This window comes from Haliotis rubra, unplaced genomic scaffold (genome assembly GCF_003918875.1).
Source record: "Haliotis rubra isolate DU_JTF1 unplaced genomic scaffold, ASM391887v1 Scf1837, whole genome shotgun sequence".
NCBI classification, from domain to species: Eukaryota; Metazoa; Mollusca; class Gastropoda; order Lepetellida; family Haliotidae; genus Haliotis; species Haliotis rubra.
In genome coordinates, this window is record NW_025765822.1 from 37989 (window position 1) to 104501 (window position 66513).

The window sequence follows — 66513 nt, forward strand, 5'->3', positions numbered from 1 at the left end:
TGTCACACAAGGGTAAAATTGGTGCCTAGTAACCTATGGTGGTCACACAAGGGTAGAATTGAAGCCCAGTAACCTATGGTGGTCACACAAGGGTAGAATTGGTGTCTAGTAACCTATGGTGGTTATACAAGAGTTGAATTGGGTGTCTAGTAGCCTACGGTGGTCACATAATGTTCGAATTGGTGCCTAAAGTAAGGCCAGAAATGATTGGAAAATGCTTTTTGGCTTCAATATCAATATGATGAATTTGACATAAGATTAAAGCACATATATGATACATGTACGACTCTACCTAGTTGGATATTAAAGCTCAGATGAAAAAATGCACTTGAGGGGTGACTTCACAGGAGGAAAGTTTGACGTTTTAACAACATTCGTAAATATTGTAAGAACAAACTGTAGATTTGAAATACAGCCTATATTTATTCATATAGCCTCAATTAATTAAATTACATAAATGATTGTATTAATTACGTAAAAAGTCTTAATTCAAATCGCATAGATAATCTTGTTGACCCATAGAAGTTTCACTTCGTGTATGAGCACTGAACTGGCAATATGCGACTTGATATCTCTGCAGAACAATTAATTTCAAATTTATACCAGTATAACATACGGGAGAAACAAGAAGACAAAGTCATCAATATCCCCCGCAATGGCAAAATGCTCTTCATGATTATGTCTACGAGTTATGATTATGTCAAATATTTAGGTGTGTATATAGAAAAGTGGAAGGAGAGTATTGAAAGGTTTTTAAAGTTCTGCTCCAGAAAATAGCACTATCACCAATTTCAAAGTGAAAATATTTTATTCAGAATTCCAAAACTACCAAAAGGCACCAGTACACCACCAGATATATGTATGTGCCAAGTTTTGTGAAGAAACATTGAACAGTTTTTGAGTTCTGCTCCGGAAAAGAGCACTACCACCAATTTCAGTCTAAGTCGAAACTGTTGCCATGGAAACGCCAAAAATATTTTATTCAGAATTCCAAAACTACTAAAAGGCACCAGTACACCACGAGATCTATCTATGTGCCAAGTTTGTTGAAGAAGTAGTGAACGGTTTTAGAGTTCTGCTCCGGAAAAGACAAAAGTGCACGGACGGACGCATGCACGTACCCACGGACGGAGTCCATTTTAATACCCCCCCGTAAAACGCGTTGCGGGGGATAATAAATGTCTCAAAAACAACACTTATTGTAGCTCTGGTAGAAATGGGGTTCAGGTACACCAAAAGGGGAGATGACAGAGCTGTGTTTAGAGAAAAGTACTCAATCCTGTCCATGCGATCAGCTTATCTCAAAACAGTTGAAGAAAACAGCAATCTTGGGTTTCAAATCATATACCTTAATACAAATCACTCAACCGATCGGATGTGGCTTCCCTCAGATTGTAAGGCAATAGTGTTACCATCAGGCAAAGGTAAGCGCCTGATCATCTTGCATGATGGTACCCGTAGCAAGGGAATGATTGGGGGTTGTGACTTTGTTTTTGAGGCCAAGAAATCTGATGGTGATTACCATAGCGAAATGAATGGGCAGGTATATTTGGATTGGTTCGAACATCAGCTTTTACCGCAGCTGGGCGAACCAAGCGTTATCATATTCGATAACGCCAGTTACCATAACCTGCGTGTCCATGGTACCATCACACCCACCATGAGTAATCTCAATGCTCAGTTGCAGGATTTTCTCACTTCCTGTAACGTGCCTTACAGCAATCAGAAACAAAGCCCCAGTTCATGGAAAACGTCCGGCAGCACAAAAAGCCAATCCAGTACATCACTGAGCTGATCTGGGGTAACTGTAAGAATGTATTTGCTCGCAATAATACCACATTCAAGCTTTCAGACGTTAAAGAGCTTGTGTATGCTTCTTTTGCGTGAATTACCCCATAAGTGTGACAAAAGGCTGAAGACCGTGCTCTCAAAATCGAGGACGAATACCGCCTGCGGGACGGCGTTAACGTCAGCCGAGTTGCACCTGTTGTAATTCCGCTAGAGTCCTCGACCAGCAGTGATACTGACACTTGATATTTTGAGACGTTCCCTGACTGCCCGAGCGTTACATAACGCTGTTATCCTGTCTGCCTGCCAGGTGGGTCACATTATAGTTTGTTTCTTTGAAGAGTTTCTCCCATTGATTTTTTCTAAGTTTTTTTTTTTATATTTTACGAGTAATCATTATGATTAGGGAATGGTACATCGTGATTACTCATATGCCATATTAGGTCCAGGTAGTATGAATGATTATATGTGAGTTTTGAAGCTGAAATATCAACCATTATCACATAATTGCCAAAAGAAAAAGCATTTTCCAAGCATTTCTGGTCTTACTTTAGTAACCTGTGGTAGTAACTCAAGGCAAGTTGATGAATTTCAGATTCAGGTGTGGAGCAACAAGCACCCTGAGTGGTTTTGTTCATATTATCTTCGACTGGTTGTTTATGGTTTGAGGCAGGTACACACACGTTCAGAATATTGTTGGACTATTAAGTGAGGTGTTCAACATACTGGGCAGAAATGCATGGAAATGTCAGCCTTAGAGGCACCTAGATACACTAAAGAATCAAGTTATCTTGCGATCACTATACCTAACCTGTGAACATCCGGCTTAGAAATTGTCTCTCACAACCAATGTTTGTCAGAAGACGCAAGGGGACTGAGTGGTCTGACTTGCTGACTTGGTTGATGCATGTTGCCCAATAGCATAGACTGAGGTGCATAATGTCAGTCACTGGCATGTCTGGTACAGACTTTATTATTTACAGAACACCATCATATGGCTAGAATGATGCCCTTGTTGTGTAGATATTTTGTGTATTGAACCATGAACTATCCCTTTATTGTAAAACATGTACTGGAAAAAGAAATAAAGTTACAAAAAAATTGATTTTCAGATAGTTTCGGCATGATCACTGAAAATGAGGAAGTAGCACATACATATAATGTTCTGAACAAAATACAATGTCCTCATAAATGTGAAACACTCGCACACATACACTGAATCTTCATATGCTAATGGTTCTCTTCCTTTTACTTCCTTGTCTAATCGACCTCATATCTAGACTGTTTCAGCTTACAGAATAAACTCCATACTTACATGGAAATCCAAGGCGATGATTAGTTATGTAAAAGACCATAGAAAGAGTAACAATCCCATGTCAAGCAATCTCCTCTCAAACAGAAAATAGAAAGCTTCTCTCTCAGATCAAGTGTTTACGTTATGATCTATAAATAGCCGTGGGCAAGTCCTGACCTGAATGTTGAACAATGCGTACACATCCTCATAGCTTGCCGCCTGCATTCCAATTTTAGACATCAGCAAAATTGTAAAAGGTTAACTTTTGACTGGAAGATGCATAGAAATCTCATTTGTATCAGATATTTTATTAAATTTGAGGGGTGTGTAGAACTGGATGTTTGACATAACACACTCCGTCATATCCGAAACTGATTTTTTGTTCTGTTTTATCGTATATGCTTATATTACGAATGTTCTAAATAACAGCAGAAAATCGTAGCGAGCAGCCTTTGGAACTTGGCTTATTGGGAGTATTTTGTCAACGTTCATACTTTCAACACTGCAGTGTCGCCTATTGCACATCCAGTGTTTGATAGGCATGTTCACAGAAAACCAGCGTTGTGTGTGTTGAGTGCTTACAAAACCTGTGTCTCACATTTCGCAGCTTAATGAACCACACCATCCTATTTATTACTTTATCAACTCCTACTTGGTTCAAACTCTCATAATGAAGTCACAAGAAGTCACTAGTTAAAAGATTAAAAACTGAAGAGGTAGAGCTGATATGTCAGAGATGCTTATATTGAACTGTTAAAATCAATATCAGTTGCTTTATCTGTACAGTATCGGGTTATATTCAAAACGGGAAACATTGGGTTTGAATGTCAGTCATCTCACCTTGATGGTATGGATCGTTGTGATAATATCAATCACTGGATTATCCGATCTGACTTCATTATATACTGATTATATACTGGTTATTAAACATCTAGGGCATTCCTGTGTGTTAAACAACAAGTGATGGGCGCTACACTTTTCCGAAGAGTTTAGCAGTATTCCAGACCTAACACAGAGAGGGACACATCACCTGAGATGGGCTTCACACATTTTCTCCATGTATGTTGTTTTACAAGTGAACGGTTTAACCACATAATCACGTGTTAATCAGTTCATTCGGTTGTATGGTTCGGGTGCTGGCATATGACGTTTTTGCAATGATGAAAAGAACAATAAAATTTGGTAGGACAGCTTTTTGAATCAAAAGTGTCCCTTTGGAAATCCATGGTAGAATGGGTCTCAGGCACACATTGCTAGCTCTCAAGGCGAATACATTCTGCAACAGTCGATTGTGCCTCCTGTCGTTGGAGGACAGGAGTCTGGTGCTTTGGGGAACTGGGAACAAGGTAACTTTCGGCCCAACACTCAACCTCGACCCTTATTGCAAGCACGGGTAGTAGAACTGGAAAGGTTCAATTATGCCGCTGGTTATGTCGTTCCTTATCATGGAATACAAGACTTTCGAATTTTTTTCTTAAATATAATAAACTGAGATATTTTACAATGACATTTGTAATTCAAAATCAAAACAATCGTAAGGAAACAAGATTGAGAATATTTTTTAAACGAACACTGCATTTTGTGTAAGACAGCCTGCATCCGTTGCAGTGGAACTTAAAGTAGAGAGTTAACGTTTAGAATCTCATCGGCAATATTCCAGCCATATCGTAACTAAAACAAGTCATCTATTGATCATCAATAAAGTTATCTAACCACAATCTGACGACAAAATACAGTAAAATAACTAGATTATCACACAGAGAGAAATAGCACTAGCATGGAACTGTAAAATAAACCTCTGTTATGGACAATGCAATATAAAAACTGACTGAAAATACCAGCAATTGAAGCTACACCACCATACTAGGGGCTAGATTTACATAATTCTTTCAAGTGTTGGTGATATTTTGCACAAATTAGCCATAAATTAATAGAACACATATTTTACGATTAAAATCACGGACGGAACTCACGGAGAATAGAAGCAGTTAAGTGCGCAAATTGCAGAGGGACTCAAAAACCTACTTTCGAACTTTTTGACTAAACTATATCAAACACAAACAACAATTCTTAGTCCGCAAGTCCTGTTTCCCAAGTTACTACAGTCTCGAAGCTGTACCAAACAGTTCTCTAGTCCCGTGAAGATCAGGGCCCCTTTCCTCAAAGCGATCGTAGCGCTAAGATGATCGTAACTCCCATACTTTGACTTATGACAGTCGTAGCATTTCGATTGCTTTGAGGAATGGGGCCCTGGGTCGTAAATGGCCTTCAGCATAGCTTGATGTTAAGAGGTGATGGGGAAGTTAGACCCGTTGATTCCTGCATCTTTTCGTACCCTCATTGCGATGCATTAACAGGAGTGTCTGGCCCGGACTCGATTATTAACAGACCACCGTCATTTAGCAACCAGCGTTGAACAACAAACAAACTTTTCACTTTTGGGTGAAAGATCAGCAGATGCTGGATGCAACCGAAGGACACCATAATATAATATGCAGACCCTTATAATTGTGTTGATGCTGTGTACGAATTGTTATGGTTCATGTAAGCAAACTAGCCATGATAAAGTTTCATAATGTTAGCACCTTTTGTGTTTAGATGTGCTTGAACTTGGTGAATATAGTGAAACTGCTTTCTCTCTGATGATGAGGTACATGTATGTGGTATGCATCTGGAAGCTCTTGTATTATTCTTTAATTGGAAGGAAGTAGCTCTGGTATCAAAGCATGTCAGATACAGATAATGTCTGAGATAGGATCTGTCTGAGGTTTTACCTATCTGAGAAGGACATGTTATAGAGAATAACATTCAAACAATTACTGATTGAAATTAGTAGATGCAGACATAATTTAGTATAGGTATTGCAACTCAAATCAAATATCGGAAGTATATAAAGGATACCATAATGGAACATGTCACATCACTTTTCGCTGTGTCTTACGAGGGAGGATCACTTGCTGGTAGAACAGCCAGGTGTGCGAGTTGTAGGTGTGAAACTGAAATTTCACTGCAAGCGCTTGTTGATTACCTGGCTGTTCTACGAGCAAGTGGTCCTCCTCGTAAGACATAGCGAAAAGTGACAACAAAATGATGATCGTTTGTTAAACAACTTTTTTATTCGGGTGAGACAAATCAAGAAAGCTGGTCTGTCGATTTCACTTGACTCTGCAAAATTTGGTTTTGTTGCAATTATTAGATTTTGTGTTACTGAGCAATTCATCGGTCTAAAATGAAGTCAAACGGAGTATAGACATGATCAATTTGGACCGAGAAATGCGTCTGATTTTATGACCGCTTCACTATACAAACACTGCCCCAGTACTTCCTCTTGACCACCAACATGGCTGATGTCTGAACTGAAGTAAACTTTATTTACACTAATAATACAACAGACGTGATGGAAATAGTAATAATAAAACATTTATATAAACTCGAAAAATACAAGTAAATAACTGTTTCCTCCTCGCACCCTGCTGTCATTTTAAATTTTATATTTAAGAATATACAAACTCAATTGCAATGTATAGACCCAACGATAAACAAACAACATTTCACTTCCCTATTTATACAAAATTAACAGTTAAATGTTAGTAAAACATTTGCCTCCAGGAAAACGGTATGTCTGTTCCCATTTAGAATTGTTTACACAACATGAGATATCCAGTCAGTTTGAAGCACTTTCTAAAGAAGAACTGGCAGCACAACTTCGACACTTTAATGCAGAACTGATTAACTTATTAACAAGAGGCATCGGAGAGTGAGTATCGTTTTATGCCAGTTTTAGCAATATCAGGGCGGGGGACACCTGAAAATCGGCTTCACACAATGTACACATATGGGGAATCGAACCCGGGTCCTCGGCCTGACGGGCGAACACTTAAACCACTAGGTTACCCCATGTCCCTCAAGAGGCATCACATATAACCTCATATCTACTGTGGTGAAGACACTGACTACAAGCTGTGCCAAGCAAAAGTCTCAGTGTCAGGTTTGTTTAACATGGCAATCTGCAGTATTCCAGCTCTATGGCAACTGGGGCGGTGGGGTAGCCTAGTGGTTAAAGCGTTGGCTCGTCACGCCGAAGGCCCGGGTTCGATTCCCCACATGGGCACAATGTGTTGAGCCCATTTCTGGTGTCCCCCGCCGTGATATTGCTGGAATATTGCTAAAAAGCGGCGTAAAACTAAACTCAGTCAGTCAGTCTATGGCAACTGAAACAAAAATAAACATCTCAGGTTGATCTGTAAATATACGTTTTAGAACGGTACCTTAAAATGAAACTCCAGGCAAATCTTGTTATGGATAACGTTCAAAGTTTGACAAAAAAATGATTTGTGGTCCATTCTTTTAATGATTAAGAAGATGCCTTTAAGGCCGAAAATCTCAATGAATAAAGAAATGCCTAGTGGGCATGCCACATGCAAAACACAATATGCCCCTGAAGATAATATTTAATAATCTCAAAGGAAACTCAGATTGCGCAGTTGATAAGCACTAAACTATGGAGAAAAAGAATTCATGACATTGAAATATAAAACTAAGACATTTACAAGCACAAGCAAGGATACAAACGTATAGAAAATTGGACATTATCAAAGTGCTGACTAGGAACGATAATTGAAATTGCACATATATTGTATATGTATATAATATATATATGTATATATATATATATATGTGTGTGTGTGTATATGTATATATATATATATTACAACATGTGTCACATCTATAGCAAACCGCATTAAAGCATAATATGTCTCTTCATGAGAGGATTTTATTGTGAACTTTTGCACATATTTATTTATCGGATGATCATCCGGTGATGCATGTCAAGCAAGGCGTGCCAAAGGTTGTTGCACAGAATCTGAAATTTGAGGTTGATATTGTTGATGGCGATGTGCTGCCTTCTGTGATGGGCCAGATGTTTATACATTTGTGTCTAAACAAATGATGCTTCGGTGACAAATGGATGGTGTATTTATCAAGGTAATACAGATGACAGGAAGACATCTGCTTGGCATCTTATCTTTTTTTCACAATTTGCCTCTTTCATTCGTTCTCATCCTTTAGCTTTCTGTTTGGCGATGCCTTCTTCTTCGTTAGTGACAATGTTTGTTCAGAACTCTTAGGCATCTTATTTTCTGCACCCATTGCCTGTTTCAATCCTTCTTGGCCTTTAAGTTTTCTGTTTGGATTCATCCTCTGATGGCGATGTTTATTCAGAACTATTTGGCATCGTATTTTCTGCACCATTTGCCTGTTTCATTCCTTCTTGGCATTTAGTTTTCTGTTTGGATTCATCCTCTGATGAAGATGTTTGTTCAGAACTCTGTGACATCTGATTTTCTGCATAGGCAAATGGTCAAAAGCTGAAATTTTTCCATGGTGTAAACATGCGAAATGTGAAATGTTTGCTCTATATCGGGGCTCATGATAAACATATCTTCAGACAAGTCATCTGGCGTGAGTAGCATCAGACAGCCATCAGATGGGAGTTTCCAGATGCAGGCATGTTGAAGTCACCCCCAAGCATGAGTGGAAGATTCTTCTCATCTACGTTCAATTGCAGAAGAAACTTTACCAACGTGTCAAGAGCCTTTTCCTCCTTAGAAAACATATTATGAGGGTCATTCCAACTGGCACAGAGGAACCCAAAATCACGAATCCCTTTGCGAATTATTCTATAGACGCAAAGTCTTGTCTGATCAAAGTAGTCTGAGTCCATGCCACTTCTTCTCATCATACTGTTATACGTGTCTCTCACCGATGTTTTGTTGTCAATTCTCCAGTACGTGATTTCCCTTGTATCAAATATGAAACCTGCTTCATCGTGGCCTTCATGCCGAAATGGTCTGGAATGTCAAGGCCTTTCCATGTTGTCGACTGAAAACCCTTCCAGCCAAATTTTTGTACGAAAACCACCAGAGGGCTTTCTGTCTTTAAGACGTGTGCAATGTGATGCATTCATTTCCCTGCCATCCCTGCTGTCGACTCCCCTTTTGGTGATTTTCCCATAGCATCCATATCAAGAATCACGTACTTAGCAGGGCCCTGAGGAGCTGTCGCCATGGCTTGACTGTGGGCAGGCTGATAGGATCACTTGACAATCACTGAAACAGAAATTGTGTCAACATTACAGAATAGTTTTTCAAGCCAATACGCCTCTCGGAGCACCTTTAGAATACAGCACAACAACTTCTCGTGAGGACGATCTCTGCGGTAGGTCACGTGTCATTAAGACAAGTTTGTGAGAACCCGTTTGACGCGAACCCGCGACCTTCGGATTGTTAGCTCGACAGCTAACCGACTGAGCTACGTCCACACTGTTGCACAATGTGCAAATTTATCGAGTCATTCCTGTGATGTGACGGAAATGAACGGAAAGAGTCGAATAGGTCACGGACAATTACGAATGCTACGGGTAGACTTGGTGTCTCGTGATTTTATTCTACGGACAATTGCCGAATGGATCCGATGCCATTTGGCACACTCGTCCCATTCCGTAATCTACAAATTAACGTGTGGCGTGGAATGAGCCGATATGCCTCAAACTGAAAAGGGTTGTTGACGTCAGACGTCAGACGTAGATTTCACGGTGCATGCATGAATGACGCGATTTTATATAAATCGGTGATTTTGTGACAGAAAAGTGATGTAGGGAACACTGTAAGGATAATGTGGATCGCACTAAGGAACGAGGGAGACATGAGCATGTGTAGTGACGGCACGAGGGTGAGTTAGCCTTCGAATCATTAATTTACAAATTTCTGTTGCGTGTGAAAGAGGCTTGAGTGCAAATTCCAGGCCAATTTCCATTAGCCCAAAATTTCTACATTAACCCATTTCATAATGTACTTTCGACGTTTTTGGTTTCCCGTTTTTGTGTGAAAACAAAGTATTAAAATGCAAAAAGGAAAAACAAATGGTACTCACGTATTACACCGGACATGTACCTGCTATATTGGATTAGGACCCTAACCCTAACCCCTAAACCCTAAACCCTCAGCCCTAACCCTAACCCCTTGAATTAATCCTAATAAATAGAATGCATTGACCGAACCACCGGACAACCCTTGAATTAATCCTAATAAATACCCTAATAGGCCATTGACCGAACCGGCACAAACCTTGAATTAATCCTAATAAATAGACATTGACCGAACCGGCACAAACACGACTGACGTGTCTAGTGTAATGCATTATTACCGCTTCGAAAAATAAAATACTAATGAAACACATTTCTATGTAATGGTGCAAATTACTAAATGACAAAAATGTAGGAGCACCTTTAGAATACAGCACCACAACTTCTCGTGAGGACGATCTCTGCCGTAGGTCACGTGTCATTAAGACAAGCAACCAGTTTGTGAGAACCCGTCGGACGCGAACCCGCGACCTTCGGATTGTTAGCTCGACAGCTAACCGACTGAGCTACGTCCACACTGTTGCACACTGTGCAAATTTATCGAGTCATTCCTGTGACGTCACGGAAATGAACGGAAAGAGTCGAATAGGTCACGGACAATTACGAATGCTACGGGTAGACTTGGTGTCATGTGATTTTATTCTACGGACAGTTGCCGAATGGATCCGATGCCATTTGGCACACTCGTCCCATTCCGTAATCTACAAATTAACGTGTGGCGTGGAATGAGCCGATATGCCTCAAACGGAAAAGGGTTGTTGACGTCAGGCGTCAGACGTAGATTTCACGGTGTATGCATGAATGACGCGCTTTTATATAAATCGGTGATTTTGTGACAGAAAAGTGATGTAGGGAACACTGTAAGGATAATGTGGATCGCACTAAGGAACGAGGGAGACATGAGCATGTGTAGTGACGGCACGAGGGTGAGTTAGCCTTCGAATCATTACTTTACAAAATTTATGTTGCGTGTGAAAGAGGCTTGAGTGCAAATTCCAGGCCAATTTCCATTAGCCCAAAATTTCTACATTAACCCATTTCATAATGTACTTTCGACGTTTTTGGTTTCCCGTTTTTGTGTGAAAAAAAAGTATTAAAATGCAAAAAGAAAAACAACAAATGGTACTCACGTATTACACCGGACATGTACCTGCTATATTGGATTAGGTCCCTAACCCTAACCCTAAACCCTCAGCCCTAAGCCCTAACCCTAACCCTACCCCTTGAAATAATCCTAATAAATAGAATGCATTGACCGAACCACCGGACATGTACCTACTATATTGCATTAGGTCCCCAACCCCAACCCTAAACCCTAAACCCTAAACCCTAAGCCCTAGCCCTAGCCCTAACCTAGCCCTAGCCCTAGCCCTAGCCCTAGCCCTAACCCTAATCCCTTGAATTAATCCTAATAAATAGAATGCATTGACAGAACCGGCACAAACACGACTGACGTGTCTAGTGTAATGCATTATTACCGCTTCGAAATAAAAAATACTAATAAAACACTTTTCTATGTAATGGTGCAACTTACTGAATGACAAAAATATATATGTAAATTTAAAAAATTACAAAATACAAAATACACAACACTTAACACCCCAGCAGCCCGTAATACAAATAAATATGAGCGTATTAGTGAAAAAAGAAAAATATTTCAAACTGGTGCTTGCAAAATATTGCGCATCCGCCGGTATACAACTACTGGAAACTCTCAACATCGTTGGCCTTATGCAATGACATAGCTCGTAGAGATGAAACACCAGTGAGCGGAGCTCATACGCACTCGCTGAGCCAGACAACCGTGTTGCCATGCAGGCGTCATAGGGCATTGTTTAGAGATCGTGCTTTCGAACAAAATCACATTACATTACGTAAAAGGGTATTATGACGTATTTTTAAAGTTTGTGGTGCTGTATTCTAAAGGTAGGCCAAAATGTATATGTAAATTAAAACAATTACAAAATACACAAAACATAACACCTCAGCAGCCCGTAATACAAATAAATATGAGCGTATTAGTGAAAAAAGAAAAAATTTCAAACTGGTGCTTGCAAATATTGCGCATCCGCTGGTATACAACTACTGGAAACTCTCAACATCGTTGGGCTTATGCAATGACATAGCTCGTAGAGATGAAACACCAGTGAGCGGAGTTTATACGCATTCGCTGAGCCAGACAACCGTGTTGCCATGCAGGCGTCATAAGGCATTGTTTCGAGAACGTGCTTTCGAACAAAATCACATTACATTACGTAAAAGGGTATTATGACGTATTTTTAAAGTTTGTGGTGCTGTATTCTAAACGTAGGCCCGCCTCTGTACACTTAAAAATATTCCGGTACGTAAGTCCCTTTTCAGTCAAAGTATTTTTCTTTCTCCGAATTTTAAAAGTATCATAGCTGTTCTTTTAATGTATGGCTATTTTACTAAACAATCGCCAACACCTGAAGGTATGATGTAAATCCAGCTAGGGTGCATGCAGGTAGCAAACGTAATGTAAGTCCCTAGTATGGTGATCTACCTTCAATTGCTGGTGATCCATAGCCCGTTATTATATTGTATTGTTTTCTATAATAATATCGTTTTATGATTACATGCTAGTTTACTTTCTTTGTGATATTCTAGTATTTATTGTTCATCGTCAACAGGTTTTTAATTTCTAAATTTTTTTATGTTTACTATAATAATTGATTGTTCTCGTCACGGTATGACTGAAATATTGCCGATGTGGCGATAAATATTAAATCACTCACTCACTCAAAATATTCCAGCTATATGACGTGAGTCTGTGAATTTCATTGTCAGGAGTTAAACCACAAAAGAACAACAAATTATACACGGCTACAATTGATGCCTAGTAACAAATGGTTGTCACACAAGGGTAAAATTGGAGCCTAAAAACCTAAGGTGATCACAGAAGGGTAGGATTGGTACCTAGAAACTAATGGTGGCATGACTTGGTGCCTAGTATCCTATGGTGTTCACACAAGGTTAGAATTGGTGCCTAGTAACATGTGGTGGTCACACAAGATTAGAATTCCTGCCTTGTAGCCTATGGTGGTCACACAAGGTTAGATTTGGTGCCTAGTAACCTATGGTGGTCACACAATATCAGGATTGGTGCCTGGTAATATATGCTTGTCACACAATGTTAGAATCGGTACCTAGTAGCCTAGTCACTCAAGGAAAGTTGATGGATCTCAGATTTAGGTGTGGAGCAAGAAGCACCCCAAGTTGTTTTGTTCATAATATCTTTCACTGGTTGTTTATGGTTTGAGGCAGTTACACACTTTCAGAATATTGTTGGAATATTAAGTGAGGTGTTTAACATACTGGGCAGAAATGCATGGAATTGTCAGAACATTAAGTTTTTATGTGTGAATCCCATTTCTGGTGTCCCTTGCTGTGATATTGCTCGATATTGCTTGAAGCGGCATAAGATCATACTCACTCACTGTTTGCCTCTTGTTAATCAGTAAATCAGTTCTGCGTAAAAGTGTCCAAGTTCTGCCGCCAGTTCTTCTTTAGGAAGTGCTTCAAACTTACTGGATATCTCATGTTGTGGAAAGAACATACCGATTACCAAGAGGCAAATATTTTAGTAACATTTTGTTGTTAATTTGGTATAATTAAGGATGCATTTTGATAGATAATTTAAGTATTTCACGGTCTGGGTGAAACGACAGGAGAAACATGACCACAGTCGGAGGAAAAAGTCCGTGCTTTCATGACGGACATGTTTTGCATGGGCAGCAAGGAGGTTAACAATATTGTGATCGTGAGAGCTCATAGACTGAACCCTGGGTTTACGCGGCTCACCGGTTATAGTGATTTTTTTTAAACCGGCGATAAAAGTGCAGTCTTTGTAAAAGCAAAAAAGAGAGCACATTCCAAAATCATCAAATCACTAAGCGAGTGAGAGAGTAAAGGCGTCAACTTGCGCCCTGGTTCCAACAGGTTAGTAAAGATGCGTCAAATCGGCTTGTTGATGGTGCCATATTTATGTATGACAGAGACAACCGAGACAATGTTCAGATAGCTGGAAAGCCCTCTGATTTCCCCAGATCGCCAGTGAGTACATCTCGGACACGCACAAATCATATGTTAACAAACGCACGTGGTTCGTTGTTGACACCGGAGGCAGGATCAGGGCATAACACGGAGGCCACGGCTACGACGACGTAAAGAGTTCCGCCCGTACCCTCTCTCTCTCTCCTTTTTCAGTAAAACATGCCGTTCCGAGGATTTATTCCCCGGTGTGATATTCCAAAAAGGGGCGCTGATATAAAATGTTGGGGGGTTGAAGCGTTTAATGGGGGTTTAGAAGTTTGGGGTATTATTGAAAAAGCGTTTGTGCGGGTGGGGTGGGGTGAATTGAAAAATAAAACGCCGATGTCCGTCTGCTTTGTCTCTGTTTTTCCTCCTCCGGCTTGGCTGCTCACTTATCGTCTCATCACCTTCAGCTGTGGCGATGTTTTCTTCTTCCTTGGTGACAATGTTTGTTCAGAACATATATGAGTCATTTTCAAAAACGAATGAGTGGAGGCAGATGACATTGTGATTAAGAGTTGAACAACGGTTGAACTGGACGCAAAGCATATGATGGTTGAGTGTTGAAGAAGTAGGTCTGAACAAACGGAAATGGAGGCAGAGGATATGATGGTTGAGTGGGGAGGAATTGGATCTGAACAAACGGTGGAAATGGAGGCAGAGGTTGAGGGTTAGTGTCATTAACAGTTTTTAAATATATTTTCAAGTGCGAATGATCAAATGCTGAATTGAACTTTTGGAATGCTAAATATTTGCGCTACATCGAAGTTCATGATGAATATATCTTTAGACAAGTCATCTGGCGTAAGTAGCACCAGGGAGTCATCTCTCTACATCAGATACTCCCATGTTGAAGTCACCCCCAAGCAAGAGCGGAACATCCCCCTCTTCCACTTTCAATTTCAGAAGAAACTTGACCAACGTGTCAAGGGCCTTTTTCTTTTTCTCCATAGACACCTTATGAGGACCATGCCAACTGGCACAGAGGATCACAAAATTAGGAGCCCCTTTGCTCTTTATTTGACGGACGCAAAGTCTTGGCAGCTCAAAGTAGTCTGAGCCCATGTCACTTCTCCTCACCATGTTGTCATACATGTTTCGCACTGATGTTTTGTTGTCAATCTTTGAGTATGTGATTTCCCTTGTATCAAATATGAAACCTGCTTCATTGTGGCCTTCATACTGAAAATGGTCGGGAACATCAATGTCTTTAAATGCGCTCGAATGAATACCCGTCCAGACAAATTCTTGTAGGCAAACCACCAGAGGGCTTTCTAACTGTAACACATCTGCAATGTGACGCTTTCTTTTCCCTCTCATCCCTGCTGTGGTGTCTCCATTAGCATTCATATCTAGAATCACATACTCAACAGGGGCTGTCGCCATGGCTTGAATGTACGCAGACTGATAGGATCACTGGACAGTCACTGAAACAGAAATTGTGTCAACATTACAGAATAGTTTTTCAAGTCAAAACACCTCCCTGAAAAAGATAACTTTCAAGACCATTCATTCTATTTGCCACTATACAAGCATGAACTGTATGTCAGGTACCCATCCTTTGGGTGAGGATCTGATCTGAAGAGGTCAAGTGTCCTACAATTATGGTGATTCACGGCAGTTTCAATAAAACATAGTTTTAGACAACTAGATTGTTCTGTTATTTCAATACTTTCATTTGCTGTGTGACTCCACACTTCAAAATATTCCAGCTATATGATGTCAGTCTGTAAATTACATCGTCAGGTGTTAAACAACTAAAGAGCAACAAATCATACACACACAAATCATTAGCACTGGAGCCTAGTAACCTATGTTGGTCACACAAGGTTAGAATTGTTGCCTTGTAAACATATGGTGGTCACACAAGGTTAGAATTGCTGCCTAGTAGCCTATGGTGGTCACATATGGTTAGAATTACTGCCTAGTAACCCACGGTGGTCACACAAGGCACATTGATGGATCTGAGCTCCACAGACAGGTATGAAGCAGCATGCACCCTATGTGTTTTTCCTCATAATATCACTGGTTGTTTTGGGTTTATCATTTACTCACTTTCAGAATATTGTTGGAATATTAAGTGAGGTGTCGAACATACTGGGCAGAAATACATTGAAATGTCAGAGTTAGAGGCACCTAGATATTCTATAAAAAAAAAGGATCGTGTTATGTTGGGACCACTATACATAACATTTGCACATCGATCAGACTTAGAAACTGTTCTCCCACAACCAATGTTGTCAAAAGATGCAAGGGGACTGAATGGTCTGACTTGCTGACTTGGTCGATGCATGTTGCCCAGTAGCATAGATTGAGGTGCAGAATGTCAGTCACTGGAGTGTCTGGTCCAGACTCGATTATTTACATAATACCACCATATATTATAGCTAGGATGTTGCAGTATTAAACAACAAACAATCCTTGTTACATCTTAGAATCACAATGGTCTTTGAGAGCACATACCAGAGGTCCTCTGTTTTTGTCAAAGTGATGGAGCTCTGACTGTTGATGCTTCAGTCTTTCCATTACATATTTTGTTTATGTCACAGTCTCTTAGTCAGGCATTCTCCAGTATCATTGAATCTGAATCTGTATGTGATTGTCCCCACAAAGCCTATACCCTAAATTATTTCAGATTTTCAACATGTCCACCACATAAGCAACTTTTGAAACCTTTTTGTCGTCATTCGTCAGCCATTTTTGTCTAAATGAAATTAGTGAGTGAGTTAGTTTGGTTTAATGCTGCTTTGAACAGAATACACTAGTATCAACATGAATCTAGGAGGGTGGAAGGTGTACTAATTACTGGGTAACACTTTAACTGCTGCAGAGAGATCCTAAAAGACAGGGACTATGGTGCTACATCAAGGAATTCACTTAGATAGCTTAGATAGGCACCATCTTCTAAAGTCAGCTTGGATAGACATTTAAAATAGTTAAAATCTGATTTTCAATATTATCGCTGAAAATGAAAAATTAACACACACATGGAATGTTCTGAACAAAATACAATGTCCTCATAAATCCGAAACACACACACACACTGAATCTCCATATCATAGGTCTCTTTACCCTAATACGAGTGAAACAAACAAACAAACAAACAAACACACACACACACACACACACACATCATTTACCAGTAAAAGCTCTCTTCCTGTTACTTCCTTGTCCAATTGACCTCATATCTAAACTTTTTCAGTTTACACAATATACTCCATACTTACATGCAAATCCAAGAAAATGATTCGGTATGTAAAATATCAAAGAAGCAGTAACAATCCCTTTTCAAACAATCTCTTCTCAAACTGAAAATAGAAAGCTTCTGTCTCAGATCAAGTGTTTGCGTTATGATCTATAAATAGCCGTGGGCAAGTCCTTACCTGAATGTTGAACAATGCGTACACATACTTATAGCTTGCCGTCAGTATTCCGATTTTAGACATGACAGCACAATTGTAAAACGTTAGCTTTTAACTGTCAGATGCATAGAAATCATTATTAAATATTTAACTACATTTGAGGGGGTGTGTTGAACTGGCCATTTGCCATAAACTCTCTTTTATACCCTAAACTGATTTATTTGTTCTTTGATAATTGTATTAGAACCTTTAAGCATATGTCTTTACATTACAAATGTTACAACAATGGTATTTTTTACACTTTTATTGCATTAATCATTTGTTGCAGTGCATTTTTTAGTTCTTGGATCGTTTTATTAAAAATTGAAATAAATTCTTTTGTTTAACGCCGCACTCAGTGTAGTCAGGACCAGACAATCCGGTGATTGTCATGAGCAGTTGGTAAACGTTAACATGAATGAGTCAGATCCCGTCAGTCAAGCAAATGTATAGTTTAATAAAACTACCTGTAGACGGTTGTGAAGGGAAGGGAGAGAGGTGTCGCGGGAATTTACCTGGATCAAGCAGGAAACATAACGAGCAGCTTTTGGGAACTTGGTCTATTTGGAGTATTTTCTCTACGTTCATAGTTTCAACACTCCATTGTCGCCCATCGACTTCCACTTTGAGCAAAACTTCTCTGTATTTGATAAACATGTTCACTGAAAACCAGTTTCTGTGTTTGGAGTGCTCACAAAAGTTCCGCCTCACATTTCGCATTTTATCCGATCTGACCTCATCATATACTGGTCATTAAACATATAGGGCATTCCTAAGTGATAAACAACAATTGGTGGGCGAGTACACTTTTCCGTAGAGTTTAGCAGTATTCCAGAAATAACACAGTGAGGGACACCTGAGATGGGCCACACACATTTGTTCCATGTATGTTGGGTTTATGAGTTCAGTTCATTGGATTGTACAGTTCGGGTTCTGGGGCACACATACTTTGTTGGAGAGCTATTTTTATGGTTACGTCAATCCATTGAGGAAATGGTTTCAGTCACACCATAATGATTGCTAGCTGTCAAGACGAATACGTTCTGCAACAGTCGATTGTGCCTCCTGTCGTTGGAGGACAGCAGTCGGGTGCCTTGGGGAACTGGGAACAAGGTAACTTTCGTCCCAACACTCAACCTCGACCCTTATTGCAAGAACGGGTGATAGAACTGGAAAGGTTCAATTGGGATACAGGTTATGTCGTGCCTTAGCATGGTATACATGCCTTTCGACAACGTTTCAATAAATAGAATTAACAGTGATATTTCTATTTTTACAATGACAATGGTAATGTAATATTTTTTATGTTACATTTTGAGTTTGCCCAGAGTCTAAAGGCAGAAGGCAGTGTCTGATAGGTCAGTCATGCGTAGCAACATTCTTATGGGCCGAACCAGCCTGACACTTATTGTTGTGGATCATATCGCTGTTCAAACTCAGCACTTGCTGGAGTATAAGGACTCTCTATGCCTTTTGTTGCAGGTTTCCACATTATCCTTGTCGACATTCAGTGAAAGGTTTGAGAACAGGTTTCTGTATACCATGTTTCCGACATGTCGGGTCAGACGAAGGGGTTCATTCTTAAGTTAAATATCCTTGGCCTTTGTTCACTAAGATGGCATTTTCTGATGTATTATTAAAATGTAATCCAAAATCATTTCATTTCAGAAAGTGAAATATGTAAACCGCCTTCAAATTTGTTTGATCTTAGTGGAATGTGCAGGGAGGCGTATTCTGTCTGTCTGCTGGGTATTTTGTCTCTGACGCTGAGGTGGTGTCGTAAAAGTGAGTGAATGAGTTAGTTCTACGCCACACTCAGCAATATTCCAGCTATATTGCGGCGGTCTGTAAATAAAACCGTCTTAACCAGGCAATCCAGGGATCAACAGCATGAGCATCGATGTATGCAGTTAAGATACGATGGCATATTTCAACATAGTCAGCGAGGCCGACCACCCGATCCGTGAGTCGCCTCTTACGACAAGCATGGGTTACTGAAGATCAATTCTTACCCGGATCTTCACGGGTCGTGACGTGGTATTGTCATAGACAGAGCTCATTGTCTCTCACACATGGGGATGAAAGCATCTTGCTCTGCTAAACACTGCCAAGCATGTCACAAGAAAAACACAAGATGATATAATTGTAGTTAAAACAAACACCTACCTTTACCATTATTTTCGGTTCAAACTCTAATATATGAAATGTATGAAATCTGGATATTTCAACATCGTTGTGGAGGTGTAACACACTCCGGTGTTACAAATGCTAACAATTTGCCTATTGTGTAAAGATACCTTCTAAGACAGCCTGCGTCCGCTACAGTGGAACTCAAGAGTGAGTGAGTTAAAATATATAATCACATCTCAATATTTCAGCCATATCGTGATTAAAACAAGTAACCTATTGATCATTTATGAAGTTTTATGATACAGTCGTCGTCAAAGACAGTAAATAAATTATCACACAGAGAATGTAAACTAGCACGGAACTAGGACTGAATTAGATGATTTGTACAATACAATATAAAACGCACTGAAATATTAGCAACTGAAGTTTGATCATCATACTGGGGCTGGATTTACAATATTGGTCCAGGTGTAGGTGATATTTTTACAAATTGGTTAGATTATAAGTCTTATATTCAAACATGTTTTCTTGAAGTCCTGTTGGTTAGCTCCAGTTTCTTAATTCTTTCACGCAGTTCTAAGTTACTACAGCCTCGAAGTATATGGGTTTTAAAGCGCCGTGAAGATCTGGGTCGTAAATGGCCTTCAGCAACATTTGGTAGTTAGACCCGTTGACTTGATCCCTGAATCTTTTCGTATCCCCTTTGCGATGCATTAGCAGGAGTGTCTGGTTCGGATCGGACTCAATTATTAACAGACCACCGTCATTTAGCGACGAGCCTTGATCATCAAACAAACCTTTCACTCTTGGGTAATGCTGGATGCAACCAAATGACACATTAATATTAATCTTCATTCACATGCAGATCTTTATAATTGTGGTGCTGTGTACGAATTGTTATGATCCGGATTAGAATTGATTTTCAGTAACCATTGGTGGTCAGGCTCGTTGACTTGGTTGATACATGTCATCGTATGTCAATTGCGTAGATCGATCTTGTGCTGTTGATGACTGGATTGTCTGGTCCAGACTCGACTTCTTACAGACCGGGGCTATATAGCTGGAAAATTGCTGAGTGCTGCGTAAAACTAAACTCACTCACTGTTCTGGTTCATGTAAGCAAAGTAACCATAGTAAATTTACATAATGTTTGAACCTTTGTGTTTAGATGCGCTTGAACTGCAGCTTAACCTTGGTGAATATAGTGCTTTCTCTATGAATGTGGTATGCTGGAAGGTCTTTCTTCGCTCATGTATGTCAGGTACCACAGCTCAAATGCATCTGGAAGGTCTTGTTATTATTCTTCAAAGAAGTTCGCTCGTCATGCCCGGTTTGAATCAAGGCATGTGTGAAGCCCACCACTGGGGGCTGCAGTGAAATGATTTAAAAGCGGCTAAAAATACTCTGAGCACTCCTTCAGATAACAGTTTTCACATTTCTGGATTTTAGTTTCATCACTGAAAACATGTTTCTCACTCACTTGAAACCTCTCACTCATCTAACATTGGCCTGTGGGGCAGAACCAGTGTTTTTCTGTATGTTCCTTCGGGTGTCTGGGTTTTGTACCCTTCTCCCCAGTCACTCAAGATCTCAGTCTGACCCTTCTTCTGGTCTGGGGATGATGTAGCTGAAATAATTTCAACAAGTCTGGTGTGCTGTTCAAATCCCTTATTTTGGAATAGTTATGGCACAATAGTCCTCACATATTACTTGATCTATACAACTACACAGATTCCCTGAATTCCTGGAAGGGTGACATAGGCCCCAGCCTGAAGCCGACGTAAAACATCTAAAACGAACGACGATTCTCTTATAAAACTGTTAAATTTTCTACTTCATCTGGACCATTCTCTCAATATACAGAGAAAACCTCTTCAGTCAACGGTGGGTTAGTTGTCCGCACCACTCACCGGACAACTAACAAAATAGTACTGATGACAATTTTGGCCCAAAATTATGTCCTTCCGCATACAAAAATGAGTCATATCCCAACTAAACAACAAGAAAATCCCATTATGACATTTACAGGAATTAATCGATACCATAAAATTCTCCCAGGTATAAAATTGCTTAAGTAATTAGCTTAAGTCAATGGTCAAGCATTCAAAACAAAACATTACTCCAGACAGGTAGGCGCCAGATGATACTTCTTCAACTCAATCCAACCCCTAGGGGTACGTGTTCCTTTTCCAATTTCTAGCATCCTCGCTGACCATTAATTTCCTAAAGGGTATATGAGTCACCCGATCCAATCCACTCATTTCCAATATTATATTTGTTATTTGCAAGAGAAATGAATTAGTATGATTTCTTTACTCTGGTCAATGCATTTTCCAAGTACATTGACCCTTCTTAACTTGACTTCAGATTTTCCTAAAATCTTTATCACATCTATCTATAAGTTTTTGTAATAAATATCCTGGTTATACATGCCCATCCTGTTGTAGAGCATGTCGTCCCTTGCGACTGACCAATGACTTAAGCTCAAGCCTATACATAAGTATGTCAAGTCTATAACGATTATACACATAGGTATAAACATCAATAATACAACAATACAACATCAATGAGAGATAATAATTGAGAACATTTGTATCTGAGGACCAGAAAACTCAAGATTTGAATACAGAAAAATCTCTCAAATAGGATCTGTCTCGGGTTGTACCAATCTGAGAAGTGAAACAGATGTTATAGAGAATAACCTGACTGAAAATACTGATAAAATTAGCAGATGCAGATATAATTTAGTTGTTGGCGATCTATAACCCATTTTTATACTGTGTTGTCCTAATTTGAAATCCAGTTTTAGAGAGAGTTACTAGTTTTATTCTTTGATACTGTGATATTCTGGTTGATTTTACTGTCCTTCGTCGGCAGGTTTTTATAATTTATATGTATTTATGGTGAATTCACAACTTGTTCATAGTCACGATATGGCTGAAATATTGCCGATGTGACTTAAAATCTTAACTCACTCACTCACTATAACGATTATACAAATAGGTATAAACATCAATAATACAACAATACAACATCAATGAGAGATAATAATTGAGTACATTTGTATCCGAGGACCAGAAAACACAAGATTTGAAATACAGGAACATGTCTCAAATAGGATCTGTCTCGGGTTGTATCAATCTGAGAAGTGAACAGATGTTATAGAGAATAACTTGATTGAAAATACTGAATGAAATTAGTATATGCAGATATGACATGTATTACAATTCAAATCAAATATCGGAATAATGTAATGGATACTTGAACATTTTCTTTTTTTTCTTCACAAATCACGACAGTTTTACACACCATCTTATGCATCCAAATTATCAATGCACAAAGCATGCACCATCTGAAGACAATATGGAATCAATCATTTATACATGTGGACGGTAGTATATCATATTTCAAGAAAAAAATAAGTGGGTGTAATCCTTCATTCTACCATTACTAAGTGAAATGCTCAAATGTAAACAATCTATTAAATTAGACATAATCAATTAGGACTGAAAATGCGTCTGATTCTATGACCGCTTCACTATACAACACTGCCGCGAGACTTCCTCTTGACCCCCAACATGGCTGATATCTGAAGTGAACTGAAGTGAACTTTATTTACAGTCGTGATGGAAATAGTAATAATAAAACATTTATCAAAACTCGATAAAGACAATGAAATCAGTTTTTCCTCTACATTTATTGGAGAACCTTCCTATTATTTTCGTTTTTATCAAAAGAACATTCAAACTCAATTTCAATGTAAAGACCCAATCATAAACAAACAATATTTAACTTATCAGAATACATATCTATTTATAAAAATAATAACAGCAAAATGTTACTGAAACATTTGCTTCTGTATGTCTGTTTCAATTTAGAATGTTTTACACAACATGAGATATCCAATAAGTTTGAAGTACCTCCTAAAGAAACACTGGCGGCACAATTTCGACACTTTAATGCAGAACTGATTTACTGATTAAGAAGTATCAGTGAGTGAGTATGGTTTAAACCCGCTTTTCGTAATATTCCAGCAATATCCAGCAAGGGACGACTGAAATGGGCTTCACACATTGTACCCACATGGGGAGTCAAACACTGGTCTTAGACGTGATGATCGAACGCTTTTACCATTAAGTTACCCAACAGCCTCTCAAGAGGCGACCCGTGAAGATCCGGGCAGGCCATTTCTTCCCCGGTCTAAACTTTCCCCGGGGAGAATCTGACCTAGGCCAAACATTCCCCGGGGAAGTTTTGTCCTGGGAAATTCATACCCGGGAAAAAGTTTGGGCTAGGCTAAAGTTTCTTTCCCTAGGCTAAAGTTTCAAATCAGGTATGAAGTTTGACAGCAATCACTTGAACAAACACAAACATAAATTGGTGCAGCAAAATTTTGTTTCTTGAAATGAACACATCAGTTATTCTCTTAGGATCTTATAGTCTCATGCAGGCGCTTATACCTGTCACCTTGACAAGGACAGCATCCATCACTTCCTCTTCCTGACTTATCTAATCCTGATTGTACCATATCGATCTTAAATATCTTTCATTATCCATTGTTTAATGCCTCTATTCCATAAGGCTAGATTCTCAGGACCCATCCGCCACTCCATTCTACCACTCACTGTTGACTACTCTTTTCCATTGTACTGCAAGTTACCAACTAATCAAACAGTCCTTCAGCATAGGTCAACACTCGAAATTAAGCACATTTATGATTGAATCCTCTAAATCAGCGTTGCAAACTCCCGCCTTCCCGGCCGTCCGGGACGGTCTGTTTTGCGACCGGACGGTCAGTTTTAAGAAGTTGCACGCCCGATGGTCTGGCTGTTAAATCAGTGTAATTTTGTAATGTAACCTAACCAATTAAGATCAAAGTTTCTTCCCTGACATAAAAATCGTGTTTCTGTCCTCATTCGTCATTGGCCAAGTGATCGAAATTAAATCTATCCGGCCAGAGCCCGTTTTAGATCTAGACCTGCACTCATAACAGTGCATTACTGAGTACGCTCTAGACATGCGATGCCTATATCGGTGTAAGGAGCTCTGGTTGAAGTTTACAGCATGGCGACGTCCAGGCAATGGCATGCTTTCCGTATTGTTTGATTATCAGCTTGGCCTTTTATATCATGCTGCGACAATTTTTAGGACTTCCAGCTGCCCACAAACGCAAGACTCAAGCTGAGAAAGATAAAGAGTATGAAAAAAAGAGGAAACGTTTAATTGTTCTTTCGTGGAAGACAGATTTTCCATGGATTATAACCGACGAGGTTCACGAAAGAATATATTGTAAAACATGTAGATCGGTGTATGGCCCACTCAGTACCAGGAAAGTAACAGATAAGTTTCATAAGTATGCATCAGGACCTTTTGTTGTAGGTTCCAGTAATTTAAGACGTGATTCTCTTGTCACGCATGGAAAATCGGACGGACACAATTTTGCACGTCAATATGAAGTCACACAATGCAGAATTCAGCCCAGCGGAAAAAAGTCTTCAAACTTTAAATAGTGCCGTTTTCGAAAGACTAGAGAAACTTTTCAGAGTTGCATACATAGCATTGCTAAAAATTCAAGGCCCATTTCTGGATTATGAGTGGATGTGTTGTTTGGAAGGGAAGCTGGGTGTGGATCTAGGACCTACATACAGCAACCGTACGTCATGCAAGGAGTTCATGGTTTCAATAGCTGAAGTTGAGCGCCAGAAAATTGAAGATGAGTTGGCTCAGACGAATTACTGTACCATCATGTCTGATGGATCAACAGATGTCTCGGGTGTTGAGAACGAGGGGGTTTATGTCCACTTTGCCAGACAAGGAGCATATCACTGTTATTTCCTAGGGATGGTGGAGACTGAATGTGCCAGTGCTAGTGGAATTTACTCAGCAATAATGGAATCTTTGCATTTCAACAAACACTTAACTGAGGAGATACAGGAAAATATTGTCGGCTTTGCTGGAGATGGAGCATCAGTAAATACTGGTAAACTGAATGGTGTCATTGCATTATTTCAAGGCAGGATCAATCCGTCTATTTTGATGATTCAGTGCATGGCACACCGTGTTGAACTGGGCTTGAAAGATGCTATGAAAAATGTTCCCCTGTTTTCTAAGGTTGTTGAACTTCTGGATGATATCTTCAAATTCTACAAAAGTGCTAAACAGAAGTCGGAACTAAAATCAGTCTTTGAGACTTTGAAACTGCAGTTCTCCATGCCTACTCGAGTTGGGGGTACGAGGTGGGTGGGCCATATGCTACTAGCGGTCAAGAACATGCTGAAAGGATACAGAGCCCTGGTTTTTCATTTGAGCAAGGTAAATTTATACATATAAAAGTTTAACAATTAAGGCTCTTTTTATAGTAACTTACAGTTTACAAAAAAAGCTGGATACATTCAAATCATTTTGTATCAAATGGGGTCTAGAAGTTAACTTAGATAAATCCTGCATTATTGTTTTCAGGAATGGTGGCTATCTTCGAAATAACGAAAAATGGCTTTATGATGGTACAAACATGAAGGTTTTATCTCATTATAAATATCTTGGCATTGTTTTCACATCAAAATTGTACTGGTCTAAAGCATGTGAAACATTAGCTTTACAAGCTAGGAAGGCTTCATTTCCGATATTTTCTCTTTTCAGAACTTATCAAAATATCTCTTTGAATGTGGCATCTACTATATTTGATAGCAAAAATTGCAACTGATTCTGCTTTATGGTGCAGAAATATGGGGTTTACCTATCGTGCAAACATTGAAAAAATACAAAGTTATTATTTGAAAAGATATCTTCGTGTTAGCAAAACTGTATCTTCAAATATTGTACTCAGTGAAACAGGTAGAAGCCATCTTTGTGTACAGTATTTCACCCGTTGTATAAAGTACTGGTGTAGACTCCTGAATATGGAAAGTTATCGTATTCCAAAGGCATGCTATGAAATGTTAAAACATACGACGACAATGGTGTTCGCAATTGGGTATCCCATGTACGTTTACTTTTATTTCACTCTGGGTTTTCTTTTGTGTGGTTATCGCAAGATTGTGGCGATGTAACAAGTTTTATAAATGTTTTAAACAGAGATGTAAAGATATAGATATACAGAATTGGTATGCAAAAATCACTTCTTCATCATTCTTAAATCATTACTCGTCATATAAATCTGTACTTGAACCGGAAAAATATATATCAGAGTTTTGCTATGATAAAGATCTTTTATGAGTTTTATTTAAGTTCAGATGCATGAGTCATAAACTTAAAATTCAACACAACCGTTTTAATAAGGTAAATGCTGATTCCATTAAATGTGATAAATGTAATTGTAATTTGATACAAGATGAGTATCATTTCTTACTCGTATGTCGCTCTTAGTACATTCCTGATTTTTATATTATATCTCCAACCAGATCAAAGTTTACCCAGCTGCTTGCAACAAAGAATGTAAAACTCCTAAAAAATATTGCAATTTATCTTAAACTATATTTACCTGTATAAATTGTAAATTGTTCTCCTGACCATGTGCTATATTTTGCTTATTGAATTGTACTTTTGGTCATGTGGCCATAAATACTGAATAAAGCTCTTCTTCTTCTTCTTCTACAGTTATAGCAACCTTGATAGTACACATAAGTAATAGATAGTAATATACTAATAATCAGATAGTACACGATATATAATTACAATTGTCAGTACACGATATATAATTACAATTGTCAGAATGTGTTTCTTTGTGAATACATTGAGATATATGTGTACATTAAACTGAACATTCTTGCTTGATATCTGTTGAAAAATATTTGAGCAAAGAAAGTTAGTACAATGTCCTTTCTTAACTTGCGTTTATGACATTCACAGTTATGTTCCTTTTTGTAAACATCATCATGATACTAATATCAGACTTATTTATAGTTCAGTACGACAGTAGTACTCTGATAGTTTACTTAAATATTTATGTCTGTTTCAGGTTTCTCAGATACGTTCCCAGTCAGCACCTCAGTCTAAGGCGATCAACTTCATCAAAAAGTTGAAGTCAAAGAGTATTATCTTCTTTGCCCACTTCCTTGTAGATGTGATCAGTGTTTTGGCTCGCCTTTCCAAGCAACTCCAGGAACGAAAAGGATGTGTCTTCCAGGTCCATAGACAGCTTGAAACTACACTTATCAACCTGAACAAGCTGGGGGAAAGGTATGCATGTCAAGTGACCAAATATAATCTTTTAACTTGTATGTTTGTAGTGACCTGGCTTTGCAATCCTTTCCCTGCTAATGCTTATCCTTTCTGTAAACACAGTTAGTCTCTGCTTTTGTGTACTGACCATATGAATGCATATAATTAGTAATATCTAGTGCATTCAAACACCAGCATCTCAAATATATTCTAATCCTACACCCTGCTTGTATTCTCTGTCTGTTTCCTGTTGTGTTCTTCTGTCAAGTAGCTCTTAGAATATGGTGGTGGCATTTCAGAGATGGATTTGAACTGAGAAAAGTTGCTTCCTCAGACACGTTTGAAGGTGAAGGTTTGACAGGAAATACATCTGAACATGATGCACAGTCAGCCAGAGTAATTAAAGGTCTAGTCAGCTGCCTTCAGAGAAGATTTGATGATCTTGACAAGGGTATTTTCAGTGCAACCAAGTTGGCTGACCTTAACTCTTGGCCTACCAGCTCTGAAGATGCTAAGGGTGTGTGTGTGTGTTGTTCAGTACTGATATGAATTCTAATAGTTATTGAACTTATTCCAAACTTAGTACCAATGAGGTGTCTCGACTATGTCTTGTCTTTACTTAATGTACTTTATCCCTTCACTTAATTCCAATTTGGCATGTTGTCTGACTAAATTTATTACTAGTAAATATTAAAGATGATATGCAAAATGTTCTGTAACATGTATGGTGGAAACATCTTAAAATGTTCAGCTTTTTTCCCTTTTGATATTATAATTATCTGCTTTTGCCTTTTGTGTCTTTGTTATGTGTTGAATAGGATAACTTCAAAATTGATTGTTTTTACTATAATTGAAAACTGTGAAGTATTACCTGATTTTGCATGATGTAATTAGGCAGAATAGTGATATCAGTATTATATGGATGACACAAATGACTTCAGTTCAGGATTAATAAAAACTTTAAAGTGATTCATGTTTGCAGATTTTGGTGATGATTGCCTCATGAAATTGTTGGATCACTTCCATGACACCTTAGAGAGGAAAGGGGTGGACCTAGCTGCGGCTGAAGAAGAATGGACAGCCCTGAAACAGGCTTTGTATAAAAGGTTAGGAAGAGCTCATATTCGTATAATGTCTAGAATTTAACATTACAAAGTCATTATTTGGGCATTTTTATTTTTCAGTGATCAGGTCCATGAGGCTAACTTGAATTGGGCCACAATCAACAAACGTCACGGGAGAGAGGTGTCCTAACATCCTGGAGGTAATAGATTTGATTCTGTCTCTACCATCTTCCAGTGCTGAATGCGAAAGAGGATTTTCACAAATGAAACTCACCAAGTCTCAATACAGAAACAAGCTAAGCAGCTCATCAATGACACTCTTGATGACAATCCAACTTCACTCAAAGGCAATTGTTGACTTTGACCCAACACACTCTATACATAAGTGGAACAAATCAAAGCGGGTCCGGAATTCAGTTTCACTGAATACTCTAGAGCATCATTTGAGTGAAGTTGAAGTGCCTCAAGATGAAGAAGTGCCTACTGCAGGGGGAAGTTCTAAATCTGCACCCCCTTCAGATTCAGACTATGATTCTGTTTTTTCAGATTTGGACGAATCTGACTTTGAATATGATGACTAAACTGCTAAAGCCTTGACTGAAACAGATTTGAAAACATGTGTTATTGTGACAATAACCTGACATTAAACAGTTCCATCCTGTTATTTACATTCTTTTTATTTTTCTTAATCCAGAAAAGTCTGGACTGGCAACTTTCCAACCGGTCTGGTAACTTTTGAGAGTTACCAGACCCGTTGTCTGGCTGAGCTTTTGGGGAGTTTGCAACACTGTCTAACTACATTATTGAATCAGAATACCTCCATACAGGATGAGAGGGATACCCCTTTGCTATGAAATGTTCTCAAACACATTTGAATCAACACAACCCTTGTTTGTAGGGATTCTGGGTTATATTGGTCCCAAGTAGCCTATGACTGATGTAAGAATCCACTTAAGAGCATCAACACTAGACTGTGCCATCCCGATTTGTTCTTTTGGAGCTTCGGTAGCAAATGGATAGGGTATTTATCAGGGTAATACACTTGAAAATTAGTCATTTGTTAGTTCATACTCTTTGGGACCTTATCTTTATGCACCCTTTGCCTTTTTCATTCCTTCTTGGCCTTTAGTTTTCTGTTTGGATTCACGAGGACCTTGTTGCCCTTCGTCCCGTCTTTCCGCTTCAGGAGGACGTTGTGGCCCTTCGTCCCCTGTTTGGTCTTCACGAGGACCTTGTGGCCCTTCATCCCATGTTTGTTCTCGGGAGGACCTTGTAGCCCTCCCGCCTCTGTTTCCTCTTCAGGAGGGCGTTGTGGCCCTTCGTCCCCTGTTTGTTCTTCAGGAGGGCGTTGTGGCCCTTCGTCACCTGTTTGGTCTTCAGGAGGATGTTGTGGCCCTTCGTCCCCTGTTTCCTCTTCAGGAGGGCGTTGCGGCCCTTCGTCCCCTGTTTGTTCTTCAGGAGGACGTTGTGGCCCTTCATCCTTTGTTTGTTCTTCGGGAGGACGTTGTGGCCCTTCATCCTTTGTTTGTTCTTCGGGAGGACCTTGTGGCCCTTCGTCCCCTGTTTCCTCTTCAGGAGGGCGTTGAGGCCCTGCGTCCCCTGTTTGTTCTTCAGGAGGACGTTGTGGCCCTTCATCCTTTGTTTGTTCTTCGGGAGGGCGTTGTGGCCCTTGATCCCCTTTTTGTTTTTGTTTTTCAGGGCTAGTGTCATCTACAGCAGTTAAACATATTTTCAAAGGCAAATGGTCAAATGCTTTATTTTTTTCCATGGTGTAAACTTTCGAAACGCTAAATTTTCGCGTTATATCGGAGTTTATGATAAACATGTCTATAGACGAGTCTTCTGGCGTCATTAGAATCAGAATGCCATTAGATTGGAGTTTTCTCCCCACAGTAGATGCAGGTATGTTGAAGTCTCCCCCAAGCAAGAGTGGAACATTCCTAAATTTCTCATTCAATTTCAGAAGAAAATTTACCAACTTATCAAGGGAATTTTCTTTTTCCTGCTTACAAACTCTATGACGGCCATGCCAACTGACACAGAGGATCTCAAGATTAGGAACCAATTTGAACTGAATTCTACAGACGCAAAGTCTTGACAGCTCATTTCCACTCATCATGGTTCGCACCCAGTTTTGGTTGTCAATACTCGTGCATGTGATTTTCCTCTCATCATATATGAAACCTGCTTCTTTGTGACCTTCATACTTAAAATGGTCGGGAATATCAAACTTTTTCCATGCCCTCGAATGAATACCCTTCCAGAGAAATTCTTGGAGGCAAACCACCAGAGGTTTTTCTGACCTTAAGACATGTTCAATGCGAAGCTTTCTTTTCTCTGCCATCCCTTTTTTGGTTTTTCCATTAGCATTCATATCAAGAATCACGTACTTAGCATAGGCTGTCGCCATGGCTTGAACGTGCGCAGGCTGATAGGATCACTTGATAGTCACTGAAACGGAAATTGTGTCAACATTACCGAATAGTTTTTCAAGTCAAGACAGCTCTCTGAAAGAAAATTACTTTCAAGACCATTGGTTTTTTTAGCCGCCCAAGAAGCATGAACTGTATGTCAAGTACCTATCCTTGGGGTTGGGATGTGATCTCATGTCCAATGCCCAACAATTATGGTGATTCACAGCCATTTTCCTTAAAACATGTTTTAGATATGCTAGATAGTGGGATATTTCCGGATAGTTGGAATGTTGGAATCATTGTGCCTTTGTATAAGAAGGGTGGTAGGCAAAGCCCGAGCAACTACAGGGGAATTTCTTTATTAAGTGTTATGGGTATTCTACAGTCGCTTGTTCAAAAGTATCTAAGGAAACCTGGTCATAGGTTTTATGCCTCATTTATTGATTTTCGCAAGGCTTTCGACTTAGTAGATAGAGATAAGTTATTGTATGTACTGATAGGTAAGGTGTTCATGGTAAGATCTGTAGGCATGTATAATAAGGTCAAAGTTGGTAGTAATAGGTCGGATATATTCACAACCCTCACATGGTGTCAGACAGGGGTGTATGTAAGTCCGGTATTGTTTATATTTTTTATAAATGAGCTAGTAGAGGAAATGCAAAATAGTGGTATAAAGGGTATATTTGTCTAATCGGAACTGGACGACATTTTACTGCTGCTCTTTGCCGATGATGTCACTTTGGTAGATGATTCTGTCGTAGAGCTGCAACGAAAATTAGATTCCCTACATAAATTCTGTTTGGAATGGGGTTTGGAGGTGAATTTAGATAAGTCTCAAATCATTGTCTTTAGAAATGGTGGTTATCTTAGAACTACAGAGAAACGGTTCTATGATAGTCAGGAAATTAAAGTTGTTAGCTATTACAAGTATTCGGGTGTCATATTTTCCTCAAGGCTAGTGTGGTCTAAAGCTTGTGAAACTCTGTCGTTGAGAATGTCTCAGCAATGAAAGCGAGCGTTCCTGTCAAACAGACGTTGATAAAGTATGACGCACCTCATGATATGGCTAAGAACATATTTGACACGAAAATAGCACCTATTTTGCTCTATGGCGGGAAATTTGGGAATAAACATAGAGAGTAGATACTGAAAAGCTGTAGGGCTTGTTCTTTAAGAAGTATTTAGGTTTAGGAAAATTTGTGTCTACGAAAGCTGTTTTAGGGGAGTTGGGCAGATATCAAATGTCTGTTAATTATTTTAGTCAGTGTAGACTAGTGAGAATGAGTAGCCCTAGGTATCCTCGAGCTTGTTATGAAAAGTCTTTGATGAAAATGGATCTCTCATGTTCGTTCACTATTTAATTTTGGATTCTCTTTTGTGTGGATTACACAAGACTTTGGCGACGTAGATGTGTTTATGGCAACGTATAAGCAACTCTGCAAGGATAGCTGTTTCCAAACTTGGAGCAGTGATTTTTTAGCAGTAGTTCCTCCTCCCTCCCTCCCTCTCTCTCTCTCTCTCTATATATATAAGGACTCCTGTTTTAGGCAAGAAGTGGTTCTGTTAGTTCTCCACTTTCGTTTGCTGTTTAACATCACACTTCAAAATATTCGAGCTATGGCGCCAGTCTGTAAATTACAATTAAATTACAACAAACAAAACAACACAAATCATGCACGGTTAGAATTGGTTCCTAGTAACCTACGGTGGTCACGCGAGGGTAGAATTGGTGCCTAGTAACCTACGGTGGTCACGCGAGGGTAGAATTGGTGCCTAGTAACCTACGGTGGTCACGCGAGGGTAGAATTGGTGCCTAGTAACCTACGGTGGTCACGCGAGGGTAGAATTGGTGCCTAGTAACCTACGGTGGGTCACGCGAGGGGGTGGAGTTGGTGCCTAGTAACCGTACGGTGGTCACGCGAGGGTAGAAGTGGTGCCTAGTAACCTACGGTGGCCACATGAGGTGAATTGGTGCCTAGTATTAACCCACGGTGGCCACACTCAGGGTAGAATTGGTGCCTAGTAGCCTACGGAGGCCACGCGAGGGTAGAATTGGTGCCTAGTAGTAGCCTACGGAGGCCACGCAAGGGTAGAATTGGTGCCTAGTAACCTACGGTGGCCACGCGAGGGTAGATTTGGTGCCTAGTAACCTACGGTGGCCACACTAGGGTAGAATTGATGCCTAGTAACCTATGGTGGCCACACTAGGGTAGAATTGGTGCCTAGTAGCCTACGGAGGCCACGCGAGGGTAGAATTGGTGCCTAGTAACCTACGGTGGTCACGCGAGGGTAGAATTGGTGCCTAGTAACCTACGGTGGTCACGCGAGGGTGGACTTGGTGCCTAGTAACCTACGGTGGTCACGCGAGGGTAGAATTGGTGCCTAGTAACCTACGGTGGCCACATGAGGGTAGAATTGGTGCCTAGTAACCTACGGTGGCCACACTAGGGTAGAATTGGTGCCTAGTAGCCTACGGAGGCCACGCGAGGGTAGAATTGGTGCCTAGTAGTAGCCTACGGAGGCCACGTGAGGGTAGAATTGGTGCCCTCAGTAACCTACGGTGGCCACGCGAGGGTAGATTTGGTGCCTAGTAACCTACGGCAGGCCACACTAGGGTAGAATTGATGCCTAGTAACCTCACGTTGGCCACACTAGGGTAGAATTGGTGCCTAGTAGCCTACGGAGGCCACGCGAGGGTAGAATTGGTGCCTAGTAGTAGCCTACGGAGGCCACGTGAGGGTAGAATTGGTGCCTAGTAACCTACGGTGGCCACGCGAGGGTAGAATTGGTGCCTAGTAACCTACGGTGGCCACACTAGGGTAGAATCGGTGCACTAGTAACCTACGGAGGTCACGCGAGGATAGAATTGGTGCCTCGTAACCTACGGTGGCCACGCGAGGGTAGAGTTGGTGCCTAGTAACCTACGGTGGTCACGCGAGGATAGAATTGGTGCCTAGTAACCTACGGTGGTCACGCTAGGGTAGAATTGGTGCCTAGTAACCTACGGTGGTCACGCGAGATTAGAATTTGTGCCTAGTAACCTACCGTGGTCACACAGGGTACGTTGATGGATCTCGAGTTCTGATTCACGTGTGGGACAACATGCATCCTATGTGTTCTTGCTCATAATAGCTATCACTGTTTTGTTTTTTGTGTTTTTGTTTTGTTTTGTTATCCCCCGCAACGCGTTTTCCAGAGCAGAACTTTAAAACCGTTCAATATTTTTGGCGCTTCCATGGCAACAAGTTTGACTTAGACTGAAATTGGTGGTAGTGCTCTTTTCCGGAGCAGAACTCTAAAACCGTTCACTATTTCTTCACCAAACTTGGCACATAGATTGGTCTGGTGGTGTGCTAGTGCCTTTTGGTAGTTTTGTATTTCTGAATAAGATATTTGTGGCGTTTCCATGGCAACAAGTTTGACTTAGACTGAAATTGGTGGTAGTGCTCTTTTCCCGAGCAGAACTCTAAAACCGTTCAATGTTTCTTCACCAAACTTTGCACATACATAAATCTGGTTGTGTACTGGTGCCTTTTGGTAGTTTGGATTTCTGAATAAAATATCTTTGCAATTCCATGCCAACAAGTTTGACTTAGACTGAAACTGGTGGTAGTGCTCCTTTCTAGAGCAAAACATAATGATCTTTCCATTACATATTTAGTTTAGGTCACTGTCACTTAGTCAGGCATTTTCAAGTATCAATAAACCTCTATCAGTTTGTTGTTGTAATCTAAACACGTAATTCTTATAAATGCATTATGTGGTAGCTTCCATGAGGGTTGATAGTATTACTGAGAGAAATGTTTTATTTATTTTTATAGAAGTGTGCTGTGATGTAGTGTCTTTAAGGACATGTATGATAGTGTTCTCTACATGCGCTATTGAATCAGAAATCCTATGAAATGTTCCCAAATACATTTGAACCAACACCACCCTTGTTTGTTGGGAATATTTTAGTCCCAAATAGCCTATTACTGATGTAATATTTAATCCACTTAAAGGGCAGGTTTACACGAAAAATTACCTTTTTGTTTTGCTCTTTTTCTGCATAAAACGTGTTTGTTAAGCAGTCTCACAGCCAAAACAGCACAGATATCATAAGTGTCGTGTTTACGTAACAGTGATATTAACGTGAAAATACATCTGGGTAAATTAATGGTCCCCGGAGCGGATGTAAAGGACCGCTCCCTGCCCCAAGGCATCTTGCACTACAAAAATAAATTGGTTTCCGGAACACAGAAACTGAAAAGAAGAACGCTATGGAAACCACCATTTCCAGTTGGTTTCCAGGTAGTTTCCTATAGTTTCATTGTGGTTTCCATGAAAACTGAAACTGAATTTTGCACCATTTCCGGTTGGTTTCGGAGTGCGATTCATTACCCACTCGCGTACAGCGATAATACTGTCTGCATACTTTGCAGCAAACAAAATCACAGATGGTGATCAGAAGTCGGCTATTCTTATAAGTGTAATCGGATGAACTTTGACTATTCAGAACTTTGGCTATCGAGCTCAAATTGATAAACCAACAGGTACAGATCTGGTGTGATTTGATCAAGTGCTCGTAAAACGATTTTGAACCGAGCCGATCACGAGGCCCTCAAGATCAGATCTCGATAGCTACCTACGTCGAATCTGCCACGGAAATATCTCTGATATTCAACAAGCTTCACGGAACCACAAAGGGGAAAGTATACATCATGTGTCAAACAGTTTTCAGGGACGCGGGAACATTCAACAATTTCCCAAAGGAGGGAAAGTATTTCCACAAAAATCAGAGACCAGTAGTGTCAGCAAAGACAACAAAACAGGTAACGAACATCGTTACAGATGTGGCAGTGGTGAGCATGTAACCTGCAGATATTGTCACTTGAAAGAACATATTCTCAAAATGTGTCATAGACGCAGTTGTTCTAGACACCTGACAAATGTCGCCGATGAAGATTGCATTGACCTTCGTATATCAGAATACGAACTTTATCATGTTGGTGAGCACGACACAACTGGTCCACCATATCATGTTAATGTGCAAATAAATAATGCATCAGTACAGCTGCAGATCGATACGGGTGCAACTTTCACCCTCATCACTAAGTCAAACTATGACAAGACTTGGCCGTCCAATCCTCCTGTTATTAAGGAGACTTCACGGGTTAATCGCTCATACACAGAAGAGAAGTTGAAGATGGTCGGTGCCATTGATGTGGACATAAGATACAATGACCAATCCGTACAATCATCTGTTCTCATCGTGGATTAAAACAGACCAAGTTGACTCGAAAGGTACATCCTCAACCAACTGCAAAACTCGATTGAAATGACATCGTAACCAAACATGAAATTTGTGAACTTAGTCAATCAGTGACTCTCGAACAAGTATTCAAAAGCATGATGATGTATTCAGTGGTGTATCGGCGAGATCAATTGTACATTTGCAATAATCCAACCAGATTCAAACGCCTCGAGATTCCTCAAGGCCATCAGTATCCTTACTAACTGAAGAGGAAGGTGGATGGATGAACTTCAGACTATTGAGTGATGGCATAATTGAACCAGTTCAATTCTCGGAGTGGGCCTCACCCATCGTACCAGTTCTGAAAGGAAATGGACAAATGCGGAATTTCAGGTGACTATAAGACAACAGTCACCAAGATTGATATGTTGGATCAGTATCCAGTTCCGAAAATCGAAATGATGAAACATCAAAACAGTATACCACTATCAACACTCACCGTGGACTATTCCGCTATAACAGACTACCGTTTGGCATCTCTTCTTCGCCTGACACATTCCAGAGATATGTCAACAACCTTTTAAAAGGTGCTCCTATGTCATGTAGTTACCAGGATGACATTATCACATCAGGGAAAGATGACCCTGAATGTGCAGAAAGTCGATACAGTTCTAGGAAAACTGTCAGCTGCACGAATTCACGCTAGTGTTTTCCTAGCCAAGGAAGTGACCTACCTGGGTCATCGGGTGCAGAGAGACTCCACCCAGTACTCAGCAAAGTCGAGGCTATATCCAACGCACCTTCTCCCACAAATGTGTCTGAACTTAAGTCCTATCTCGGACTTCTTAATTATTAAGGGAAAATTCTCCCAAATCTGTCTAGTGTGTTGGCACCTTTGCACAAAAATGTACATGAGGTCATGAGCAAAAGCAAGCTTTTCGTGAATCAAAAGAACTATTGAACTCATCACAGCTGCTTGTTCATTATGATGCTAATAAAGACTTAAAGGATTTTTAGAAAGGTCACTTCACATTGTTTATTTTCACTCTTAATGAACCCCTGGGTATATATCTTATTCACAAAATACAGTTAAAAACGGTAATATTTCATTATACAACTTGTATTAGGAATCTAAAACGCACCTCCCTCGAAAGCATTTCGCGATTACGCAAGATAATGAGGTAGATGGTCACGTGGTCCCGTGACGTCATACCCGAGAGTCGCTACATCAACACACTGAAAATACAGTGGTACCGAGCCTGTTCGCTTACTGAGGTCTGCTTCTAGTTTAGCAAATAAATCAATCCACGAAGTCAAACCTGGATTTGGATGGCATTCTAGATACAGATAATATCCCATACATACAACCTTTTCAATTTGAAAGTATTTCTGGCGGCAAGACCGACAGGAATATTGACGACGATTCCACCAGTTGACAACTTACAGCCGTGGGACGATCAAGACTATGTTTTAAATAGACCTACTGCAGACTGGTATGCAAGTCACTTGCCTATCACATGTTCATGGAAAACTGATTAGATACTGAATTCATTTTTCTGCGGTCACGGTAAAATTTGGAGTCATGATAGCGGCAATGTTCGATCAATGTGTTGAGCCTGTCTTCCGGTATACATCAGTATGGGAAGGTAAACACTGAAATAGTTACGTTCGAGGTTCATGATTTTATGAAGGCTTTTAAGGAACTTTCAGTTTATTTCATGAAATGCGTCTTCTGCTTAATTTATCCGTAATGGTTTTAGTATGGTGATAATCTTTTCTATGAAATACGTACCGTTACGGAAGTCGATAAGTTCGATCTCACTGCTGTATTGTAGAGATGTACAATAAATTCGTTAGTGTATGTTTTCGGAGAAGTCGATGTATCGTCTCTGATATGGTGCATCAAACATCAGTTTTAACACATTTTCAATTTCCATACACGTGTAAAGCATTAGTTATATGTTGTAATACTTAGTCATATAAATCTGCAAAATATACATAAAATGTAAAATGATAACGACCTGCAACCTCCTTAACAGCTGATAATAGATATAATAAATAAATATAGATGCAAAAAAACAGAACTGACAAATCCTTATCTTTCTCTTTAACTGTCAGCTAGTGAAAAAGAAACGTTATCATTGTGTTCTAGTAGTAATGTGTAAAGTGTGATCAGCCCCAAAGAAAGGCCATTGATCAAATCAAGAAACCAGCCGACGAAAATTAAACCAAATAATTGATTTGCATACAAACTGTTTATGACAAATTAATGAATACAATGTGTACACCAACATCATGAAGGCAAAGGCTTGGGTGTAAATTAACTGGATGGACTGGTAAAAGCCTAAGAAAACAAGACTGATCTCCAAAAAAAAACATGTGACACAGTGGTGACTGCAATTTGGAAACATTTACCATCTGAACAAGTCCCAGGATTCAAACAGACGAATACAACAGACCTTAAGACATCAGGCACAACTGGTTTCAGTTCACACCCTAGACACATATACATGATTTCATTTTATATCTTGATGTCAGTGAATTCACCAGTTCCTGTTTACTAGTTATAAATGACGGTGTCTGACAGAATATCCTGGAAAATAGGCTGTTGTGTCCTGCAAGTCTGTAGGAAGGAAACATGTTTCTTCTCTCGAGAATGGTCCCGAGTAGGAATTCCACATACTCTGTGAATAAATTTTACATTGCATTAGAGACATTTTGTAACACAATTTCAGTATATTTTGTTTTGGCAACCATAATCATAATTTTCTTTGAATTCTGCACTAAAAAAGTAAGTACTTTTGTCTATGAGGATTAAAAAACAGTGTCTTTGCAAACAAGACTTAGTGTTGACTCATTAGTTAGGGGAAAATATGCAGTAATAGGAACAGTGGGTTTTGGTGTGTTTTTTCAAACTCGAGTGCACCAGTTCAACAAAAACTTATTGATTGTCTGAAATATATTTACCACCTGTTGGTTTCTTGTTCACTGGCTTGGCCTCTTGCAGAGCAGTCATTTTCATTTTATTTATTGTACATTGCCTTAAAGAGAGAAAGAGTAAGAGTCAACATTTTAATCATGCCCTAACACACACAAAAAAAACCAAAAAAAACCCACCCCCCACAAAAACCCAGCAAATTCACATACCATTTTAACATGGTAGGGGACCAGTCCCTGGTGGATAATTATCTGATATGACTCTTTTTTAATTATGTTTTAATAATTATGTGCTCTCTCTCACCACCGCACCCATATGTTGCAAGTTCTCATTTGTCCATGAAAACCCCCATCCCAATCCCTCCACACACACTCACACCACAACACACCCGTCTCGGGAAATAGATGACTTGGCCCTACTGAGTAACAGTGACAGTGGCTGGAAAATATATCTCTGATCGAAAATAGGGCATGAGTGCAAATTATGACGTACTTTTTCATCGACTATTGCTTGATATAGCTAGCTACTGGAGAGTTTATGTTGCTCCAAAACAACTACATCTTAAAACTTACCTGCAACCAACATCGCGTCCGGAATGCAACTTTCTCGGTCTCAGTCCCAAGTTGACATTTCGGTCTCTGTGTTTGTTTGGAATGTCGAAAGGAAAGTCCGATATATAGCATCCTCATAAAGTTTAAGTTTTGCCCATTCGTATCCATATTTTGCCAGAGGTTAGGTCTCTTTCATAGCACTTCTTCGAAAAGTGTAACGAACACAGATGACCGTGCGTGCAGGGGGTTCACAAAATCCGCACATCAACAGTAAACAATCTATGCCCTTCCTCTTGTCAAATAGAATTTTTCAGGAAATGTATCGATAAATCCGTGTTGTTTACGCAGTTAAAGTTGGATGATCATCAAAACTTGAAGTGCAGTTGTCAGTTTCCAATACATAATCACAACAACGCTTCATTCAAAATATTGCGCTTCGTGTCACTTTCAACTCGATGATGTACATACACTACTGAAATGTCAACACTCTGAGCGGATTCTCGGGGTATGACGACACACCCACAGACGACAGACCGCTAAAAATAAAAATATGCATACGAGTGGGCGGGGCAAAAGTGGTTTAAGTTTTGGTGCATATTTCTAATTTATACGACTATCTTTCGTAAATGGATAGTGCAGATGTGGTATATATTTATGTTTGAATGGCATCATGTAATATAAATGCATAGTGTTTAACCTTTTTTTAAAAATCCTTTAATATTAGCAACTGATGCCTCTCAATACGGCTTAGGAGCCGTCCTATCTCATGTGATGGAAGATGGTACACACAGACCGATCTCCTTCGCATCTCGAACGCTCAACTCTGCCGAGCGTAATTTTTCTCAGATTGAGAAAGAGGCCTTAACAGTGATCTTCGGCATCGAAAGATTCCACTTGTATATATATGGACGTCATTTCCATATCAGCAATGATCACAAACCCCTGGAAACACTCTTCAGCGAGAAGAAAGAGGTAGCTACAACTGCTTCAGGTCAGATCCAGGGATGGGTGCTGACACTCTCATCATATGACTATTGATTTTGTTACACACCAGGTAACAAGATGAATCACGCCTACGCTATGAGCAGGTTACCGTTGCCAGACCAGCCAGTTTCTGTGCCCATACCTCTTAAGACTATAGCTGCGGTAAACTTCCTTGACGTGACTCCAGTCACGGCTGCTGACGTCGAAAGATGGACCCAGAAGGATCTTACCCGCTCCCGAGTGAAACGTTTCATTACACATGGTTGGACCCATTCCAAGGAACCAGAGTTACAACCATATCTGACAGACTGAACTACAGGGGAGTTGTGCCGCCACAAGGCCGGCAGAAAGTACTCAACATGCTCCACGATGGGCATCCCGGAATTTTTCGCATGGAAATGCTCTCAAGAAGCTATGTAAGTGCGTGAGTGTGAGAACTGTCAATTTATGCCAAAGCCACAGCTTCGGTGCCTATGCATCCATGGGAGTATCTGCAAAATCCTTGGACAAGGATTCACATTTACTATGCAGGGCCTTTCCAGAACAATATGTTTCTACTCATAGTCGACGCACACTCCAAGGGGTTAGCTGTGCATGTATGCAACTTCCTAGGTTACCATTGAGATGCTGGAACGAACTTTCGCAACACATGGACTGCCAGTTACCATTGTGTCAGACAACAGTACAGCATTTGCAAGCAGTGAATTCAGTCAGTTTGTATCCAAACACGGAATAGAGCATGTTTTCACACCACCTTATCATCCAGGCTCAAACTGTATGGCGGAACGATGTGTACAAACGTTCATGGAATCCATGAGAAAGATGAACGATCTACCTCTATCTGTCGAGGCCAAGGTCCCGAAGTTCTTGTTCTTCGAGTATGTGTTTATTTGTGGTCGACTCCGCATACCACTACAGGCAAATCACCTGCTGAAATCATGTTCTCAAGGAAAATGAGAACTCACATAGACCTGTGCCATCCTGACGAACGTTCACGTGTGAACTAGGCACAGCAGAAAAAGAAACTTCAAATCGATGGCCAGCACAAGAACAAACCTATATCAGTTGGCGATGCTGTCTACATTACCAACTTCGGGCGAGGTTCACCTTGGATTCCTAGTATCGTGACAGCGAAGTCATCTGACTCATTGTGTGAAGTGTGACTGTCAGATGGACGTTTATTGCGACGTCACTTGGATCACGTCAAGCGACGTTACGCAGAGGAGACCGTTTCACCTCCAGTTGACTTGCCTGACATGCCGACCCGTAATACGAGTGTGTCAGTCAGCAGTGATAAACTTGACATTACCTCATCACCTGTACATAGGTCATCACAGCCTACATGTAGAATCAAGGACATTCCACAAACTGTGTTGAGGTGATCAGCACGCAGTGTCAAACCACCAGTGAGACTGGATCTGTTAAATCCGTGACCGAACTGCTTCATCACGTTGTGATGTTACTTAAGTGTTATGTTCTAGGTCAGTTTAATTGGCACTGAGCAAGGCAAGCACAGACTTCATTTTTTCAGTATTAATTCTTAAAGAGAAATTCCAGTTAATGTTTTATGTTTTGTGTAATTAAGAGCAAGAAACTTAAACGGGGAGGAATGTCGTGTTTACGTAACAGTGATATTAACGTGAAAATACATCTGTGTACATTAATGGTCCCCGAAGTGGAAGTAAAGGACCGCTTCCTGCCCCAAGGCATCTTGGGATTGTGTGTAATGGCCGAAAGGCATATTAAAGGTTTCAGTGAATAAACCTCATGAATATTCACCATCTCCAAGTGTGTCAACCCAATACACCACTATAAGTAACTAATTTACTTTTTTCATTATATTAATTCATATTTTGCACATTTACCGAGAGTTCCATGTCCACAATAAACGCACCATGGCTTATGCACTGGCTACCGTTTTAACCGTCTTGTTGTCTGGCCGTCAGTTCCACACTGTAATGACATTGACATGGCGGTTTTGAAAAAAAAGTATACATTGTACGAAAGGTGTTACCACGTAACCAAATTATATAACATTCAACCTGAGTCGGACGCCTTCCAACAGTATCTTCTTTCAGCAGAAGCAAAACTGAAACGTATATGCACTACATCTATAGTTTGGCATGAAATGCATGTGGACCCGTTTTTTGGTAAATATCTCTTCATCCAATGATCCAATCGATTCCAAACTGTGCAAGTGGATGGACATTACATGCTGTCATGCATGTGTTGACCATGTCAAGAAGATGGAGAAAGAGTACTGGCTCAAAGATGGCTTGAAGGAGCAAACAGTTAATCCAGTTGTCATTCGTCTGGACACTGATGACTCCTCTGTGGAAGAATGGAGTGAACTTGATGAAGTTTAATTCTGTTATTATATTTACAGATAATAATAGTATCCGCCCAGATATGCTCAAAGAAATATAACTTCTTTTAACAATGACAGCACTGACTAATTCCAACGACTTATAGTGTAACATGAAACACTCATTTCACATAAAATTATCTTGAAAATATAAATATTAACTATCTATATGTTTAAAGCTATTAGAAATGCATTGCTTAATTTGGAATGTGAACGACATCAAAACATAACACTTTTGTCTTCATTCTATCTTTTCTTCAATGAGTGTGCATGATTGTGTGTGCTTGTGTCCAAGGGAACGGGGTTTTAACAGTTGTTGAGTTCTAACCATAGGTGGTCCGATTAATGATTTAGTGTACATATACTTTCTGTGTTCTTTAAATGCATTTCCACTGAGGTACTGCATAAACAAAATATGACATTAACATTACAAATTTAAAGATTTTAACCTACAGAATAATTCTCACTAATGGGTTTTGTGGTTAATGTTGAACAACTTAGAGAAACAAACTCCGTATGATGGTTAACAGTTGGCACCCACCTTACCCTATTCACGACCTGTGACACCTCTTCATACCTGTCACGTGCATAGCTGACCTACATTGACGAAGGTTGACCTTTATGACCCAACCCTGCCGCTGTTGCAGGTCATTGGCTCCCTCCCTCTGCAAGCAGTCTGCGTTCTGCTGTTTATTTTGTTGACAGTTACATGGACAGATTCTTTAATACAAATGCATAAAATCGGTGATTTACAATGTGATTAGGTTGTCTGACAAAACATCCACTTACACAGTTTGAGATCGATTGGATCATTGGATGAAGAGATATTTACACAAAAAAACGGGTCCACATGCATTTCATGCCAAACTATAGCTAACCATCGATAAATGTGCCGGCATTCTGAGTTGCTACTTAATTTCTTCATAAATCGTAAGTTTATGTCCCTCCTCTTCAACCCTCACTTTGGCACGTGTGAAGAACCACCTCCTCGTGGTGGGTGCTGGGTAACCCCTGGGTAAAAGCAATTCATACCCCTGTTGTGGACCCGGGGGTATATTTGGTCCACCAGCCCGTTTGCCGTGGGTTGCGCCCCTGTGTCGGTGGAGGAAGGGATTCTGATGGTTAAGGGAACTGGTTCCAGGAACAGTGTTCCTTTGCCCGACACACCACTTCGGCCCTGACTTCACCTAGACGGGTAGTTGAATGGGCCCGGTTCAACCAATCGGCTGGTCATGCCGAGCCCTGAGCACTCTCTTTTCATTGCTCTATCACTTTTTGGCTTGTTTTTTTTATACATATTGTTAAACTTATTGTGCTTGTAAGTGTATTATTATACACTGCTTTTTGAAACGTCTGAAAAGTAGAAATTTGCCTAGATGCTGGTGCCAGAAGGCGATGGCTCATGGGTCAATCTGGTGGAAAAATTAATCTTTTAGTTTTTTCTGCTTGAGTATATCAATCGAGTATCCTTGGTGCTGCAAGCTGGAGACCTACTTGTTTTTAGCATTGTCCTTGTGATACTCCGTGGTGGGTGGGGAGCTCGGATGATGAACCATTAAAAACTAACCATGGCTTACGAAACCCCCATTACCAAAACAAAACGTCCAGTTGACACTGATCCAGATGATAACGACCAAGGGCTGTCCACTTCAATTGATTACTGGCCACGTTTTCTTGTGATTGAGGCTCAAGAAAACACACGATTAAAGTTGAACTCTTTTGCAATACAGAAAGGCATACAAGGCATTGCCGGTGACGTTAAATTATATCAAACGTTTACGTTCAGGTGCATTGCTCGTAGAGTGCAGCAAAAGACAACAGACTAATAACCTGATGACTACTGAAACATTTGTCGGCATTCCAGTAACAGTATCTCCTTATAGAACACTTAACACCAGCAAAGGAATCATCAGAGATAGAGATCGATTGTTTGACGACATGTCTGAACTTGATATTGTTTCAGAAATGAAAGATCAAGGGGTGACATACGTTAAGCGTTTTACAACACGTAAAAACCAGTAAACCATTCAGACTAATACGTACCTGTTTTCATTTTCCCTCCAAATGCTCCCAGATCAGTAAAGGCGGGATATTGTCACATTAATGTCGACACCTACATACCAAGTCCTTTAAGGTGTTTTAAATGCCAGAAGTTTGGTCATGGTGTTAGTACTTGCACATTGTCTGTTGTATGTGCTGTGGTGAGAAGACACATACAACAGAAGATTGTGACAGTGACTTTAAGAAATGTACCAACTGTGCAGGCAATCACTCATCATTCTCCAAAGATTGTCTGATCTGGAAACAGCAGATGGAGATCAAAAAGATAAAGTTCACCCAAAACATTAGTTTTACTGATGCCAAAAAGCTTGTCTTACGATCTTAAATTGAGGAAACCTATGATTCCATAGCCAAAACATCGTCTGATAGACAAATCATCTGTAAGCTGTCAGACGAATTTAACCTGGCTCAAAACCGATTTTATTAAGATATTGTCACCTGCTATGTCTACTCCTCAAATTTTGTCACCTGCAATATTTACACACACTGCAGAACCACTTCCTGGTACGCCCCAAATCCAATCTGAACCATCTTATGACCGTGACACATCTTCTCAGTCAACTCAAAAGTCTCAATCAACGTCAAACGTTCAACGAATCGTTAAAAAAAAAGGTAAACCGAAGCCAGATTCTTTGAAGAAACAAAGTGGCAGAGCCCCAAAAGGGTCAGGTGATAAAATCAAATTATTTAACAAATACGGATCACTTGAGGACATGGACGTGTCCGAAAACGTCCATTCTAGGGCACATAGCTTGTCGCCCTCGAAAATGGTGCGGGGTAGATCCCCAATTAATCCGCCTAAAATATAGGTCTATCTAACAATATCGTGCAGTGGAACTGTAGACTCCGGACAAATTTTAATGAAATACAGCTATTAATCCAGGATTTAACACCATCAGCGTTCTGTCTGCAAGAGACGTATCTGAAACAGACAGATAATTTTAACTTACCTCAGTTTGAAACGTATCATTATTTTTCCCCTCCAGGTGATAGAGCCACTGGAGGTTCTACTATCCTTATATGACAGGATGTTATTCACAGCCCTGTTACACTTAACACTAATCTCCAAGCATATGTTGCAGTGCGACTTACTCTGGGTGTAGCATTTACGTTATGCTCTCTGTATATTCCGCCTTCATCAAACCTTCAGCTGACTGATCTTCAATCACTCTATGATCAACTCCCAAAGCCATGTGTTATTATGGGTGACCTAAACGGTCACAACCAACTCTGGGGCAGTACTAACACTAATACTAAAGGCAAAATACTGGAAGATTTCATTTCCAATAATGACCTGTGCATATTTAATGATGATTCAAGCACCTATCTGCATCCTGCAACTGGCACATATTCTTCTCTGGATTTGTCTCTTGCAGATTCTAACCTCCTGAAGGAATTTGATTGGTCTGTTCATAATGACCTTTGTGGAAGTGACCACTTCCCAACTATGCTTTCAGAAATAACTCCATCTGATTCTCAATCGTATACAAGATGGAACGTTTTGAAGGCTAATAGGTCTTTATATCAAACTATATGTAAATCGAAACTGCGACCTGAATGTTTCAGTGATATAACTAATCCCATTCAAACTTTTGCTGACGTTTTAAAGCAAATAGCTGATGAGTGTATACCAAAGTCTTCTACGACTCCGCATGTACGAAAACCATGGTTTAATATGGATTGTAGACAAGCCAGAAAAGCGAGGAAACAGGCCGAGCGATATTTCCGCCATCATCCCACTGTCCATAACTTAAATAAATTTAAAATACTCAATGCAAAGGCGCGTCGTACCTTTAAACAAAACAAACGACAATCTTGGAGAAATTATGTCTCAAAAGTTAATTAACGCACGCCAATGTCTAAGGTATGGAACATGGTTCAAAGAATTAAAGGCAAAGGTTCAAAATCGGCTGTTCAACATCTTAAAGAGGGTGATAATTTAATTACTGGCAAGTCTAAAATTGCAAATAAAATTGGCGAAACTCTTGCCAAAAATTAATCATCGGCAAATTATGTCCCTGAGTTTCAGAGATATCAGAAGCAACAGGAAAAGACAAAACTTAATTTCGCTTCAAATAACGATGAAGATTATAACGAAGTGTTTTCATTACATGAGCTACACACTGCTCTTGAGCAAGCTCATGACACTGCAGCGGGTGATGATAATATACATTACCAGCTACTAAAACACTTATCTGAACCATGTCTGATAACACTTTTAGATATATTTGACCAAATATGGACGTCTGGAGAATTTCCTCCTTCGTTGCGTAATGCCATTATAGTCCCAATACCAAAACCTGGCAGGGATCATACAGACAGATCCGTCTAATTACAGACCGATATCTCTAACTAGCTGTGTCTGTAAAACCATGGAACGTATGGTGAATAATAGATTAACTTGGTATCTTGAAACCAATAACCTTATAACAAATATTCAATGTGGTTTCAGGAAAAATCGTAGTACCATTGATCATTTGGTACATTTAGAATCCTTTGTTAAAAATGCTATAGTAAATAAACAACATGCTGTATCAATTTTCTTTGATCTTGAGAAAGCTTATGATACGACCTGGAAGCATGGCATTTTGAAGGATTTACATGATTTTGGTTTGAGAGGCCGTTTGCCTCTTTTTATATCACAGTTTTTAAAAGACAGGCAATTTCAAGTCCGAGTGGGTTCAACCCTGTCTGATCATTATAATCAGGATCAGGGTGTCCCACAAGGCAGTATTTTGTCTGTCACACTGTTTAGCATCAAGATCAATAGTTTATCAACGGTATTAAATGATTCAATTGATGGATCATTATTTGTGGATGATGTCAATATTTCTTGTCGTGGTAAAAATATGCATACTTTTGAACGGCAACTGCAGTTATGTTTAAACAAAATAAATAAATAGTGTCTTGAAAACGGCTTTAAATTTTCTAAATCAAAAACTAATTGTATACATTTTTGTAGAAAATATAAGCCTCATAAGGACCCAGAACTATCTTTAAATGGCACTCCCATCAAAGTTGTAAAGGAGGCCAAATTCTTGGCCCTAATTTTCGATTCCCATTGAACATTCCTGCCACATATTAAATCCCTTAAAGCTAAATGCCTGAAGGCACTCGATTTGTTAAACGTTGTCTCCAATTCAAAGTGGGGAAGGGATCAAACTACCCTCCTTCATTTATACAGATCATTGGTGCGATCTAAACTTGATTATGGCTCGATTGTATATGGCGGGAGCCTGCAAAAGCAACCTTAAACTACTTGATTCTGTTCACCACCAAGGTCTCAGACTTTGTCTTGGATAATTTAGAACTTATCCAGTTGATAGTCTCTATGTCGAGGCAGATGAGCCTTCTCTTTCCCAACGCCGTATAAAAGTATCTTTACAATATATTACCAAACTATATTCTAACGAGTCTGACCCTGCATTTAACTGTGTCTTCAATCCTCTTTATGATGATTTGTATAACAAAAAGTCTTCTCTTGTTCCGCCTCTTGGGCACAGTATTAAACCATTCATTTCTGCTGCCGGCATTGAGCTGGAGAATGTATCTTCTTCTCGTCTTCTTTCTTCTCCTCCTTGGCAATTAGTGAGACCACAAGTTGACCTCACACTAACTAAGTTCAAGAAAGCAGAAACTAATGAATTACAATATAAACAAGAATATAATCAATTAACAAATAAAAATAATACATACAAATCCTTATTTACAGATGGATCCAAGGATGGTGGCGCAGTTGCTTGTGCCACTGTCATTGGATCCAGAACAATATCTTCTCGACTACCAAATAACAGCTCTATTTTCATAGCAGAAGCTAACGCCATATTAACATAATAAACACTTAAATATAAATAATACACCATATTTTCAGATTCTTTTTCGTGTCTTCAGGCTATTAAAAATCTTACTTGTAAACATCCACTTTTAATAGAAATTATTGAATTGTATAATGAGCTTGCTACTGGCCAATGCGACGTCGTCTTTTGTTGGTTACCCAGCCACGTTGGCATTTCTGGGAATACAATGGCTGATCTTGCTGCTAAGGCAGCATCCAATCAATATGTGACACCCTTCTTATTCCATACTCTGATTACCAAGCTAGCATTAGAACTTACATCCGTGATCTGATGCAGAAGAAGTGGGACACCCAAGTAGGTATTAACAAATTACATGAAATAAAACCTTATATTGGTTACACCTACTGGGGCTGTCAGTCCAGATTTGAGGTCATTATGCAACGATGTCGCATTGGCCATATGAGTTATACTCACAAATACCTATTAAAAGGTGAAGATCCTCCGTTTTTGTATCCCCTGTGATGAGAGAACCACGGTCAAGCATGTCCTGCTTGACTGTGTTGAATTCTCCATCATAAGGGATAAATATTTCAACGTCAAAACAGTAAAGGATCTTTTTAATCAATTTAATTATCATGTAATCATTGATTTTTTAAAAGAGATAGATTTATTAAATGAATTTTGATATATGTTTTGTAAATAGATAATTTTTATAATTGGTAGTTCAGATTATCAACTTAGATTGTTAGTGGCTGTATCCTCAAAGGGGGTTGAAGTAGGGTAAACTTATTGCCCTCCTGAGAGGGTACGTAAGTCCCAAAAACTTTCAAAGTTAATTTTTCACGTACCAGGTTTTTAAATGTAGTATTTTTGTTCTTTTAAATTTCGGCTAAATTATCCTACAATCTACAGCAGCTGAAGGGATGGTGTAAATCCAGCTAGGCTCCATGTTGGAAGCAAAAGTAATGTAAGTCCCCATGGTTCCTAGTATGGTGATCTACCTTCAGTTGTTGGCGATCTATAGCCCGTGTTTTATATTGTATTGTCTTCTTAAATGGAATGTTTTAGCTTTGCTCGCTAGTTTTATATTATATCTGTGATTATCTAGTATTTTTACTGTCCATCGTCGACAGGTTTTAATCTTCAAAATGTTTTCACTTTTTACTGTATAAATTATTTTCGTCACGATATGGCTGAGTTATGCCGATGTGACGTTAAATATTAACTCACTCACTCACTCAACCCTCACTTTGATGTCGAAACCATATCGTAATACATCACGAAGATAAATGCACTTCGCAGTTTTGAATTCTGTTTGAAACAGTTGCTTTTCTATGATATCATCCGCTCATTGTAGGGAGGGCAAATGTACTGAAAATTACATGCATCATAAATCTCGCCAGTTTTGACATATTACTAAATCACCATTCACGGCGTTTTGCGTATTACCAAGCAAGCGGCTATTACCGAACAAAATTCCATTTCCGTATGTTTGCCTCAACTAGCTGGTTGTGACAGCTTTTTCTGCTTTCTGAGCTTCCTGAGTACCTTCCAGCAGACTATCGTTTAACATACACAATATAAATCGAAACAAGAAGAAAGGTGAAAAAATATATCAATTACTCAAATTTCAGTTGACCCGTGAAGGTCTGGGCTAGAATATTAGCCTTCAGTAACCCATTCTTGTCGTAAGAGGCGACTAACGGGATCGGGTGGATAGGTTCGCTGACTTTGTTGACCCATGTCATTGGTTCCCAAATGCGCAGATCGATGCTCATGCTGTTGATCACTGGATTGACTGGTCCAGACTCTATTATTTACAGACCGCCGCCATATAGCCGGAATATCGATGAGAGCGGCGTAAAACTAAACTCACTCAGTCACTCAAATTTCAGTAACGTAAGCCAATGTTAGCCGATACTAAAAGTGCCACAAAGGCCAAATGTTTATTAGTCTTAGATAATCGTATTTGCTTGGTCCTACAAGACCGTGAATATGATATTTTTAAACAACAACCTCAAAAAGAACATACATACAAGTCAGTTATACGATCGATCAAGTAATAAGTACTGCAGATCTGCAATTTGTGCAGAAGACTTGCGATATGAGGAAGTGTTGCAACTTAGTTATCTTGTTAACCCAAATAAACGAATCGTGAAAACACTTGCTATCAATTAATAATGTAAAGATATTTGCACCACCGTAAGTGTATATTTTTTTTTTAAAGTTGACACAAAAATTGTCTTTAACAGTTGTGACTAATGTTACCATGGCTTATCTGGAATCTGGGGCCGTATTTCGTGTCGGTTACATATCCTTGTTAGAATTTCAATTTGACGCCAATTCGTTCTGAATATCGATCAAGGGACTCGTTCCTCTTTCCTGTTACTGAACTTTTCTTAATTTGCAAATATCAGTAACAGGAACGAGGAAAGTGTTTATCAACCTTCTGTACACGATTGAAAACAAACGATAATGCGTCGAAGCGATGACACTTCGGTCACAGCTCAAGTTTTAGGGCACACCGTTTTTTTTCGGAATAGCCCAACATAGCTGTTCGGAAAAGCATGGACAAGGGCGTTCAGACGAGTCGACAAGTTTTTAAAACAATTATGAAAATTTGATTATGTGAAATATCTATAACAAAATGATTAGAGGGACAGGACTTACTTGCTTTTGTATGTATATATTATTCCCACTGAACGGTTCTTTGTTAGTGCTACTTATTGCTTATAATAAAACAGGAAATAGGGGGGATATGGTGTTAACTGTTCGGTTACACCCGACACCGCTCTATGTCTTCATGAAATGTTGAATTATACTTGGAGTACTGAATTTGATAAAAAATATAACGTTTCATTGTGATCACCGGTATTTTTGTTGTTGTCCCAGTGAAATCTAGCGAAATATACCAGAAGTGAAAACGAATGCCGCGCTGGGAAAGGACCACATGTTTGAAATGTAAACAAAGCCAAGCTCAGGTTTTACACTGTTTATCACTTTCTCATACTGTGCATGGGCGAACCCCCCATTGGCTCCGCCAACGCAAAAAAAATCTTCAATGTGGCCTTAAGTCATTTTCGAAGGGGGTTCCGAACCCCTCCCCCCCTCCCCCCTCTGGAACCGCCAATGCTGTGAGAGATCCGTTCGTCTACTCGTTGCGTACACTTGCTCATAAGTTTTAGAACATGCATTGAACGAAACAACGAGAGTTTTCTTCCAAATATCCGCTGTACTCGTGTGGGTGAACACGCACTTCCCGATAGTGATATGGACATCAACGTTCATCTACATATTTGGTATTTTCATTGAGGTGAGGTTTATGAATGAAAATGCATACGATTAATCTGTCCTGCTGCTTACATTTTCAGTTCTAATACTTCTTTCTTATTTTTACACACTTTTTTCACGTGATTATTTTCAGTATTAATATCTTTTGCTTTGGGACTAGACAGGAAACCAGTCTAAATCAATTGGCACAAATTATGTCATAATCAAAGGGGGTAACTCTGGCCTGTTTCGCTCGGCAACCAAAGGCCTCATAATGGCATAACATTTCAGCACTTATTTTGAGGGTTATACCTTCATTGAAAGAAAAATGAGTGTATATTTTCAAGTATTGATATTAACTAATTCAAAATTCCATTTTGTTTCACATAAGAGAAAAGTGTGAATTTTTCGTGTACACTTCCCCTTTAAGAGCATCACATATCAACCACAGGACTGTGTTATCCCGATTTGTTCCTTCCGTCTTGGCCTTTAGTTTTCTGTTTGGATTCGACCTTTCATGGCGATGTTTGGTCAGAACTCTTTGACATCTTATTTTCTGCACCCTTTGCCTCTTTGGTTTCATTATCTATTCTAAATTATTTAAGAGGTTCAGATCTGATTTTTTAACATGGCCGCCACATACGCATCTTTGAAAACAATTTTGTGGTCATTCGTCAGCCATTTTTGTCAAAACCGAAATAAGTGAATGAGTGGGTTAGGTTTATTGCTGCTTTGAACAGCATACCAGTGTGTCGAGCAATGTTTGAAGAGAGCATCAAATATTTCTCATATCGATGAAACCCCATAAGCAATGGTATCTTGCTGACAAACTTAGAAATATATCATTAGTCGAGTCATTGGACTAGCTTTCGGATGTACCTGAGGGACACAACTCTGACAAGCCAAATGTGGCATCTACAAGCCACTTAAAATAGTTGCCAGAAGATGTGATTTTCAAATACATTCGGCATGACCACTGAAAATGTAAATTAACACATACATGTAATGTTTCTCTCAGTATCAGCACTATGCAAGGATATAGGATTTTTTTCTTGCATAACATAACAGCATTAGGCACAGTTAGAATCTGCCGTTCGCATTAGTTTGCCCTTTAGGTATGTATGAGTGCACAAGGTTAAGTAATATGTCTGAAAATAACGAGCAAAAAATCCTACTTTACAGGTTCACCACTATATTCAATTTACGATTTCTAACGTAGTGGTATCCATCCATCGTCCATTTTTCAGTGTCTGTACTATTTCGTAATATATTTCGTTACCTTAAAGGCTATTTGCTGGGAATATATGAACGAAACAGTATTCATAAGTCAAACTCACAGTCACTTGTTGGCCAAATAGATGTTGAAATACCCCACTGGAACAAGATCCCCACTGTTGGATATCTCTCCGAGTGATGTTTGTGCCTCTGTGGTGTTGGAAACCATCTACGTCAAAGCCCGGATAAGATGGTAACAGTTAGTAGTGTCATGCCGTTTTCACTACATACTGTCCAAAGGGACATAATCAGAGGTAAATCGAATCCTTTATTTACACATCGATCCAGTTGATAAATTTATTATAGACAAACTTACAAAGGCGCCCTTTCATCGCAAGCATTGGGACACGCAATACAATGCGACTTGTGCTGTCGTGACAGCGTATATTGATTGGCTTCATTCACGTCATACCGAGTAAAATACTGTTTGAGTACGAACATGTTTCGAACGCTGACAGTGTTCACCAGTCGCGTCATTTGCTGTCGTCAGGGCAACAATCACAAAACAAAAGATCTCGAAATGAAATTCAATGTTCAGTTAGATAAACCAATATCAAAACTTATTGCTTGATATCCTATTTCATTCGGTTTGTCCATTTCTAACATGTCAAATCAATATCACCACTTGGAGGAAAAAGGAAACATTGATTCTACATTCCATTCACTTGGACATGTTCCAAATGCCTAATAAGTCTGTTGTAAATATTGCGTTCTGTTTGCTGACAGAAGTGCGAAATCGTAACCGAAGTCTGCCAGTAACATTAGAACATCGGTCAAAACTCCGGTCATTCGGGTTTCGCTCCTTCAGCTATGGTGCTCCACAGTTGTGGAATCAACTCCCGACTGAACTCAAAATGTCTCCCTCCATGGACTCATTTAAAAGTTCCCTCAAAACCCATCTTTTCAGAAAATATTACGATCTATAACTTAACTTTCCAAAAATTTCAGCCTCGTTCTAGCATAACCTTTGCTTTGTAAATATTTGTAAATATGTAGCGCTTTGAGCATGCCTTATGTGTGGAATTCAGCGCATTATAAATACACATATTATTATTATTATTATTAACTTCTCAGAATGGCGCCATTCAGAGTGGATCTCGAAAATGATTCACCAAAGTAGGGGGATTAGTTCAATAGCATTGTACAGAGGAATTAAGACTAATTTTGATGAATTGCAGATTTTTCGGACATTATTTTATATCATCAATATTCAATCTAGGACAAATTGATCTTATTCAGATATTTAGCATACCAGTCTTCTCTTCCGGGTAACATGGAGTGAGAAAGTCATAACCTTACAAACGTCTTCCACAGTCAGAATTCATCACTTTTTGTCCACCTCTAGCACAAAAAATAAAATATGTTCTTTCTGCTGCTTAAATCTCGTTGTTTCTTTTTACCTTCTCCTCCATGGTATTCAAACTAATAAAGTCCGGGTGGGTGTTATTTAAACTAAACGACATCAACAAGAATATAGTCAATATAGAAAGGAGTGAATGACTGACTTCAGAGTCACCTCGGCAGTATTTCAGCCATGTCGTAACTATGAAGCTATGCATTGATAAAAAAAATAATTCAAACGATGAATATACCTATCAACAAAGCACAGTAAATATCTGAAACTTGCATGTAACCATGATATTTCTATGTAAATTACTGAACATTGCTGAAAGTAGGTCACCATACCAGAGACCATAAGGATTTACAATGATCTTGCTTCCTGCATGGATCCCAGGTGGATTTACACTATCCCTTCAGATACTAGCGATTGTAGGCAAATTTAGCTATGGATTAGAATAACATATATTCAACGATTCAAACTATTGTACGAATACACATACTTTGAATGTTTTATGACGTTCGTACCCTCTGAGGATTGTCTTACAATGACCTCGTCAAAGCTTGACTGACAGGTCAAGTACATGTATAGTATTCCAGAAATTATAGACAAACTCTTTTTTTTCCTGATACTGATAATACAATTTTAAATAGGTGTTACATTATGTAGGAAAGTACTCAACATGGGAGGCAACTCTTGTAGGCTTAAGAGTGAGTTTAGTTTTACGCCGCTTTTAGCAATATTCCAGCAATATTTCTGGGGACACCAGAAATGGGCTTCACACATTGTTTCCATGTGGGGAATCGAAGCCGGGTTTTCAGCGTGACGAGCGGACGCTTTAACCACTGGGCTACCCCACCGCTCCTGTAGGCTGAAGAATGAACATTACTACATCAAGAGTTATCTCCCCAGGTGTAGCAGACGGCTTCCTTTGATGACTGGTTCTAGATGATTTTGAAAGGGGTGTGACTAATGCAAAAGAGTTAGCTGGTAGACATGACATTCCTTTGCCCACTGTATACAGAATTTTGAAGAATATTCAGTCAGGAGTTTGGATTGAGCACAAGACAGGGCTAGGGAGGCCAAGGAAGTTCAGTAGGCCTACTACAGATCGCCTTCGATTTGGTCAGATTGTGAGTAGGGAAAATTGAGACGAATAACAGAGGAAGTCTTCAGGTATGTAATGAAACCCTTAGACAAGAATTACAAAGACTTTACTGCGTGAAAAAGCGCGGAATTTCAGACTTCAACATTGATGAAAGATACACAAAAAGAAAAACGTTTAAACTGGTGTAGTGCTCACGAAAATCAAGATTGGGATTATGTTTTCTTTTCTGATGTGAACAATTGGACAACAGATACAGTGAAACTTATCTACCAACGCCCAAAACAGCCCGATATCTCACATGTGGGGTGGGATATCATCACGTGGAGTGACGCCATTGTGTATTGACATCGGAAATTCGACGAAGGAACGATCTGTTCACATATTAAATGGTCACCCCTTCCATCGGCCCGAAGTACTATATGAAGATAATTTGATTTTCCAGCATGATAACGACCCAAAACACACTGCGGGCTACACAAAACAGTGGTTGTAGGACGAAAATGTTCAAGTTTGAGACTGGCCCAGCTACAGCTCAGATCTTAACCCCATTGAGAATGTGTGGGAACTAATGAAGATCAGAATAAACCAAACGGGACTTAGAAATATTAAGGCTATGAAGAAAGAAGTGGTCGAATATTGGGATACGCTGTCATATGATAGTGTACCTAGGCGCATTCAGTCGTGTATTGGAGGGCAAGGAGGTCTCACAAACTACTGAAAAGACAGTTAGACTGTAAGAGAATAATATCTCAACATATTCGTTTCAGTAAAATTTCTGTAGTTTATATAAATATATTATATTTGCCAAAACATCTTTCTGAATAATTTCTGGAAATTAAATATTATAGACTTATCTGTGTTCTATTTTGCTGGTTTAAAGGGGACTCACAAGACTTTATGTGACAGTAATTTCTAATCCGTAACAAGATGATTCATTTTTAACGGCTCTTTGTGAATATTACTTATTGCTTCATACAATGAAGCACAACAGAAATTGGGCGAGATGTGGTTTTAGCTAGTCGGTAAGACGCGACGCCGCATATATCAGGATCGTAGATTTAAGCAGGGACGTCTGACTATTGCTGACAACTACTCTAAGCATCATAACTACTCACTATATTCATGTATTGCTAGATGTGTCTAAATTGCTAACGGCTGAGGGGATGGTGTAAATCCAGGTAGGGCCCATGCAGGAAGCAAATGTACTGTAAGTACCCATGGTCCCTAGTATGGTGATCTACCTTTGGTGGATTGTTGCATGCGATTAACTTTGGTGGCTTTTGTAGCTGCTTTCACTTTGATGGCTTGATGTAGTTGCCTATATGTAAAGAACTTGAATAAATATTACGTAGGGGTTTGAAAACAACAGAAGGTGCAGATAATTTATGAAAGTCACTTCAGTCCTACTGACACTCACTTTGTAACAGGTCAGCGCAGAATATAATGACAGGTATGCGCTGAGCGCCCAATGTCAAGAACAAATGTCTGGAATCCTTAAGTCAGAAATGATGCACTAAGACATGGAGCCCAAGCACCCGGTCACATTGCTATACACTATGCACTGCTCTACACGCCAGGCTACTGTCAGGTTATTGAGAAATCGTCTGCACACAACGAATTGCATGCACGGCTTCCGTTATTGAACTGCCGTTAACAAATCCATACATTCTTACCAGATGCCAGTAATGTTCAGATCGTTAAATCTGTGATATTTCCCTATGATCTGTAATGATTTCAGACGAATCGAGGCACAGTCTAGACTTACAAGATAGGTGCAAGACGTGTCTGGTGGCGTCTCAATGAACGTGAAGACACTGCTATGATGACGTTGTGTGTATTGGACACACATTTATACACATTGATTTTTATTGAGGTGAGGTGAAAATCCCCCTTTTTGCATCCTTTGCAACAGTCCTATTACAATCAAGCACATACTGCTTACATTTGTTGATTTAGACAACGTTTTCATGATAATATTCACACTTTATCTGTCCTTTTTTGAACAACCTGATTTTAGCATATTTAAAGAAATCAAATTGATTGAAAAAAATATATAGAGAATATTACACGAGGTCTCATTACATACGAATTATACGAAACGAGTGTCCTTCCTATGGTATCTGACCGAGCGAAAGCGAGGTCAGAAACCATAGGAAGGTCACGAATTACGTATAATTCGTATGTTATGAGACCGAGTGTAGTATTTTATTTATTACCCACGTCTTACATGCTTTAAATTGACAAAATAGCGTATTTTTGTTATTTTTATGGTTTCAAACCGAAACCGGTTTCATTAGAGGTTGCGGAAGAATGTTGTTCTGTAGTACACTTTTTGCATGACGTCACACTGTAATGACGTCACTACGCCTTGCTCGTCTGCCCCCTTGGTAACCGACGTCACGATGCATGTCCGTTGTCATCGCCTCGTACAGCCTCCTACATTAAACTACTCCGTAGCACCCCGTTTCTTTGTTTGCAGTTGCTTCACTCGGCTAACGTCACTGGTGGAAACTTTGCGTTTATGTTTTTCGACGGATATAATGTCTCAGTTCGACTCCCAATTAAACAGCGATACGGCAACGTTCGCAACGACCACAAACACCATCATTTGACAATTTTATTATCATTTTTTGTCACATCGTCACTCAATTCTTTTCCCTCTCGGTGCCATGTTCAAGTAGACGACAAATAATATCAAGGGGCGTAATTCTATAACATCCGGTTGCGCAAATGTACGGTGCTTACACAAAATAATTTCCCATCGATGCAATAAGTTCAATCATTTTTACAATATTTTACCCTCACTTTGACTTTGAAATCGCAAAGTGCTACGAAACCCGATTACGGCGGCCATTGTGGGGAAGAACTTTTGGTCCCTGGGTGTAGGCACACACACACACACACACACACACACACACACACACACACACACACACACACACACACACACACACACACACACACACACACACACACACACACACGCACAGAAAACCTCATCTGCTTCACGCTTGTAACTGAACTACAACCAACAGAATTCCCAAGCAGTAGTTATTCAGAAATCCTTTTAATAATCCAAGAAAGATACAGCAGATATTTAAGTAAACCTATTTATTTATGATATTTAGACTGTAAAAAATATATCATATTTCCTCTAGCCCGGCGCTGATTTTTCAACGGACTTCCAAATCTGGCACTGATTGGAGACCTGGCGCTTATTGTGCTTTGGGTGTTATTGGGTGTAATTAATTGTTAGTGAGTGTTATGTCAAAGATAATAAGGGACCATTCCTTAAGAAATCTATTTTGGGATCAAGGGAGAATACATATATTGTAATAAATCATACCCGGCGCTTATTAGAGACCCAGCGCTTATATATTTCTTAAACTGCTGCTTTATTCCCGGTTCTTATTAGAGGAAATACAGGAATCACTTACATAATATTAAAGCTGTATAGGGCTGGTAACACACCGTATCAATTACAGTATGTGACTATTGAATATTAGGTTGCTGCCATTTTTTGTATTTCCTTAAAGGTCACATGCAACCAAAAATCAAACATAATTAAAACACAATTATCACTTATTCATGACATATAATATACATTGCTGGTTATGAAAAAACGTAAAAACAAAATTATAAGCGTACAATCGCAAATCAAAAGTGCAATATTTTGTACTTGGGTTTACTTCCCAAGAAACGAAGCAGCCGGGATACTGAACCCAGTCAGAGCGGGTGGGTGTGCACTCAAGTGTAACGGCTGGTTCATTTGCAGATGCCCTCACGGCTCATTGTGTGTGTATATATAGAGATGTTGGGTTTTGTAAATACATGCTCATTTTTTGTGTATAACATTTTGTAATCAACAGACATCATAACATGTCATGTGTACAAGTATCACACCTGCCTGTCTGTGTAATTACATAATGTGACAGAGACCGAACTCGGGCCATAAATCAATGCGTTTTGTTTATGGTGTATAGCCTGATTGGTGTTAAGTTCGAATTGCATGTGGTCAGTGATCGAAGTTGTGTATTGAATATTGTCATTAGCAGACAGGCAGACACACATAGGTGTCAATAAAACAGACTTTGAGTTTTGTCTGTGACAAGGACATATCTATATCACAGTTAGAAATTCTGTCGACGCTAAATAATGACATTGCTTTTAAGTATCGAACTGAGAAAGTGACTCGGTAAGAAGAACGTGTGGTGAAATAGACAAATGAAATTATATAAACAGTTAAATCGGTAATCTACTGTAATAACATATAAAAAGCTCGCGCCTGTGAAATATCAACAAAACATTAGAAAAATAGCTCACACCAAAGCCTTCACCGAATATTCACCGGACAACCCGCTTCCAAGCTCTGCGAACCTATTTCACTGCGCATGTGCTATGAGCGCAGCCCAGCTGTTGAAACCACTTCAATTCCCCCAAGCGCTGGGGGAAAGTTAGTGAATCGTTTGAACTCCGATTTCGCGCGGGTTTTTCATCGCGTTATTTTTCAACTTTATAAGTTGAATTTGCATTGTTGATGATTTGTTTCGGTAAGTCCATACCGAAAGGTATCAGAATCTGCAAAGTTGTGTTTTACGTTGCATGTGACCTTTAAGTATTTTATTGGGTGTAAGAGCTCAATGGACAGAAATCCAAATTACTGAGAATAATATGTGACCCTATGATAATTTGGAATAAAACAAATCCGTTTTCAGGAAGAATGATAATGAATATCAATATGAAAGTAGATCACCTATTATCATGGTGGGGCTACAGTAGCACATCCACTCACAATTTGAAAGTCAGTTCTATTACTGGGCAAACTCCTCATCACTGTTACTGTCTTTTCCTGAGGAGGAATTACCTTCTTCATCATCTGGTTGATTTGAACAGTCTGTCAGCCTACGTGATTCTGAACACTTCAGCCTGTTCACAAGGCAAATGCACGGAGGCGAGAGTACAGTTCTTGCGACGCAAGCATGAAATGAGTTCTTGGACACTCTCAGGTGCTGGGCTGCCATCCATCCAATCAAAGATCAAATTTTCATTTTCCAGTTTCTATCCATGACCAGTAGGTAATGGTATTTCTGGCACCTGTACGAGACTCTTCCTCCATATGGCGCTTTGGCAGTTGGCCCTCTGAATGTGTTTCTGAAGGGCATCAGCGCATGGCGGCAGTTGATGGGGTTCAATCTTTACTTTTCTGCTAGCAAAGATTTCATACCTGAACTTGTTCTCCTTCTTTGTGTTAGTCTTTGTAGTATACATGAGGCAAGTGAACTCCTCCAGCTGACTCTGAAGACTATTTGATACCCTGCATATCACTTCCAAGTTCTTTGATTGTGCCTTGCCAAAGCAGGTCACTTCTTAAGAGTTTCAAAGCTGATAGTTTTCCTTTGCTAGCAAATGCGCTAACTGAGTCGCATCCTGTGAAGGGCATGTAGCCCAGGTAAAGCCCCTCACAGATAGACTTACCAAGTGCTGCTGAAATGGTGTGAATGTTGATGTACTGTACTCTCAGTCTTGATCCAGACTTCATGAAGATCTTTGCTTTGATTTTTCACCTATACCACAAGCACATCACAAATACATCTGTGTCATCAGAAATCATCAGAATGTTCTGAAAGCCTTGGTCTGCAGTATTAACACTGTGTAGAAGTAGCATTGTGTCTGCTTCCTCCTGACTTGACAGGATATCTTCAGCTCGGTCTTTGTTGATCATGAAGCACTCCCTATTCCTGGTAACCCTAAAGCACTCTGTTACCCAACATGTCTCTGAGTTGAGATAGCTGCCTTTCATCAGAAATTTGAACTATGTTTGCCACTGCCATCAAGTATGCAAAATCCCCTTAGTACAATATCTTGATTCCCCACAGTGGCCTCCTCTCCATTCTTCGACTAGGCTGGAATGGTCTTCTGCTGTTCGTGCCTCATAGTGCTACAGTCCGTTTAGGTGCCAGTCAGAAACGGACCGATGAATCTTAAATTTGATCATTCAAGTACAAAATTGTGATCTTGAGAATTTCTTGGATATAAATAGTTCCTTAGCTAACTGTAGTCAGAAACACATGTTGGGCAAATTTCATTTACTAATACCCAACAGCTTTCTTTATATTTGAAAATTTTCCGGACTCCACCAAAAAGTTGTTTAAGAAACAATCATCATTGAAAACGCAAAAGTTGTTATCTGTCGCGGCAGGGTGAAACCGCAGAAACGGAACAGCCAGTCATGGCGGGGGACATCTCAAAATCTATTTCGGCAGACCTGTCGGTTCCTCGTCCGTCGTAGTGTCATAGTCACGACTTAAAGGGATGACAAGTGGTGCCACAGTTGCCTGTTGTAAGCCATCCCGAGACCAGTAACCTTGTTCAATGACGTTAGCTACCTTGTTGACACAGTTTTGCCAAGTTTCAGTCGTGATTTTGTTAAGGGATTCCTTAACCAAAACCTCTACGTCACGTAATCTAAAAGTTGTGTTTGATCTGGCAACATCTCCTTTGACAATACCCCATATCATTTCAATGGGGTTAAGGTCACAGTGATAGGGTGGAAGTCGCAGAATATCGTGACCCTTACTTTTTATGTAACTGTCAACTTTGTAGAAAGGTTCACCTTTGTGGGTTTTATGATCTCATATAGCTGAAGGCCGTGCGATCTGAAATTTGTCGAGCCATGATATCATATCACCTTTTCGACTGTTCGATGTCGGGGCTTTACTGTCGGGGTCCTGCACGCTGTGGTATGGGGCATTGTTCATTACGATAAAAGACTCTCTGGTAGAGCTGGTACCAACTTGTTTTAACCCAATCGAGGAAAACCGCACCATTCATCTCGGAATGGTAGTCTCTGTTATCTGTGGACTTTGCCCTGAATACCAAGTCGCAGCCTGGGAGAAAGCCTTTGCTGGAGCAACCAGCATGGAGAATGATTAGTCTCTCTCCTTTCCCTAGAGGCAGCTTCCTACGTGACCCTTATCAACGCAAACGGGTACCCACTGACTGCTAGCAGTGTGCGAGGCATTGACCCAGGTCTCGTCCAAGTACACTGGCTCGAACCCTTCCTCGCACTTTTTTCTTTATAACCCTGAGAAAATTATTTCTCAAGCGAACGATATCAGGGCGTTCACAGAGTACTGACCTATTCTCCCCCGAAATTTTCTTATAACGATACCCGAAAGAGTGTAAGAGTCGCCAGAGTGTGTACTTTGATACTCTGAGGTTGTGTTCTTGCTTCAAATGCTTTTTAAAATTTTTCAGCGACATGTATTTGTTTTCAGAATAGACTGCCTTACAAGGTTCTTTTGAAAGTTGTCCAAATGTTTTAATTTGTGTGATTTTGACACGACCCCTACCTGCTTCGCATCACCCTCACAATGTTTGTGTTCCAGAACATTTGTCAGTACCCTTGCTGATACTCCTAAAGCTTTTGCTGCCCGCTTACGGAATTTATGAATGGCATAAAATGGTTTGCCCCTTTCGGCTTCAGCACGGAAAAAATCGTACACTTTAATCATCAACTGTTTCACGTCAGCATTCAACTTCATTTTTCATCAGGCATGTGTATCCCGTGCACGACGAGATAGTGGCTGTTCCGTTTCTGCGGTTTCACCCCGCCGCGACAGATAACAACTTTTGCGTTTTCAATGATGATAGTTTCTTAAACAACTTTTTTGGTGGAGTCCGGAAAATTTTCAAATATAAGAAAGCTGTTGGGTATTAGTAAATGATAAACATGTGTACTATTTATATTTATGTGGCAATTTTGTACAATGATAAAATTTGCAATTCATCGGTCCGTTTCTGACTCAAACGGACTGTAGTGTTGCCTTTGTTGTCTTGCGCAGTGTACCATCAGATGTAGCTACGGATCAGGGAAAGAGTCCTAGAGGATGCTCTCTCATGTCCAGCTTTCTTGTCTGAGCCATCATAAGCATTGTGCCAAAAATGTTTGTGGTTGTCTTCAGCACAACTTCTTTCCATTTGTTTTCACTTTTCTTGATTTGGAGATTCTCGAGAAAGTTTTCAATGTTTTGCTTTGAAAGCTTGTCAAAGAATTTTGATGAGTTTGTTTCTGACATTCTCTCTTTCTTGAAATCATCATAAGCATCTTCCCCTGACTTTTGTGCTCTCATTAGATCCTTTGAGACATCAGATGGAACAAAAGTTGCTCTGGCGATGTTGTTTAGCCCAGAGTCTAGATTTACCATCTGTCCAATGACATGCACCACTTTGGAAACTGCCTGTTCATCCCTTTGAATTCTTGTTTTCTGCAACTCAGCGTGACTGAATGATCTTGATTAAGTCCAAGCAAACCTCTGAACAAGTGAATATATTGACTCCTAATAAGGTAAAATCGGTTGACTGGTCCTGACTTGGTGCTGAAGCAGCAAGTACTTCCCAGTTTGAGTGTCTTTGTTTAAGGTAAAATCGGTTGACTGGTCAAGTTTTTATTTTCGCTGAGTTCTTCTTGAAACTAATAATACTTTTCCTTTGTTGGAGGTGGTGAACTGCAGGGCTGACTGAATTCTTGTTGGAGCCTGTCACCAGACAACAGTACTGTAAGAGGCATGACTCCAGGGGAATAAAAAATCTGTTTTGAGTCCAGAGAAGTTTCTTAAACTTTGTAATTTTAGCTTCCTGGTTTCACTTACCAGTTTTTCTTGTACCTTTTGTATCTTTGTAGCAGGACTTGTGGCACCAGGCCTTTGCAGAATTCTTCGTTGTTACGTAAGGTGTTCTTGACAGCTTTTCGGATGGTGTTAAGCTTGTAGTTCCACACACTGTGTAAGCGGTTCCCTTGATTGATGACTTCAGTACTTGTTGGATCTTCCAGGAGGGCAGAATATACAAGCCTTGTCAAGCATGCTGGTTGGTCTCTTATCTCTCTCACGATCTGATTTCTTTGGGGATTTTGCCATTGACTCCATTTTTCCATGTTTTCATCCCTCTTCATGATAAATATCTGCCTACATTTTCTGTGGTAGTAAACATTAGGTATACTACCTTCTGGCAAATGTTCACATAAATCAAGGATTTCTTTGTTTCCTTTCAACTTGGAAGCCCTGTGAAGCGTAGTCGATGACTCAAGATCTCTTGGTGACACGAGATTGACGAGGGATCTTCTTTGCCAGTATGAATCATGCACTCCAGAGTTGTCATGATGATGAAGTAACATCTGGAAAAGATTAGGATTGTCAGATTAATTTTGAGACACAATACTTATGAATTATAATTTTTTAACATGAAGTATATTGTTAATTATAACACTATGATATTATATTTGTTTCTCTGTTGAATGTAGCTTGCACATCAATAAGCAGAACTATTGTTATAATCTTATCATTGAAAACTAAAGGGCAACAAAGAAAAAAGCGGAAATGAAATGTGTACAGCATGCAGTTTCATGTTGTAATATATTTTAAAATAAAAATATTTAACAAAAAGTAAAACACTCTATTTCACATTTAGAGCATATTCAATTTGTCCTTCCGTGATGGCCGGCAGAGGACTTATGGTCGCAATCGAGAGCGAATCACAGATGCTCCTGTAACCAGGCATAACCGATTGGGCGGGGGTTGGTCATGGTTTGGGTAGGGATCATTCCTACTAGACGTATTCCACGTGGTCGACGTGTAATCTTACCAGACCGCGTTATCGGAGATTCTGACGCCTAAAGCAGTACCATTCCTGGAAGCTATGCATGGCTCTTATGGTCAACCCTCTTACTGCAAGACGACAATGCTAGGCCCCATAGGGCCAGGATTGTCACGGAATTCTTTAGGCAGCAGGATGTAGAGTGGATGGAGCCAGCGGCTTGCCAGAGCAGTTGTATGCCTGGGATTGCCAGACTCACTCACCACCCAGTTGAGTATGCTCTGGGATGAATGGGAGATTCAGTCGAAGTTGATGTGAGAACAACACGTCACGCCACCACACAATGGATGCTCCATTTTCTTAAGGACTTTGCTAGTGTTGTTTGAACTTTTTTGTGTGTATGTCCTGATGTGTCACGTTTGTCAACACATGAAACATTAAGATGACATTCTATTATTTCTGACAAACATTTCTTTACATGTGGTACATATCATTTGACCCTTTTATTTATAACACCTAGTATAGTTGCCAGAAAATTTGGATTTTCAAATAATTTCGGCAAGATCACAGAAAATGAAAATTAAGACACACATATAAGAAAATATGATGTCCTCATAAGTGTGAAACACACATGCGCGCGCGCAAGCACACACACACGTACACTGAATCTTCATATGATAATGGACCTCCTCCTTTACTTCTTTATGTAATCGACCTTATATCTAAACTGTTCCAATTCGCCAAAACAAAATCCATACTTACATGCAAT

The 66513-nt window shown here is 39.7% G+C and overlaps 4 protein-coding genes and 1 long non-coding RNA gene across 7 annotated transcripts in view; 1 reads left to right on the forward strand and 4 right to left on the reverse strand.

The window, feature by feature from the left end:
* LOC124273754 (wiskott-Aldrich syndrome protein homolog 1-like) overlaps positions 1-3265 on the reverse strand; it is a 5087-nt gene extending 1822 nt beyond the window's left edge. Inside the window, exon 1 of the mRNA XM_046709054.1 lies at positions 3104-3265. The gene's annotated coding sequence lies outside the window, so the exon portion shown is untranslated. The remainder of the gene's footprint in view (positions 1-3103) is intronic.
* An 11219-nt stretch (positions 3266-14484) lies between these two features.
* LOC124273752 lies at positions 14485-17412 on the reverse strand. The gene is made up of 2 exons (XM_046709053.1): positions 17288-17412; positions 14485-15487 (listed from the first exon to the last, which is right to left on the reverse strand). The coding sequence occupies exon 2, from the start codon at positions 15444-15446 to the stop codon at positions 14883-14885; it is 564 nt and encodes a 187-aa protein (XP_046565009.1). The 5' UTR covers positions 15447-15487; positions 17288-17412; the 3' UTR covers positions 14485-14882.
* A 3832-nt stretch (positions 17413-21244) lies between these two features.
* Positions 21245-21926, reverse strand: LOC124273753. Its single transcript, XR_006897732.1, has 2 exons — positions 21835-21926; positions 21245-21787 (listed from the first exon to the last, which is right to left on the reverse strand). It is a non-coding gene; the product is annotated as an uncharacterized LOC124273753 (long non-coding RNA).
* A 3116-nt stretch (positions 21927-25042) lies between these two features.
* LOC124273756 (zinc finger protein 862-like) lies at positions 25043-29377 on the forward strand. Its single transcript, XM_046709055.1, has 5 exons — positions 25043-25903; positions 27549-27769; positions 28051-28268; positions 28734-28857; positions 29362-29377. The coding sequence occupies exons 1-5, from the start codon at positions 25043-25045 to the stop codon at positions 29375-29377; spliced, it is 1440 nt and encodes a 479-aa protein (XP_046565011.1).
* On the reverse strand, positions 29293-53844 carry LOC124273751. Of its 3 annotated transcripts, none has more exons than XM_046709051.1 (3): positions 53766-53844; positions 30358-31266; positions 29293-30046 (listed from the first exon to the last, which is right to left on the reverse strand). In XM_046709051.1, exons 2-3 carry the CDS (start codon positions 31223-31225, stop codon positions 29904-29906), a joined length of 1011 nt encoding a protein of 336 aa, XP_046565007.1. In that variant the 5' UTR covers positions 31226-31266; positions 53766-53844; the 3' UTR covers positions 29293-29903. The 3 variants fall into 3 exon arrangements, with proteins under 3 accessions (XP_046565007.1, XP_046565006.1, XP_046565008.1); XM_046709050.1 differs by having other exon boundaries at positions 29293-30084; XM_046709052.1 differs by lacking the exons at positions 30358-31266; positions 53766-53844 and adding an exon at positions 30124-30322.
* Between the last annotated feature and the right edge of the window lie 12669 nt (positions 53845-66513).

Excerpts from the sequence above, each read along its gene's own strand:
- LOC124273756 (XM_046709055.1), top strand. The coding sequence starts at position 25,043 with ATGAAGTCACACAATGCAGAATTCAGCCCAGCGGAAAAAAGTCTTCAA. Across the intron at positions 27,770-28,050 it reads CTGAACAAGCTGGGGGAAAG|AGATGGATTTGAACTGAGAA; the intron begins GTATGCATGTCA and ends GTGGCATTTCAG. Across the intron at positions 28,269-28,733 it reads CAGCTCTGAAGATGCTAAGG|ATTTTGGTGATGATTGCCTC; the intron begins GTGTGTGTGTGT and ends TCATGTTTGCAG.
- LOC124273751 (XM_046709050.1), bottom strand. The coding sequence starts at position 31,225 with ATGGCGACAGCCTATGCTAAGTACGTGATTCTTGATATGAATGCTAAT. Across the intron at positions 30,085-30,357 it reads AGGGGACGAAGGGCCACAAG|GTCCTCCCGAGAACAAACAT; the intron begins GTCCTCCCGAAG and ends GAGGGCTACAAG.
- LOC124273752 (XM_046709053.1), bottom strand. The coding sequence starts at position 15,446 with ATGGCGACAGCCCCTGTTGAGTATGTGATTCTAGATATGAATGCTAAT.